Consider the following 72,089-nt stretch of genomic DNA (forward strand, 5'->3'; position numbering starts at 1 on the left):
AGAATTCAACAAAAATTCACATGCGTTTCTCTGAAAGAGAAGCAGTGTTTTCCAACACTTCAATTCACTGTGCAAAGTGAATGGAGTGTTGCTTCACTTTCTAAATGCTGTCCTTTCAGAGAAAATCACTTTCCTTTGAAAGTGCCTTAAGCTACTTACAAGCATTCACAAGAAACTCACATGCATTTTTCTGAAAGAAAAGCTGTCTGTTCCAACACTTCAATTCACTGCGAAGTGAATGGAGTGTTGCTTCACTTTCTAAATGCTATCCTTTTAGAGAAAATCACTCTATTTTGAAACTGCCTTAAGCTACTTACAAGCATTCACAAGAAACTCATATGCATTTCTGTCAAAGAGAAGCAGTATGTTCCAAAACTTCAATTCACTGTGTGAAGTGAATGGAGTGTTGTTTCACTTTCTAAATGCTGTCCTTTCAGAGAAAATCACTCTCTCTTGAAACTGCCTTAAGCTACTTACAAGCATTCACAAGAATCTCACATCTGTTTCTCTGAAAGAGAAGCAGTCTGTTCCAGCACTTCAATTCACTGCTCGTAGTAAATGGCATGTTGCATCACTTTCTAAATGCTGTCCTTTCAGAGAAAATCACTTTCCTTTGAAAGTGCCTTAAGCTACAAACAAGCCATCACAGGAAACTCACATGCATTTTTCTGAAAGAGAAGCAGTCTGTTCCAACACTTCAATTCACTGTGCGAAGTGAATGGAGTGTTGCTTCACTTTCTAAATGCTGTCCTTTCAGAGAAAATCACTTTCCTTTGAAAGTGCCTTAAGCTACTTACAAGCATTCACAAGAAACTCACATGCATTTTTCTGAAAGAGAAGCAGTCTGTTCCAACACTTCAATTCACTGTGCGAAGTGAATGGAGTGTTGCTTCACTTTCTAAATGCGGTCCTTACAGAGAAAATCACTTTCCTTTGAAATTGCTTGAAGCGACTCACAATCATTCACAAAAAACTCACATCCGTTTCTCTGAAAGAGAAGCAGTCTGTTCCAACACTTCAATTCACTGTGCGTAGTGAATGGAGTGTTTCTTCACATTCTAATTGCTGTAGTTTCAGAGAAAATCACTTTCCTTTGAAAGTGCCTTAAGCTACTTACAAGCATTCACAAGAAACTCACATGCATTTTTCTGAAAGAGAAGTAGGCTGTTCCAACACTTCAATTCACTGTGCGAAGTGAATTGAGTGTTGCCTCACTTTGTAAATGCTGTCCTTTCAGAGAAAATCACTTTCCTTTGAAAGTGCCTTAAGCTACTTACAAGCATTCAGCAGAAATTCACATGCGTTTCTCTGAAAGAGAAGCACTCTTTTCCAACACTTCAATTAACTGTGCGAAGTGAATGGAGTGTTGCTTCACTTTCTAAATGCTGTCCTTTCAGAGAAAATCACTTTCCTTTGAAAGTGCCTTAAGCTACTTACAAGCAATCACAAAAAACTCACATCCGCTTCTCTGAAAGAGAAGCAGTCTGTTTCAACACTTCAATTCACTGCGCATAGTGAATGGCGTGTTGCTTCTTTTTCTAAATGCTGTCCTTTCAGAGAAAATCACTTTCCTTTAAAAGTGCCTTAAGCTAATTACAAGCATTCACAAGAAACTCACATGCATTTTTCTGAAAGAGAAGCAGTCTGTTCCAACACTTCAATTCACTGCGAAGTGAATGGAGTGTTGCTTCACTTTTTAAATGCTGTCCTTTTAGAGAAAATCACTCTCTTTTGAATCTGCCTTAAGCTACTTACAAGCATTCACAAGAAACTCACATCTGTTTCTCTGAAAGAGAAGCAGTCTGTTCCAACACTTCAATTCACTGTGCGAAGTGAATGGAGTGTTGCTTCACTTTCTAAATGCTGTCCTTTCAGAGAAAATCACTTTCCTTTGAAACTGCCTTAAGCTACTTACAAGTATTCACAAGAAACTCACATCTGCTCCTCTGAAAGTGAAGCAGTCTGTTCCAACACTTCAATTCACTGTGCGAAGTGAATGGAGTGTTGCTTCACTTTCTAAAAGCTGTCCTTTCAGAGAAAATCACTTACCTTTGAAAGTGCCTTAAGCTACTTACAAGCATTCAACAGAAATTCACATGCGTTACTCTGAAAGAGAAGCAGTCTGTTCCAACACTTCAATTCACTGTGCGTAGTAAATGGCGTGTTGCTTCACTTTCTAAATGCGGTCCTTACAGACAAAATCACTTTCCTTTGAAATTGCTTGAAGCGACTCACAAGCATTCACAAAAAACTCACATCCGTTTCTCTGAAAGAGAAGCAGTCTGTTCCAACACTTCAATTCACTGTGCGTAGTGAATGGAGTGTTTCTTCACATTCTAATTGCTGTAGTTTCAGAGAAAATCACTTTCCTTTGAAAGTGCCTTAAGCTACTTACAAGCATTCACAAGAAACTCACATGCATTTTTCTGAAAGAGAAGCAGGCTGTTCCAACACTTCAATTCACTGTGCGAAGTGAATGGAGTGTTGCCTCACTTTGTAAATGCTGTCCTTTCAGAGAAAATCACTTTCCTTTAAAAGTGCCTTAAGCTACATACAAGCATTCACAAAAAAATCACATCCGTTTCTCTGAAAGAGAAGCAGTCTGTTTCAACACTTCAATTCACTGCGCGTAGTAAAAGGCATGTTGCTTCACTTTCTAAATGCTGTCCTTTCAGAGAAAATCACTTTCCTTTGAAAGTGCCTTAAGCTACATACAAGCATTCACAAGAAACTCACATGCATTTTTCTGAAAGAGAAGCAGTCTGTTCCAACACTTCAATTCACTGTGCGAAGTGAATGGAGTGTTGCTTCACTTTCTAAATGCTCTCCTTTCAGAGAAAATCACTTTCCTTTGAAAGTGCCTTAAGCTACTTACAAGCATTCACAGAAAACTCACATCCGTTTCTCTGAAAGAGAAGCAGTCTGTTCCAACATTTCAATTCACTATGCGAAGTGAATGGAGTGTTGCTTCACTTTCTAAATGCTGTCCTTTCAGAGAAAATCACTTTCCTTTGAAAGTGCCTTAAGCTACTTACAAGCATTCGCAAGAAACTCACATGCATTTTTCTGAAAGAGAAGCAGTCTGTTCCAACACTTCAATTCACTGTGCGTAGTGAATGGAGTGTTTCTTCACATTCTAATTGCTGTAGTTTCAGAGAAAATCACTTTCCTTTGAAAGTGCCTTAAGCTACTTACAAGCATTTAAGAGACATTCACATGCGTTTCTCTGAAAGAGAAGCAGTCTGTTCCAACACTTCAATTCACTGTGCGAAGTGAATGGAGTGTTACTTCACTTTCTAAATGCTGTCCTTTCAGAGAAAATCACTTTCCTTTGAAAGTGCCTTAAGCTACTTACAAGCATTCAAAAAAACTCACATGCATTTTTCTGAAAGAGAAGCCGTCTGTTCCAACACTTCAATTCACTGTGAAGTGAATGGAGTGTTGCTTCACTTTCTAAAAGCTATCCGTTTAGAGACAATCACTCTATTTTGAAACTGCCTTAAGCTACTTACAAACATTCACAAGAAACTCACATCTGTTTCTCTAAAAGAGAAGCAGTCTGTTCCAACACTTCAATTCACTGTGCGAAGTGAATGGAGTGTTGCTTCACTTTCTAAATGCTCTCCTTTCAGAGAAAATCACTTTCCTTTGAAAGTGCCTTAAGCTACTTACAAGCATTCAACAGAAATTCACATGCGTTTCTCTGAAAGAGAAGCAGTCTTTTCCAACACTTCAATTCAAAGTGCGAAGTGAATGGAGTGTTGCTTCACTTTCTAAATGCTGTCCTTTCAGAGAAAATCACTTTCCATTGAAAGTGCCTTAAGCTACTTACAAGCATTCACAAGAAACTCACATGCATTTTTCTGAAAGAGAAGCAGTCTGTTCCAACACTTCAATTCACTGCGAAGTGAATGGAGTGTTCCTTCACTTTCTAAATGCTATCCTTTTAGAGAAAATCACTCTATTTTGAAACTGCCTTAAGCTACTTACTAGCATTGACAAGAAACTCACATGCATTTATCTGAAACAGAAGCAGTCTGTTCCAACACTTCAATTCACTGCGAAGTGAATGGAGTGTTGCTTCACTTTCTAAATGCTGTCCTTTCAGAGAAAATCACTCTCTCTTGAAACTGCCTTAAGCTACTTACAAGCATTCACAAGAATCTCACATCTGTTTCTCTGAAAGAGAAGCAGTCAGTTCCAACACTTCAGTTCACTTTGCGAAGAAAATGGAGTGTTGCTTCACTTTCTAAATGCTGTCCTTTCAGAGAAAATCACTTTCCTTTGAAAGTGCCTTAAGCTACTTACAAGCATTTAACAGACATTCACATGCGTTTCTCTGAAAGAGAAGCAGTCTGTTCCAACACTTCAATTCACTGTGCGAAGTGAATGGAGTGTTACTTCACTTTCTAAATGCTGTCCTTTCAGAGAAAATCACTTTCCTTTGAAAGTGCCTTAAGCTACTTACAAGCATTCACAAGAAACTCACATGCATTTTTCTGAAAGAGAAGCAGTCTGTTCCAACACTTCAATTCACTGTGAAGTGAATGGAGTGTTGCTTCACTTTCTAAAAGCTATCCTTTTAGAGAAAATCACTCTATTTTGAAACTGCCTTAAGCTACTTACAAGCATTCACAAGAAACTCACTACTGTTTCTCTGAAAGAGAAGCAGTCTGTTCCAACACTTCAATTCACTGTGCGAAGTGAATGGAGTGTTGCTTCACTTTCTTAATGCTGTCCTTTCAGAGAAAATCACTTTCCTTTGAAAGTGCCTTAAGCTACTTACAAGCATTCACAAGAAACTCACATCTGTTTCTCTGAAAGAGAAGCAGTCTGTTCCAAAACCCTAATTTACTGTGCGAAGTGAATGGAGTGTTGCTTCACTTTCTAAATGCTACCCTTTTAGAGAAAATCACTCTAGTTTGAAACTGCCTTAAGCTACTTACAAGCATTCACAAGAAACTCACATCTGTTTCTCTGAAAGAGAAGCAGTATGTTCCAACACTTCAATTCACTGTGCGAAGTGAATGGAGTGTTGCTTCACTTTCTGAATGCTCTCCTTTCAGAAAAAATCACTTTCCTTTGAAAGTGCCTTAAGCTACTTACAAGAATTCAACAAAAATTCACATGCGTTTCTCTGAAAGAGAAGCAGTGTTTTCCAACACTTCAATTCACTGTGCAAAGTGAATGGAGTGTTGCTTCACTTTCTAAATGCTGTCCTTTCAGAGAAAATCACTCTCTCTTGAAACTGCCTTAAGCTACTTACAAGCATTCACAAGAATCTCACATCTGTTTCTCTGAAAGAGAAGCAGTCTGTTCCAACACTTCAATTCACTGTGCGAAGTGAATGGAGTGTTGCTTCACTTTCTAAATGCTGTCCTTTCAGAGAAAATCACTTTCCTTTGAAAGTGCCTAAAGCTACTTACAAGCATTTAACAGACATTCACATGCGTTTCTCTGAAAGAGAAGCAGTCTGTTCCAGCACTTCAATTCACTGCACGTAGTAAATGGCATGTTGCATCACTTTCTAAATGCTGTCCTTTCAGAGAAAATCACTTTCCTTTGAAAGTGCCTTAAGCTACAAACAAGCCATCACAGGAAACTCACATGCATTTTTCTGAAAGAGAAGCAGTCTGTTCCAACACTTCAATTCACTGTGCGAAGTGAATGGAGTGTTGCTTCACTTTCTAAATGCTGTCCTTTCAGAGAAAATCACTTTCCTTTGAAAGTGCCTTAAGCTACTTACAAGCATTCACAAGAAACTCACATGCATTTTTCTGAAAGAGAAGCAGTCTGTTCCAACACTTCAATTCACTGTGCGAAGTGAATGGAGTGTTGCTTCACTTTCTAAATGCGGTCCTTACAGAGAAAATCACTTTCCTTTGAAATTGCTTGAAGCGACTCACAATCATTCACAAAAAACTCACATCCGTTTCTCTGAAAGAGAAGCAGTCTGTTCCAACACTTCAATTCACTGTGCGTAGTGAATGGAGTGTTTCTTCACATTCTAATTGCTGTAGTTTCAGAGAAAATCACTTTCCTTTGAAAGTGCCTTAAGCTACTTACAAGCATTCACAAGAAACTCACATGCATTTTTCTGAAAGAGAAGTAGGCTGTTCCAACACTTCAATTCACTGTGCGAAGTGAATTGAGTGTTGCCTCACTTTGTAAATGCTGTCCTTTCAGAGAAAATCACTTTCCTTTGAAAGTGCCTTAAGCTACTTACAAGCATTCAGCAGAAATTCACATGCGTTTCTCTGAAAGAGAAGCACTCTTTTCCAACACTTCAATTCACTGTGCGAAGTGAATGGAGTGTTGCTTCACTTTCTAAATGCTGTCCTTTCAGAGAAAATCACTTTCCTTTGAAAGTGCCTTAAGCTACTTACAAGCAATCACAAAAAACTCACATCCGCTTCTCTGAAAGAGAAGCAGTCTGTTTCAACACTTCAATTCACTGCGCATAGTGAATGGCGTGTTGCTTCTTTTTCTAAATGCTGTCCTTTCAGAGAAAATCACTTTCCTTTGAAAGTGCCTTAAGCTAATTACAAGCATTCACAAGAAACTCACATGCATTTTTCTGAAAGAGAAGCAGTCTGTTCCAACACTTCAATTCACTGCGAAGTGAATGGAGTGTTGCTTCACTTTTTAAATGCTGTCCTTTTAGAGAAAATCACTCTCTTTTGAATCTGCCTTAAGCTACTTACAAGCATTCACAAGAAACTCACATCTGTTTCTCTGAAAGAGAAGCAGTCTGTTCCAACACTTCAATTCACTGTGCGAAGTGAATGGAGTGTTGCTTCACTTTCTAAATGCTGTCCTTTCAGAGAAAATCACTTTCCTTTGAAACTGCCTTAAGCTACTTACAAGTATTCACAAGAAACTCACATCTGCTCCTCTGAAAGTGAAGCAGTCTGTTCCAACACTTCAATTCACTGTGCGAAGTGAATGGAGTGTTGCTTCACTTTCTAAAAGCTGTCCTTTCAGAGAAAATCACTTACCTTTGAAAGTGCCTTAAGCTACTTACAAGCATTCAACAGAAATTCACATGCGTTACTCTGAAAGAGAAGCAGTCTGTTCCAACACTTCAATTCACTGTGCGTAGTAAATGGCGTGTTGCTTCACTTTCTAAATGCGGTCCTTACAGACAAAATCACTTTCCTTTGAAATTGCTTGAAGCGACTCACAAGCATTCACAAAAAACTCACATCCGTTTCTCTGAAAGAGAAGCAGTCTGTTCCAACACTTCAATTCACTGTGCGTAGTGAATGGAGTGTTTCTTCACATTCTAATTGCTGTAGTTTCAGAGAAAATCACTTTCCTTTGAAAGTGCCTTAAGCTACTTACAAGCATTCACAAGAAACTCACATGCATTTTTCTGAAAGAGAAGCAGGCTGTTCCAACACTTCAATTCACTGTGCGAAGTGAATGGAGTGTTGCCTCACTTTGTAAATGCTGTCCTTTCAGAGAAAATCACTTTCCTTTGAAAGTGCCTTAAGCTACTTACAAGCATTCAGCAGAAATTCACATGCGTTTCTCTGAAAGAGAAGCACTCTTTTCCAACACTTCAATTCACTGTGCGAAGTGAATGGAGTATTGCTTCACTTTCTAAATGCTGTCCTTTCAGAGAAAATCACTTTCCTTTGAAAGTGCCTTAAGCTACTTACAAGCAATCACAAAAAACTCACATCCGCTTCTCTGAAAGAGAAGCAGTCTGTTTCAACACTTCAATTCACTGCGCATAGTGAATGACGTGTTGCTTCTTTTTCTAAATGCTGTCCTTTCAGAGAAAATCACTTTCCTTTGAAAGTGCCTTAAGCTAATTACAAGCATTCACAAGAAACTCACATGCATTTTTCTGAAAGAGAAGCAGTCTGTTCCAACACTTCAATTCACTGCGAAGTGAATGGAGTGTTGCTTCACTTTTTAAATGCTGTCCTTTTAGAGAAAATCACTCTCTTTTGAATCTGCCTTAAGCTACTTACAAGCATTCACAAGAAACTCACATCTGTTTCTCTGAAAGAGAAGCAGTCTGTTCCAACACTTCAATTCACTGTGCGAAGTAAATGGAGTGTTGCTTCACTTTCTAAATGCTGTCCTTTCAGAGAAAATCACTTTCCTTTGAAACTGCCTTAAGCTACTTACAAGTATTCACAAGAAACTCACATCTGCTCCTATGAAAGTGAAGCAGTCTGTTCCAACACTTCAATTCACTGTGCGAAGTGAATGGAGTGTTGCTTCACTTTCTAAAAGCTGTCCTTTCAGAGAAAATCACTTACCTTTGAAAGTGCCTTAAGCTACTTACAAGCATTCAACAGAAATTCACATGCGTTACTCTGAAAGAGAAGCAGTCTGTTCCAACACTTCAATTCACTGTGCGAAGTGAATGGAGTGTTGCTTCACTTTCTAAATGCTGTCCTTTCAGAGAAAATCACTCTCTTTTGAAACTGCCTTAAGCTACTTACAAGCATTCACAAGAAACTCACATCTGTTTCTCTGAAAGAGAAGCAGTCTGTTCCAACACTTCAATTCACTGTGCAAAGTAAATGGAGTGTTCTTTCACTTTCTTAATGCTGTCCTTTCAGAGAAAATCACTTTCCTTTGAAAGTGCCTTAAGCTACTTACAAGCATTCAACAGAAATTCGCATGCGTTACTCTGAAAGAGAAGCAGTCTGTTCCAACACTCCAATTCACTGTGCGAAGTGAATGGAGTGTTGCTTCACTTTCTAAATGCTGTCCTTTCAGAGAAAATCACTTTCCTTTGAAAGGGCCTTAAACCCCTTACAAGCATTCACAAGAAACTCACATGCATTTTTCTGAAAGAGAAGCAGTCTGTTCCAACACTTCAATTCACTGTGAAGTGAATGTAGTGTTGCTTCACTTTCTAAATGCTATCCTTTTAGAGAATATCACTCTATTTTGAAACTGCCTTAAGCTACTTACAAGCATTCACAAGAAACTCACATCTGTTTCTCTGAAAGAGAAGCAGTCTGTTCCAACACTTCAATTCACTGTGCGAAGTGAATGGAGTGTAGCTTCACTTTCTAAATGCTGTCCTTTCAGAGAAAATCACTGTCTTTTGAAACTTCCTTAAGCTACTTACAAGCATTCACAAGAAACTCACATCTGTTTCTCTGAAAGAGAAGCAGTCTGTTCCAACACTTCAATTCACTGTGCGAAGTGAATGGAGTGTTGCTTCACTTTCTTAATGCTGTCCTTTCAGAGAAAATCACTTTCCTTTGAAAGTGCCTTAAGCTACTTACAAGCATTCACAAGAAACTCACATGCATTTTTCTGAAAGAGAAGCACTCTGTTCCAAAACTTCAATTCACTGCGAAGTGAATGGAGTGTTGCTTCACTTTCTAAATGCTGTCCTTTCAGAGAAAATCACTTTCCTTTGAAAGTGCCTAAAGCTACTTACAAGCATTTAACAGACATTCACATGCGTTTCTCTGAAAGAGAAGCAGTCTGTTCCAACACTTCAATTCACTGCACGTAGTAAATGGCATGTTGCATCACTTTGTAAATGCTGTCCTTTCAGAGAAAATCACTTTCCTTTGAAAGTGCCTTAAGCTACATACAAGCCATCACAGGAAACTCACATGCATTTTTCTGAAAGAGAAGCAGTCTGTTCCAACACTTCAATTCACTGTGCGAAGTGAATGGAGTGTTGCTTCACTTTCTAAATGCTGTCCTTTCAGAGAAAATCACTTTCCTTTGAAAGTGCCTTAAGCTACTTACAAGCATTCACAGAAAACTCACATCTGTTTCTCTGAAAGAGAAGCAGTCTGTTCCAACACTTCAATCCACTGTGCGAAGTGAATGGAGTGTTGCTTCACTTTCTAAATGCTGTCCTTTCAGAGAAAATCACTTTCCTTTGAAAGTGCCTTAAGCTACTTACAAGCATTCACAAGAAACTCACATGCATTTTTCTGAAAGAGAAGCAGTCTGTTCCAACACTTCAATTCACTGTGCGAAGTGAATGGAGTGTTGCTTCACTTTCTAAATGCGGTCCTTTCAGAGAAAATCACTTTCCTTTGAAATTGCCTGAAGCGACTCACAAGCATTCACAAAAAACTCACATCCGTTTCTCTGAAAGAGAAGCAGTCTGTTCCAACACTTCAATTCACTGTGCGTAGTGAATGGAGTGTTTCTTCACATTCTAATTGCTGTAGTTTCAGAGAAAATCACTTTCCTTTGAAAGTGCCTTAAGCTACTTACAAGCATTCACAAGAAACTCACATGCATTTTTCTGAAAGAGAAGCAGGCTGTTCCAACACTTCAATTCACTGTGCGAAGTGAATGGAGTGTTGCCTCACTTTGTAAATGCTGTCCTTTCAGAGAAAATCTCTTTCCTTTGAAAGTGCCTTAAGCTACTTACAAGCATTCAGCAGAAATTCACATGCGTTTCTCTGAAAGAGAAGCACTTTTTTCCAACACTTCAATTCACTGTGCGAAGTGAATGGAGTGTTGCTTCACTTTCTAAATGCTGTCCTTTCAGAGAAAATCACTTTCCTTTGAAAGTGCCTTAAGCTACTTACAAGCATTCACAAAAAACTCACATCCGCTTCTCTGAAAGAGAAGCAGTCTGTTTCAACACTTCAATTCACTGCGCATAGTGAATGGCGTGTTGCTTCTTATTCTAAATGCTGTCCTTTCAGAGAAAATCACTTTCCTTTGAAAGTGCCTTAAGCTACTTACAAGCATTCACAAGAAACTCACATGCATTTTTCTGAAAGAGAAGCAGGCTGTTCCAACACCTCAATTCACTGTGCGAATGAATGGAGTGTTGCCTCACTTTGTAAATGCTGTCCTTTCAGAGAAAATCTCTTTCCTTTGAAAGTGCCTTAAGCTACTTACAAGCATTCAGCAGAAATTCACATGCGTTTCTCTGAAAGAGAAGCACTTTTTTCCAACACTTCAATTCACTGTGCGAAGTGAATGGAGTGTTGCTTCACTTTCTAAATGCTGTCCTTTCAGAGAAAATCACTTTCCTTTGAAAGTGCCTTAAGCTACTTACAAGCATTCACAAAAAACTCACATCCGCTTCTCTGAAAGAGAAGCAGTCTGTTTCAACACTTCAATTCACTGCGCATAGTGAATGGCGTGTTGCTTCTTATTCTAAATGCTGTCCTTTCAGAGAAAATCACTTTCCTTTGAAAGTGCCTTAAACTAATTACAAGCATTCACAAGAAACTCACATGCATTTTTCTGAAAGAGAAGCAGTCTGTTCCAACACTTCAATTCACTGCGAAGTGAATGGAGTGTTGCTTCACTTTTTAAATGCTGTCCTTTTAGAGAAAATCACTCTCTTTTGAATCTGCCTTAAGCTACTTACAAGCATTCACAAGAAACTCACATCTGTTTCTCTGAAAAAGAAGCAGTCTGTTCCAACACTTCAATTCACTGTGAGAAGTGAATGGAGTGTTGCTTCACTTTCTAAATGCTGTCCTTTCAGAGAAAATCACTTTCCTTTGAAAGTGCCTTAAGCTACTTACAAGCATTCACAGAAAACTCACATCTGTTTCTCTGAAAGAGAAGCAGTCTGTTCCAACACTTCAATCCACTGTGCGAAGTGAATGGAGTGTTGCTTCACTTTCTAAATGCTGTCCTTTCAGAGAAAATCACTTTCCTTTGAAAGTGCCTTAAGCTACTTACAAGCATTCACAAGAAACTCACATGCATTTTTCTGAAAGGGAAGCAGTCTGTTTCAACACTTCAATTCACTGTGCGAAGTGAATGGAGTGTTGCTTCACTTTCTAAATGCGGTCCTTTCAGAGAAAATCACTTTCCTTTGAAATTGCCTGAAGCGACTCACAAGCATTCACAAAAAACTCACATCCGTTTCTCTGAAAGAGAAGCAGTCTGTTCCAACACTTCAATTCACTGTGCGTAGTGAATGGAGTGTTTCTTCACATTCTAATTGCTGTAGTTTCAGAGAAAATCACTTTCCTTTGAAAGTGCCTTAAGCTACTTACAAGCATTCACAAGAAACTCACATGCATTTTTCTGAAAGAGAAGCAGGCTGTTCCAACACCTCAATTCACTGTGCGAATGAATGGAGTGTTGCCTCACTTTGTAAATGCTGTCCTTTCAGAGAAAATCACTTTCCTTTGAAAGTGCCTTAAGCTACTTACAAGCATTCAGCAGAAATTCACATGCGTTTCTCTGAAAGAGAAGCACTTTTTTCCAACACTTCAATTCACTGTGCGAAGTGAATGGAGTGTTGCTTCACTTTCTAAATGCTGTCCTTTCAGAGAAAATCACTTTCCTTTGAAAGTGCCTTAAGCTACTTACAAGCATTCACAAAAAACTCACATCCGCTTCTCTGAAAGAGAAGCAGTCTGTTTCAACACTTCAATTCACTGCGCATAGTGAATAGCGTGTTGCTTCTTATTTTAAATGCTGTCCTTTCAGAGAAAATCACTTTCCTTTGAAAGTGCCTTAAACTAATTACAAGCATTCACAAGAAACTCACATGCATTTTTCTGAAAGAGAAGCAGTCTGTTCCAACACTTCAATTCACTGCGAAGTGAATGGAGTGTTGCTTCACTTTTTAAATGCTGTCCTTTTAGAGAAAATCACTCTCTTTTGAATCTGCCTTAAGCTACTTACAAGCATTCACAAGAAACTCACATCTGTTTCTCTGAAAAAGAAGCAGTCTGTTCCAACACTTCAATTCACTGTGAGAAGTGAATGGAGTGTTGCTTCACTTTCTAAATGCTGTCCTTTCAGAGAAAATCACTTTCCTTTGAAAGTGCCTTAAGCTACTTACAAGCATTCACAGAAAACTCACATCGGTTTCTCTGAAAGAGAAGCAGTCTGTTCCAACACTTCAATCCACTGTGCGAAGTGAATGGAGTGTTGCTTCACTTTCTAAATGCTGTCCTTTCAGAGAAAATCACTTTCCTTTGAAAGTGCCTTAAACTACTTACAAGCATTCACAAGAAACTCACATGCATTTTTCTGAAAGGGAAGCAGTCTGTTTCAACACTTCAATTCACTGTGCGAAGTGAATGGAGTGTTGCTTCACTTTCTAAATGCGGTCCTTTCAGAGAAAATCACTTTCCTTTGAAATTGCCTGAAGCGACTCACAAGCATTCACAAAAAACTCACATCCGTTTCTCTGAAAGAGAAGCAGTCTGTTCCAACACTTCAATTCACTGTGCGTAGTGAATGGAGTGTTTCTTCACATTCTAATTGCTGTAGTTTCAGAGAAAATCACTTTCCTTTGAAAGTGCCTTAAGCTACTTACAAGCATTCACAAGAAACTCACATGCATTTTTCTGAAAGAGAAGCAGGCTGTTCCAACACCTCAATTCACTGTGCGAATGAATGGAGTGTTGCCTCACTTTGTAAATGCTGTCCTTTCAGAGAAAATCACTTTCCTTTGAAAGTGCCTTAAGCTACTTACAAGCATTCAGCAGAAATTCACATGCGTTTCTCTGAAAGAGAAGCACTTTTTTCCAACACTTCAATTCACTGTGCGAAGTGAATGGAGTGTTGCTTCACTTTCTAAATGCTGTCCTTTCAGACAAAATCACTTTCCTTTGAAAGTGCCTTAAGCTACTTACAAGCATTCACAAAAAACTCACATCCGCTTCTCTGAAAGAGAAGCAGTCTGTTTCAACACTTCAATTCACTGCGCATAGTGAATGGCGTGTTGCTTCTTATTCTAAATGCTGTCCTTTCAGAGAAAATCACTTTCCTTTGAAAGTGCCTTAAGCTAATTACAAGCATTCACAAGAAACTCACATGCATTTTTCTGAAAGAGAAGCAGTCTGTTCCAACACTTCAATTCACTGCGAAGTGAATGGAGTGTTGCTTCACTTTTTAAATGCTGTCCTTTTAGAGAAAATCACTCTCTTTTGAATCTGCCTTAAGCTACTTACAAGCATTCACAAGAAACTCACATCTGTTTCTCTGAAAGAGAAGCAGTCTGTTCCAACACTTCAATTCACTGTGCGAAGTGAATGGAGTGTTGCTTCACTTTCTAAATGCTGTCCTTTCAGATAAAATCACTTTCCTTTGAAACTGCCTTAAGCTACTTACAAGCATTCACAAGAAACTCACATCTGCTCCTCTGAAAGTGAAGCAGTCTGTTCCAACACTTCAATTCACTGTGCGAAGTGAATGGAGTGTTGCTTCACTTTCTAAAAGCTGTCCTTTCAGAGAAAATCACTTACCTTTGAAAGTGCCTTAAGCTACTTACAAGCATTCAACAGAAATTCACATGCGTTACTCTGAAAGAGAAGCAGTCTGTTCCAACACTTCAATTCACTGTGCGAAGTGAATGGAGTGTTGCTTCACTTTCTAAATGCTGTCCTTTCAGAGAAAATCACTCTCTTTTGAAACTGCCTTAAGCTACTTACAAGCATTCACAAGAAACTCACATCTGTTTCTCTGAAAGAGAAGCAGTCTGTTCCAACACTTCAATTCACTGTGCGAAGTAAATGGAGTGTTCTTTCACTTTCTTAATGCTGTCCTTTCAGAGAAAATCACTTTCCTTTGAAAGTGCCTTAAGCTACTTACAAGCATTCAACAGAAATTCGCTTGCGTTACTCTGAAAGAGAAGCAGTCTGTTCCAACACTTCAATTCACTGTGAAGTGAATGTAGTGTTGCTTCACTTTCTAAATGCTATCCTTTTAGAGAATATCACTCTATTTTGAAACTGCCTTAAGCTACTTACAAGCATTCACAAGAAACTCACATCTGTTTCTCTGAAAGAGAAGCAGTCTGTTCCAACACTTCAATTCACTGTGCGAAGTGAATGGAGTGTAGCTTCACATTCTAATTGCTGTAGTTTCAGAGAAAATCACTTTCCTTTGAAAGTGCCTTAAGCTACTTACAAGCATTCACAAGAAACTCACATGCATTTTTCTGAAAGAGAAGCACTCTGTTCCAAAACTTCAATTCACTGCGAAGTGAATGGAGTGTTGCTTCACTTTCTAAATGCTGTCCTTTCAGAGAAAATCACTTTCCTTTGAAAGTGCCTAAAGCTACTTACAAGCATTTAACAGACATTCACATGCGTTTCTCTGAAAGAGAAGCAGTCTGTTCCAACACTTCAATTCACTGCACGTAGTAAATGGCATGTTGCATCACTTTCTAAATGCTGTCCTTTCAGAGAAAATCACTTTCCTTTGAAAGTGCCTTAAGCTACATACAAGCCATCACAGGAAACTCACATGCATTTTTCTGAAAGAGAAGCAGTCTGTTCCAACACTTCAATTCACTGTGCGAAGTGAATGGAGTGTTGCTTCACTTTCTAAATGCTGTCCTTTCAGAGAAAATCACTTTCCTTTGAAAGTGCCTTAAGCTACTTACAAGCATTCACAGAAAACTCACATCTGTTTCTCTGAAAGAGAAGCAGTCTGTTCCAACACTTCAATCCACTGTGCGAAGTGAATGGAGTGTTGCTTCACTTTCTAAATGCTGTCCTTTCAGAGAAAATCACTTTCCTTTGAAAGTGCCTTAAGCTACTTACAAGCATTCACAAGAAACTCACATGCATTTTTCTGAAAGAGAAGCAGTCTGTTCCAACACTTCAATTCACTGTGCGAAGTGAATGGAGTGTTGCTTCACTTTCTAAATGCGGTCCTTTCAGAGAAAATCACTTTCCTTTGAAATTGCCTGAAGCGACTCACAAGCATTCACAAAAAACTCACATCCGTTTCTCTGAAAGAGAAGCAGTCTGTTCCAACACTTCAATTCACTGTGCGTAGTGAATGGAGTGTTTCTTCACATTCTAATTGCTGTAGTTTCAGAGAAAATCACTTTCCTTTGAAAGTGCCTTAAGCTACTTACAAGCATTCACAAGAAACTCACATGCATTTTTCTGAAAGAGAAGCAGGCTGTTCCAACACTTCAATTCACTGTGCGAAGTGAATGGAGTGTTGCCTCACTTTGTAAATGCTGTCCTTTCAGAGAAAATCTCTTTCCTTTGAAAGTGCCTTAAGCTACTTACAAGCATTCAGCAGAAATTCACATGCGTTTCTCTGAAAGAGAAGCACTTTTTTCCAACACTTCAATTCACTGTGCGAAGTGAATGGAGTGTTGCTTCACTTTCTAAATGCTGTCCTTTCAGAGAAAATCACTTTCCTTTGAAAGTGCCTTAAGCTACTTACAAGCATTCACAAAAAACTCACATCCGCTTCTCTGAAAGAGAAGCAGTCTGTTTCAACACTTCAATTCACTGCGCATAGTGAATGGCGTGTTGCTTCTTATTCTAAATGCTGTCCTTTCAGAGAAAATCACTTTCCTTTGAAAGTGCCTTAAGCTACTTACAAGCATTCACAAGAAACTCACATGCATTTTTCTGAAAGAGAAGCAGGCTGTTCCAACACCTCAATTCACTGTGCGAATGAATGGAGTGTTGCCTCACTTTGTAAATGCTGTCCTTTCAGAGAAAATCTCTTTCCTTTGAAAGTGCCTTAAGCTACTTACAAGCATTCAGCAGAAATTCACATGCGTTTCTCTGAAAGAGAAGCACTTTTTTCCAACACTTCAATTCACTGTGCGAAGTGAATGGAGTGTTGCTTCACTTTCTAAATGCTGTCCTTTCAGAGAAAATCACTTTCCTTTGAAAGTGCCTTAAGCTACTTACAAGCATTCACAAAAAACTCACATCCGCTTCTCTGAAAGAGAAGCAGTCTGTTTCAACACTTCAATTCACTGCGCATAGTGAATGGCGTGTTGCTTCTTATTCTAAATGCTGTCCTTTCAGAGAAAATCACTTTCCTTTGAAAGTGCCTTAAACTAATTACAAGCATTCACAAGAAACTCACATGCATTTTTCTGAAAGAGAAGCAGTCTGTTCCAACACTTCAATTCACTGCGAAGTGAATGGAGTGTTGCTTCACTTTTTAAATGCTGTCCTTTTAGAGAAAATCACTCTCTTTTGAATCTGCCTTAAGCTACTTACAAGCATTCACAAGAAACTCACATCTGTTTCTCTGAAAAAGAAGCAGTCTGTTCCAACACTTCAATTCACTGTGAGAAGTGAATGGAGTGTTGCTTCACTTTCTAAATGCTGTCCTTTCAGAGAAAATCACTTTCCTTTGAAAGTGCCTTAAGCTACTTACAAGCATTCACAGAAAACTCACATCTGTTTCTCTGAAAGAGAAGCAGTCTGTTCCAACACTTCAATCCACTGTGCGAAGTGAATGGAGTGTTGCTTCACTTTCTAAATGCTGTCCTTTCAGAGAAAATCACTTTCCTTTGAAAGTGCCTTAAGCTACTTACAAGCATTCACAAGAAACTCACATGCATTTTTCTGAAAGGGAAGCAGTCTGTTTCAACACTTCAATTCACTGTGCGAAGTGAATGGAGTGTTGCTTCACTTTCTAAATGCGGTCCTTTCAGAGAAAATCACTTTCCTTTGAAATTGCCTGAAGCGACTCACAAGCATTCACAAAAAACTCACATCCGTTTCTCTGAAAGAGAAGCAGTCTGTTCCAACACTTCAATTCACTGTGCGTAGTGAATGGAGTGTTTCTTCACATTCTAATTGCTGTAGTTTCAGAGAAAATCACTTTCCTTTGAAAGTGCCTTAAGCTACTTACAAGCATTCACAAGAAACTCACATGCATTTTTCTGAAAGAGAAGCAGGCTGTTCCAACACCTCAATTCACTGTGCGAATGAATGGAGTGTTGCCTCACTTTGTAAATGCTGTCCTTTCAGAGAAAATCACTTTCCTTTGAAAGTGCCTTAAGCTACTTACAAGCATTCAGCAGAAATTCACATGCGTTTCTCTGAAAGAGAAGCACTTTTTTCCAACACTTCAATTCACTGTGCGAAGTGAATGGAGTGTTGCTTCACTTTCTAAATGCTGTCCTTTCAGAGAAAATCACTTTCCTTTGAAAGTGCCTTAAGCTACTTACAAGCATTCACAAAAAACTCACATCCGCTTCTCTGAAAGAGAAGCAGTCTGTTTCAACACTTCAATTCACTGCGCATAGTGAATAGCGTGTTGCTTCTTATTTTAAATGCTGTCCTTTCAGAGAAAATCACTTTCCTTTGAAAGTGCCTTAAACTAATTACAAGCATTCACAAGAAACTCACATGCATTTTTCTGAAAGAGAAGCAGTCTGTTCCAACACTTCAATTCACTGCGAAGTGAATGGAGTGTTGCTTCACTTTTTAAATGCTGTCCTTTTAGAGAAAATCACTCTCTTTTGAATCTGCCTTAAGCTACTTACAAGCATTCACAAGAAACTCACATCTGTTTCTCTGAAAAAGAAGCAGTCTGTTCCAACACTTCAATTCACTGTGAGAAGTGAATGGAGTGTTGCTTCACTTTCTAAATGCTGTCCTTTCAGAGAAAATCACTTTCCTTTGAAAGTGCCTTAAGCTACTTACAAGCATTCACAGAAAACTCACATCGGTTTCTCTGAAAGAGAAGCAGTCTGTTCCAACACTTCAATCCACTGTGCGAAGTGAATGGAGTGTTGCTTCACTTTCTAAATGCTGTCCTTTCAGAGAAAATCACTTTCCTTTGAAAGTGCCTTAAACTACTTACAAGCATTCACAAGAAACTCACATGCATTTTTCTGAAAGGGAAGCAGTCTGTTTCAACACTTCAATTCACTGTGCGAAGTGAATGGAGTGTTGCTTCACTTTCTAAATGCGGTCCTTTCAGAGAAAATCACTTTCCTTTGAAATTGCCTGAAGCGACTCACAAGCATTCACAAAAAACTCACATCCGTTTCTCTGAAAGAGAAGCAGTCTGTTCCAACACTTCAATTCACTGTGCGTAGTGAATGGAGTGTTTCTTCACATTCTAATTGCTGTAGTTTCAGAGAAAATCACTTTCCTTTGAAAGTGCCTTAAGCTACTTACAAGCATTCACAAGAAACTCACATGCATTTTTCTGAAAGAGAAGCAGGCTGTTCCAACACCTCAATTCACTGTGCGAATGAATGGAGTGTTGCCTCACTTTGTAAATGCTGTCCTTTCAGAGAAAATCACTTTCCTTTGAAAGTGCCTTAAGCTACTTACAAGCATTCAGCAGAAATTCACATGCGTTTCTCTGAAAGAGAAGCACTTTTTTCCAACACTTCAATTCACTGTGCGAAGTGAATGGAGTGTTGCTTCACTTTCTAAATGCTGTCCTTTCAGACAAAATCACTTTCCTTTGAAAGTGCCTTAAGCTACTTACAAGCATTCACAAAAAACTCACATCCGCTTCTCTGAAAGAGAAGCAGTCTGTTTCAACACTTCAATTCACTGCGCATAGTGAATGGCGTGTTGCTTCTTATTCTAAATGCTGTCCTTTCAGAGAAAATCACTTTCCTTTGAAAGTGCCTTAAGCTAATTACAAGCATTCACAAGAAACTCACATGCATTTTTCTGAAAGAGAAGCAGTCTGTTCCAACACTTCAATTCACTGCGAAGTGAATGGAGTGTTGCTTCACTTTTTAAATGCTGTCCTTTTAGAGAAAATCACTCTCTTTTGAATCTGCCTTAAGCTACTTACAAGCATTCACAAGAAACTCACATCTGTTTCTCTGAAAGAGAAGCAGTCTGTTCCAACACTTCAATTCACTGTGCGAAGTGAATGGAGTGTTGCTTCACTTTCTAAATGCTGTCCTTTCAGATAAAATCACTTTCCTTTGAAACTGCCTTAAGCTACTTACAAGCATTCACAAGAAACTCACATCTGCTCCTCTGAAAGTGAAGCAGTCTGTTCCAACACTTCAATTCACTGTGCGAAGTGAATGGAGTGTTGCTTCACTTTCTAAAAGCTGTCCTTTCAGAGAAAATCACTTACCTTTGAAAGTGCCTTAAGCTACTTACAAGCATTCAACAGAAATTCACATGCGTTACTCTGAAAGAGAAGCAGTCTGTTCCAACACTTCAATTCACTGTGCGAAGTGAATGGAGTGTTGCTTCACTTTCTAAATGCTGTCCTTTCAGAGAAAATCACTCTCTTTTGAAACTGCCTTAAGCTACTTACAAGCATTCACAAGAAACTCACATCTGTTTCTCTGAAAGAGAAGCAGTCTGTTCCAACACTTCAATTCACTGTGCGAAGTAAATGGAGTGTTCTTTCACTTTCTTAATGCTGTCCTTTCAGAGAAAATCACTTTCCTTTGAAAGTGCCTTAAGCTACTTACAAGCATTCAACAGAAATTCGCTTGCGTTACTCTGAAAGAGAAGCAGTCTGTTCCAACACTTCAATTCACTGTGCGAAGTGAATGGAGTGTTGCTTCACTTTCTAAATGCTGTCCTTTCAGAGACAATCACTTTCCTTTGAAAGGGCCTTAAACCCCTTACAAGCATTCACAAGAAACTCACATGCATTTTTCTGAAAGAGAAGCAGTCTGTTCCAACACTTCAATTCACTGTGAAGTGAATGTAGTGTTGCTTCACTTTCTAAATGCTATCCTTTTAGAGAATATCACTCTATTTTGAAACTGCCTTAAGCTACTTACAAGCATTCACAAGAAACTCACATCTGTTTCTCTGAAAGAGAAGCAGTCTGTTCCAACACTTCAATTCACTGTGCGAAGTGAATGGAGTGTAGCTTCACATTCTAATTGCTGTAGTTTCAGAGAAAATCACTTTCCTTTGAAAGTGCCTTAAGCTACTTACAAGCATTCACAAGAAACTCACATGCATTTTTCTGAAAGAGAAGCACTCTGTTCCAAAACTTCAATTCACTGCGAAGTGAATGGAGTGTTGCTTCACTTTCTAAATGCTGTCCTTTCAGAGAAAATCACTTTCCTTTGAAAGTGCCTAAAGCTACTTACAAGCATTTAACAGACATTCACATGCGTTTCTCTGAAAGAGAAGCAGTCTGTTCCAACACTTCAATTCACTGCACGTAGTAAATGGCATGTTGCATCACTTTCTAAATGCTGTCCTTTCAGAGAAAATCACTTTCCTTTGAAAGTGCCTTAAGCTACATACAAGCCATCACAGGAAACTCACATGCATTTTTCTGAAAGAGAAGCAGTCTGTTCCAACACTTCAATTCACTGTGCGAAGTGAATGGAGTGTTGCTTCACTTTCTAAATGCTGTCCTTTCAGAGAAAATCACTTTCCTTTGAAAGTGCCTTAAGCTACTTACAAGCATTCACAGAAAACTCACATCTGTTTCTCTGAAAGAGAAGCAGTCTGTTCCAACACTTCAATCCACTGTGCGAAGTGAATGGAGTGTTGCTTCACTTTCTAAATGCTGTCCTTTCAGAGAAAATCACTTTCCTTTGAAAGTGCCTTAAGCTACTTACAAGCATTCACAAGAAACTCACATGCATTTTTCTGAAAGAGAAGCAGTCTGTTCCAACACTTCAATTCACTGTGCGAAGTGAATGGAGTGTTGCTTCACTTTCTAAATGCGGTCCTTTCAGAGAAAATCACTTTCCTTTGAAATTGCCTGAAGCGACTCACAAGCATTCACAAAAAACTCACATCCGTTTCTCTGAAAGAGAAGCAGTCTGTTCCAACACTTCAATTCACTGTGCGTAGTGAATGGAGTGTTTCTTCACATTCTAATTGCTGTAGTTTCAGAGAAAATCACTTTCCTTTGAAAGTGCCTTAAGCTACTTACAAGCATTCACAAGAAACTCACATGCATTTTTCTGAAAGAGAAGCAGGCTGTTCCAACACTTCAATTCACTGTGCGAAGTGAATGGAGTGTTGCCTCACTTTGTAAATGCTGTCCTTTCAGAGAAAATCACTTTCCTTTGAAAGTGCCTTAAGCTACTTACAAGCATTCAGCAGAAATTCACATGCGTTTCTCTGAAAGAGAAGCACTTTTTTCCAACACTTCAATTCACTGTGCGAAGTGAATGGAGTGTTGCTTCACTTTCTAAATGCTGTCCTTTCAGAGAAAATCACTTTCCTTTGAAAGTGCCTTAAGCTACTTACAAGCATTCACAAAAAACTCACATCCGCTTCTCTGAAAGAGAAGCAGTCTGTTTCAACACTTCAATTCACTGCGCATAGTGAATGGCGTGTTGCTTCTTATTCTAAATGCTGTCCTTTCAGAGAAAATCACTTTCCTTTGAAAGTGCCTTAAACTAATTACAAGCATTCACAAGAAACTCACATGCATTTTTCTGAAAGAGAAGCAGTCTGTTCCAACACTTCAATTCACTGCGAAGTGAATGGAGTGTTGCTTCACTTTTTAAATGCTGTCCTTTTAGAGAAAATCACTCTCTTTTGAATCTGCCTTAAGCTACTTACAAGCATTCACAAGAAACTCACATCTGTTTCTCTGAAAAAGAAGCAGTCTGTTCCAACACTTCAATTCACTGTGAGAAGTGAATGGAGTGTTGCTTCACTTTCTAAATGCTGTCCTTTCAGAGAAAATCACTTTCCTTTGAAAGTGCCTTAAGCTACTTACAAGCATTCACAGAAAACTCACATCTGTTTCTCTGAAAGAGAAGCAGTCTGTTCCAACACTTCAATCCACTGTGCGAAGTGAATGGAGTGTTGCTTCACTTTCTAAATGCTGTCCTTTCAGAGAAAATCACTTTCCTTTGAAAGTGCCTTAAGCTACTTACAAGCATTCACAAGAAACTCACATGCATTTTTCTGAAAGGGAAGCAGTCTGTTTCAACACTTCAATTCACTGTGCGAAGTGAATGGAGTGTTGCTTCACTTTCTAAATGCGGTCCTTTCAGAGAAAATCACTTTCCTTTGAAATTGCCTGAAGCGACTCACAAGCATTCACAAAAAACTCACATCCGTTTCTCTGAAAGAGAAGCAGTCTGTTCCAACACTTCAATTCACTGTGCGTAGTGAATGGAGTGTTTCTTCACATTCTAATTGCTGTAGTTTCAGAGAAAATCACTTTCCTTTGAAAGTGCCTTAAGCTACTTACAAGCATTCACAAGAAACTCACATGCATTTTTCTGAAAGAGAAGCAGGCTGTTCCAACACCTCAATTCACTGTGCGAATGAATGGAGTGTTGCCTCACTTTGTAAATGCTGTCCTTTCAGAGAAAATCACTTTCCTTTGAAAGTGCCTTAAGCTACTTACAAGCATTCAGCAGAAATTCACATGCGTTTCTCTGAAAGAGAAGCACTTTTTTCCAACACTTCAATTCACTGTGCGAAGTGAATGGAGTGTTGCTTCACTTTCTAAAAGCTGTCCTTTCAGAGAAAATCACTTACCTTTGAAAGTGCCTTAAGCTACTTACAAGCATTCAACAGAAATTCACATGCGTTACTCTGAAAGAGAAGCAGTCTGTTCCAACACTTCAATTCACTGTGCGAAGTGAATGGAGTGTTGCTTCACTTTCTAAATGCTGTCCTTTCAGAGAAAATCACTCTCTTTTGAAACTGCCTTAAGCTACTTACAAGCATTCACAAGAAACTCACATCTGTTTCTCTGAAAGAGAAGCAGTCTGTTCCAACACTTCAATTCACTGTGCGAAGTAAATGGAGTGTTCTTTCACTTTCTTAATGCTGTCCTTTCAGAGAAAATCACTTTCCTTTGAAAGTGCCTTAAGCTACTTACAAGCATTCAACAGAAATTCGCTTGCGTTACTCTGAAAGAGAAGCAGTCTGTTCCAACACTTCAATTCACTGTGCGAAGTGAATGGAGTGTTGCTTCACTTTCTAAATGCTGTCCTTTCAGAGACAATCACTTTCCTTTGAAAGGGCCTTAAACCCCTTACAAGCATTCACAAGAAACTCACATGCATTTTTCTGAAAGAGAAGCAGTCTGTTCCAACACTTCAATTCACTGTGAAGTGAATGTAGTGTTGCTTCACTTTCTAAATGCTATCCTTTTAGAGAATATCACTCTATTTTGAAACTGCCTTAAGCTACTTACAAGCATTCACAAGAAACTCACATCTGTTTCTCTGAAAGAGAAGCAGTCTGTTCCAACACTTCAATTCACTGTGCGAAGTGAATGGAGTGTAGCTTCACATTCTAATTGCTGTAGTTTCAGAGAAAATCACTTTCCTTTGAAAGTGCCTTAAGCTACTTACAAGCATTCACAAGAAACTCACATGCATTTTTCTGAAAGAGAAGCACTCTGTTCCAAAACTTCAATTCACTGCGAAGTGAATGGAGTGTTGCTTCACTTTCTAAATGCTGTCCTTTCAGAGAAAATCACTTTCCTTTGAAAGTGCCTAAAGCTACTTACAAGCATTTAACAGACATTCACATGCGTTTCTCTGAAAGAGAAGCAGTCTGTTCCAACACTTCAATTCACTGCACGTAGTAAATGGCATGTTGCATCACTTTCTAAATGCTGTCCTTTCAGAGAAAATCACTTTCCTTTGAAAGTGCCTTAAGCTACATACAAGCCATCACAGGAAACTCACATGCATTTTTCTGAAAGAGAAGCAGTCTGTTCCAACACTTCAATTCACTGTGCGAAGTGAATGGAGTGTTGCTTCACTTTCTAAATGCTGTCCTTTCAGAGAAAATCACTTTCCTTTGAAAGTGCCTTAAGCTACTTACAAGCATTCACAGAAAACTCACATCTGTTTCTCTGAAAGAGAAGCAGTCTGTTCCAACACTTCAATCCACTGTGCGAAGTGAATGGAGTGTTGCTTCACTTTCTAAATGCTGTCCTTTCAGAGAAAATCACTTTCCTTTGAAAGTGCCTTAAGCTACTTACAAGCATTCACAAGAAACTCACATGCATTTTTCTGAAAGAGAAGCAGTCTGTTCCAACACTTCAATTCACTGTGCGAAGTGAATGGAGTGTTGCTTCACTTTCTAAATGCGGTCCTTTCAGAGAAAATCACTTTCCTTTGAAATTGCCTGAAGCGACTCACAAGCATTCACAAAAAACTCACATCCGTTTCTCTGAAAGAGAAGCAGTCTGTTCCAACACTTCAATTCACTGTGCGTAGTGAATGGAGTGTTTCTTCACATTCTAATTGCTGTAGTTTCAGAGAAAATCACTTTCCTTTGAAAGTGCCTTAAGCTACTTACAAGCATTCACAAGAAACTCACATGCATTTTTCTGAAAGAGAAGCAGGCTGTTCCAACACTTCAATTCACTGTGCGAAGTGAATGGAGTGTTGCCTCACTTTGTAAATGCTGTCCTTTCAGAGAAAATCACTTTCCTTTGAAAGTGCCTTAAGCTACTTACAAGCATTCAGCAGAAATTCACATGCGTTTCTCTGAAAGAGAAGCACTTTTTTCCAACACTTCAATTCACTGTGCGAAGTGAATGGAGTGTTGCTTCACTTTCTAAATGCTGTCCTTTCAGAGAAAATCACTTTCCTTTGAAAGTGCCTTAAGCTACTTACAAGCATTCACAAAAAACTCACATCCGCTTCTCTGAAAGAGAAGCAGTCTGTTTCAACACTTCAATTCACTGCGCATAGTGAATGGCGTGTTGCTTCTTATTCTAAATGCTGTCCTTTCAGAGAAAATCACTTTCCTTTGAAAGTGCCTTAAACTAATTACAAGCATTCACAAGAAACTCACATGCATTTTTCTGAAAGAGAAGCAGTCTGTTCCAACACTTCAATTCACTGCGAAGTGAATGGAGTGTTGCTTCACTTTTTAAATGCTGTCCTTTTAGAGAAAATCACTCTCTTTTGAATCTGCCTTAAGCTACTTACAAGCATTCACAAGAAACTCACATCTGTTTCTCTGAAAAAGAAGCAGTCTGTTCCAACACTTCAATTCACTGTGAGAAGTGAATGGAGTGTTGCTTCACTTTCTAAATGCTGTCCTTTCAGAGAAAATCACTTTCCTTTGAAAGTGCCTTAAGCTACTTACAAGCATTCACAGAAAACTCACATCTGTTTCTCTGAAAGAGAAGCAGTCTGTTCCAACACTTCAATCCACTGTGCGAAGTGAATGGAGTGTTGCTTCACTTTCTAAATGCTGTCCTTTCAGAGAAAATCACTTTCCTTTGAAAGTGCCTTAAGCTACTTACAAGCATTCACAAGAAACTCACATGCATTTTTCTGAAAGGGAAGCAGTCTGTTTCAACACTTCAATTCACTGTGCGAAGTGAATGGAGTGTTGCTTCACTTTCTAAATGCGGTCCTTTCAGAGAAAATCACTTTCCTTTGAAATTGCCTGAAGCGACTCACAAGCATTCACAAAAAACTCACATCCGTTTCTCTGAAAGAGAAGCAGTCTGTTCCAACACTTCAATTCACTGTGCGTAGTGAATGGAGTGTTTCTTCACATTCTAATTGCTGTAGTTTCAGAGAAAATCACTTTCCTTTGAAAGTGCCTTAAGCTACTTACAAGCATTCACAAGAAACTCACATGCATTTTTCTGAAAGAGAAGCAGGCTGTTCCAACACCTCAATTCACTGTGCGAATGAATGGAGTGTTGCCTCACTTTGTAAATGCTGTCCTTTCAGAGAAAATCACTTTCCTTTGAAAGTGCCTTAAGCTACTTACAAGCATTCAGCAGAAATTCACATGCGTTTCTCTGAAAGAGAAGCACTTTTTTCCAACACTTCAATTCACTGTGCGAAGTGAATGGAGTGTTGCTTCACTTTCTAAATGCTGTCCTTTCAGAGAAAATCACTTTCCTTTGAAAGTGCCTTAAGCTACTTACAAGCATTCACAAAAAACTCACATCCGCTTCTCTGAAAGAGAAGCAGTCTGTTTCAACACTTCAATTCACTGCGCATAGTGAATGGCGTGTTGCTTCTTATTCTAAATGCTGTCCTTTCAGAGAAAATCACTTTCCTTTGAAAGTGCCTTAAACTAATTACAAGCATTCACAAGAAACTCACATGCATTTTTCTGAAAGAGAAGCAGTCTGTTCCAACACTTCAATTCACTGCGAAGTGAATGGAGTGTTGCTTCACTTTTTAAATGCTGTCCTTTTAGAGAAAATCACTCTCTTTTGAATCTGCCTTAAGCTACTTACAAGCATTCACAAGAAACTCACATCTGTTTCTCTGAAAAAGAAGCAGTCTGTTCCAACACTTCAATTCACTGTGCGAAGTGAATGGAGTGTTGCTTCACTTTCTAAATGCTGTCCTTTCAGAGAAAATCACTTTCCTTTGAAACTGCCTTAAGCTACTTACAAGTATTCACAAGAAACTCACATCTGCTCCTCTGAAAGTGAAGCAGTCTGTTCCAACACTTCAATTCACTGTGCGAAGTGAATGGAGTGTTGCTTCACTTTCTAAAAGCTGTCCTTTCAGAGAAAATCACTTTCCTTTGAAAGTGCCTTAAGGTACTTACAAGCATTCAACAGAAATTCACATACGTTACTCTGAAAGAGAAGCAGTCTGTTCCAACACTTCAATTCACTGTGCGAAGTGAATGGAGTGTTGCTTCACTTTCTAAATGCTGTCCTTTAAGAGAAAATCACTCTCTTTTGAAACTGCCTTAAGCTACTTACAAGCATTCACAAGAAATTCACATCTGTTTCTCTGAAAGAGAAGCAGTCTGTTCCAACACTTCAGTTCACTGTGCGAAGTAAATGGAGTGTTCTTTCACTTTCTTAATGCTGTCCTTTCAGAGAAAATCACTTTCCTTTGAAAGTGCCTTAAGCTACTTACAAGCATTTAACAGACATTCACATGCGTTTCTCTGAAAGAGAAGCAGTCTGTTCCAACACTTCAATTCACTGTGCGAAGTGAATGGAGTGTTGCTTCACTTTCTAAATGCTGTCCTTTCAGAGAAAATCACTTTCCTTTGAAAGGGCCTTAAACTACTTACAAGCATTCACAAGAAACTCACATGCATTTTTCTGAAAGAGAAGCAGTCTGTTCCAACACTTCAATTCACTGTGAAGTGAATGTAGTGTTGCTTCACTTTCTAAATGCTATCCTTTTAGAGAATATCACTCTATTTTGAAACTGCCTTAAGCTACTTACAAGAATTCACAAGAAACTCACATCTGCTTCTCTGAAAGAGAAGCAGTCTGTTCCAACACGTCAATTCACTGTGCGAAGTGAATGAAGTGTTGCTTCACTTTCTAAATGCTCTCCTTTCAGAGAAAATCACTTTCCATTGAAAGTGCCTCAAGCTACTTACAAGCATTCAACAGAAATTCACATGCGTTTCTCTGAAAGAGAAGCAGTCTGTTCCAACACTTCAATTCACTGTGCGAAGTGAATGGAGTGTTGCTTCACTTTCTTAATGCTGTCCTTTCAGAGAAAATCACTTTCCTTTGAAAGTGCCTTAAGCTACTTACAAGTATTCACAAGAAACTCACATGGGTTTCTGTGAAAGAGAAGCAGTCTGTTCCAACACTTCAATTCACTGTGCGAAGTGAATGGAGTGTAGCTTCACTTTCTAAATGCTGTCCTTTCAGAGAAAATCACTATCTTTTGAAACTGCCTTAAGCTACTTACAAGCATTCACAAGAAACTCACATCTGTTTCTCTGAAAGAGAAGCAGTCTGTTCCAACACTTCAATTCACTGTGCGAAGTGAATGGAGTGTTGCTTCACTTTCTTAATGCTGTCCTTTCAGAGAAAATCACTTTCCTTTGAAAGTGCCTTAAGCTACTTACAAGCATTCAAAAGAAACTCACATGCATTTTTCTGAAAGAGAAGCACTCTGTTCCGAAACTTCAATTCACTGCGAAGTGAATGGAGTGTTGCTTCACTTTCTAAATGCTATCCTTTTAGAGAAAGTCACTCTATTTTGAAACTGCCTTAAGCTACTTACAAGCATTCACAAGAAACTCACATGCATTTTTCTGAAAGAGAAGCAGTCTGTTCCAACACTTCAATTCACTGCGAAGTGAATGGAGTGTTGCTTCACTTTTTAAATGCTGTCCTTTTAGAGAAAATCACTCTCTTTTGAATCTGCCTTAAGCTACTTACAAGCATTCACAAGAAACTCACATCTGTTTCTCTGAAAGAGAAGCAGTCTGTTCCAACACTTCAATTCACTTTGCGAAGTGAATGGAGTGTTGCTTCACTTTCTAAATGCTGTCCTTTCAGAGAAAATCACTTTCTTTTGAAACTGCCTTAAGCTACTTACAAGTATTCACAAGAAACTCACATCTGCTCCTCTGAAAGTGAAGCAGTCTGTTCCAACACTTCAATTCACTGTGCGAAGTGAATGGAGTGTTGCTTCGCTTTCTAAAAGCTGTCCTTTCAGAGAAAATCACTTACCTTTGAAAGTGCCTTAAGCTACTTACAAGCATTCAACAGAAATTCACATGCGTTACTCTGAAAGAGAAGCAGTCTGTTCCAACACTTCAATTCACTGTGCGAAGTGAATGGAGTGTTGCTTCACTTTCTAAATGCTGTCCTTTCAGAGAAAATCACTCTCTTTTGAAACTGCCTTAAGCTACTTACAAGCATTCACAAGAAACTCACATCTGTTTCTCTGAAAGAGAAGCAGTCTGTTCCAACACTTCAATTCACTGTGCGAAGTAAATGGAGTGTTCTTTCACTTTCTTAATGCTGTCCTTTCAGAGAAAATCACTTTCCTTTGAAAGTGCCTTAAGCTACTTACAAGCATTCAACAGAAATTCGCATGCGTTACTCTGAAAGAGAAGCAGTCTGTTCCAACACTTCAATTCACTGTGCGAAGTGAATGGAGTGTTGCTTCACTTTCTAAATGCTGTCCTTTCAGAGAAAATCACTTTCCTTTGAAAGGGCCTTAAATCCCTTACAAGCATTCACAAGAAACTCACATGCATTTTTCTGAAAGAGAAGCAGTCTGTTCCAACACTTCAATTCACTGTGAAGTGAATGTAGTGTTGCTTCACTTTCTAAATGCTATCCTTTTAGAGAATATCACTCTATTTTGAAACTGCCTTAAGCTACTTACAAGCATTCACAAAAAACTCACATCTGTTTCTCTGAAAGAGAAGCAGTCTGTTCCAACACTTCAATTCACTGTGCGAAGTGAATGGAGTGTAGCTTCACATTCTAATTGCTGTAGTTTCAGAGAAAATCACTTTCCTTTGAAAATGCCTTAAGCTACTTACAAGCATTCACAAGAAACTCACATGCATTTTACTGAAAGAGAAGCACTCTGTTCCAAAACTTCAATTCACTGCGAAGTGAATGGAGTGTTGCTTCACTTTCTAAATGCTGTCCTTTCAGAGAAAATCACTTTCCTTTGAAAGTGCCTAAAGCTACTTACAAGCATTTAACAGACATTCACATGCGTTTCTCTGAAAGAGAAGCAGTCTGTTCCAACACTTCAATTCACTGCACGTAGTAAATGGCATGTTGCATCACTTTCTAAATGCTGTCCTTTCAGAGAAAATCACTTTCCTTTGAAAGTGCCTTAAGCTACATACAAGCCATCACAGGAAACTCACATGCATTTTTCTGAAAGAGAAGCAGTCTGTTCCAACACTTCAATTCACTGTGCGAACTGAATGGAGTGTTGCTTCACTTTCTAAATGCTGTCCTTTCAGAGAAAATCACTTTCCTTTGAAAGTGCCTTAAGCTACTTACAAGCATTCACAGAAAACTCACATCTGTTTCTCTGAAAGAGAAGCAGTCTGTTCCAACACTTCAATCCACTGTGCGAAGTGAATGGAGTGTTGCTTCATTTTCTAAATGCTGTCCTTTCAGAGAAAATCACTTTCCTTTGAAAGTGCCTTAAGCTACTTACAAGCATTCACAAGAAACTCACATGCATTTTTCTGAAAGAGAAGCAGTCTGTTCCAACACTTCAATTCACTGTGCGAAGTGAATGGAGTGTTGCTTCACTTTCTAAATGCGGTCCTTTCAGAGAAAATCACTTTCCTTTGAAATTGCCAGAAGCGACTCACAAGCATTCACAAAAAACTCACATCCGTTTCTCTGAAAGAGAAGCAGTCTGTTCCAACACTTCAATTCACTGTGCGTAGTGAATGGAGTGTTTCTTCACATTCTAATTGCTGTAGTTTCAGAGAAAATCACTTTCCTTTGAAAGTGCCTTAAGCTACTTACAAGCATTCACAAGAAACTCACATGCATTTTTCTGAAAGAGAAGCAGGCTGTTCCAACACTTCAATTCACTGTGCGAAGTGAATGGAGTGTTGCCTCACTTTGTAAATGCTGTCCTTTCAGAGAAAATCACTTTCCTTTGAAAGTGCCTTAAGCTACTTACAAGCATTCAGCAGAAATTCACATGCGTTTCTCTGAAAGAGAAGCAGTCTGTTCCAACACTTCAATTCACTGTGCGAAGTGAATGGAGTGTTGCTTCACTTTCTAAATGCTGTCCTTTCAGAGAAAATCACTTTCCTTTGAAAGTGCCTTAAGCTACTTACAAGCATTCACAAAAAACTCACATCTGCTTCTCTGAAAGAGAAGCAGTCTGTTTCAACACTTCAATTCACTGCGCATAGTGAATGGCGTGTTGCTTCTTATTCTAAATGCTGTCCTTTCAGAGAAAATCACTTTCCTTTGAAAGTGCCTTAAACTAATTACAAGCATTCACAAGAATCTCACATGCATTTTTCTGAAAGAGAAGCAGTCTGTTCCAACACTTCAATTCACTGCGAAGTGAATGGAGTGTTGCTTCACTTTTTAAATGCTGTCCTTTTAGAGAAAATCACTCTCTTTTGAATCTGCCTTAAGCTACTTACAAGCATTCACAAGAAACTCACATCTGTTTCTCTGAAAAAGAAGCAGTCTGTTCCAACACTTCAATTCACTGTGAGAAGTGAATGGAGTGTTGCTTCACTTTCTAAATGCTGTCCTTTCAGAGAAAATCACTTTCCTTTGAAAGTGCCTTAAGCTACTTACAAGCATTCACAGAAAACTCACATCTGTTTCTCTGAAAGAGAAGCAGTCTGTTCCAACACTTCAATCCACTGTGCGAAGTGAATGGAGTGTTGCTTCACTTTCTAAATGCTGTCCTTTCAGAGAAAATCACTTTCCTTTGAAAGTGCCTTAAGCTACTTACAAGCATTCACAAGAAACTCACATGCATTTTTCTGAAAGGGAAGCAGTCTGTTTCAACACTTCAATTCACTGTGCGAAGTGAATGGAGTGTTGCTTCACTTTCTAAATGCGGTCCTTTCAGAGAAAATCACTTTCCTTTGAAATTGCCTGAAGCGACTCACAAGCATTCACAAAAAACTCACATCCGTTTCTCTGAAAGAGAAGCAGTCTGTTCCAACACTTCAATTCACTGTGCGTAGTGAATGGAGTGTTTCTTCACATTCTAATTGCTGTAGTTTCAGAGAAAATCACTTTCCTTTGAAAGTGCCTTAAGCTACTTACAAGCATTCACAAGAAACTCACATGCATTTTTCTGAAAGAGAAGCAGGCTGTTCCAACACCTCAATTCACTGTGCGAATGAATGGAGTGTTGCCTAACTTTGTAAATGCTGTCCTTTCAGAGAAAATCACTTTCCTTTGAAAGTGCCTTAAGCTACTTACAAGCATTCAGCAGAAATTCACATGCGTTTCTCTGAAAGAGAAGCACTTTTTTCCAACACTTCAATTCACTGTGCGAAGTGAATGGAGTGTTGCTTCACTTTCTAAATGCTGTCCTTTCAGAGAAAATCACTTTCCTTTGAAAGTGCCTTAAGCTACTTACAAGCATTCACAAAAAACTCACATCTGCTTCTCTGAAAGAGAAGCAGTCTGTTTCAACACTTCAATTCACTGCGCATAGTGAATGGCGTGTTGCTTCTTATTCTAAATGCTGTCCTTTCAGAGAAAATCACTTTCCTTTGAAAGTGCCTTAAACTAATTACAAGCATTCACAAGAAACTCACATGCATTTTTCTGAAAGAGAAGCAGTCTGTTCCAACACTTCAATTCACTGCGAAGTGAATGGAGTGTTGCTTCACTTTTTAAATGCTGTCCTTTTAGAGAAAATCACTCTCTTTTGAATCTGCCTTAAGCTACTTACAAGCATTCACAAGAAACTCACATCTGTTTCTCTGAAAAAGAAGCAGTCTGTTCCAACACTTCAATTCACTGTGCGAAGTGAATGGAGTGTTGCTTCACTTTCTAAATGCTGTCCTTTCAGAGAAAATCACTTTCCTTTGAAACTGCCTTAAGCTACTTACAAGTATTCACAAGAAACTCACATCTGCTCCTCTGAAAGTGAAGCAGTCTGTTCCAACACTTCAATTCACTGTGCGAAGTGAATGGAGTGTTGCTTCACTTTCTAAAAGCTGTCCTTTCAGAGAAAATCACTTTCCTTTGAAAGTGCCTTAAGCTACTTACAAGCATTCAACAGAAATTCACATACGTTACTCTGAAAGAGAAGCAGTCTGTTCCAACACTTCAATTCACTGTGCGAAGTGAATGGAGTGTTGCTTCACTTTCTAAATGCTGTCCTTTCAGACAAAATCATTCTCTTTTGAAACTGCCTTAAGCTACTTACAAGCATTCACAAGAAATTCACATCTGTTTCTCTGAAAGAGAAGCAGTCTGTTCCAACACTTCAGTTCACTGTGCGAAGTAAATGGAGTGTTCTTTCACTTTCTTAATGCTGTCCTTTCAGAGAAAATCACTTTCCTTTGAAAGTGCCTTAAGCTACTTACAAGCATTTAACAGACATTCACATGCGTTTCTGTGAAAGAGAAGCAGTCTGTTCCAACACTTCAATTCACTGTGCGAAGTGAATGGAGTGTTGCTTCACTTTCTAAATGCTGTCCTTTCAGAGAAAATCACTTTCCTTTGAAAGGGCCTTAAACTACTTACAAGCATTCACAAGAAACTCACATGCATTTTTCTGAAAGAGAAGCAGTCTGTTCCAACACTTCAATTCACTGTGAAGTGAATGTAGTGTTGCTTCACTTTCTAAATGCTATCCTTTTAGAGAATATCACTCTATTTTGAAACTGCCTTAAGCTACTTACAAGAATTCACAAGAAACTCACATCTGCTTCTCTGAAAGAGAAGCAGTCTGTTCCAACACGTCAATTCACTGTGCGAAGTGAATGAAGTGTTGCTTCACTTTCTAAATGCTCTCCTTTCAGAGAAAATCACTTTCCATTGAAAGTGCCTCAAGCTACTTACAAGCATTCAACAGAAATTCACATGCGTTTCTCTGAAAGAGAAGCAGTCTGTTCCAACACTTCAATTCACTGTGCGAAGTGAATGGAGTGTTGCTTCACTTTCTTAATGCTGTCCTTTCAGAGAAAATCACTTTCCTTTGAAAGTGCCTTAAGCTACTTACAAGTATTCACAAGAAACTCACATGGGTTTCTGTGAAAGAGAAGCAGTCTGTTCCAACACTTCAATTCACTGTGCGAAGTGAATGGAGTGTAGCTTCACTTTCTAAATGCTGTCCTTTCAGAGAAAATCACTATCTTTTGAAACTGCCTTAAGCTACTTACAAGCATTCACAAGAAACTCACATCTGTTTCTCTGAAAGAGAAGCAGTCTGTTCCAACACTTCAATTCACTGTGCGAAGTGAATGGAGTGTTGCTTCACTTTCTTAATGCTGTCCTTTCAGAGAAAATCACTTTCCTTTGAAAGTGCCTTAAGCTACTTACAAGCATTCAAAAGAAACTCACATGCATTTTTCTGAAAGAGAAGCACTCTGTTCCAAAACTTCAATTCACTGCGAAGTGAATGGAGTGTTGCTTCACTTTCTAAATGCTATCCTTTTAGAGAAAGTCACTCTATTTTGAAACTGCCTTAAGCTACTTACAAGCATTCACAAGAAACTCACATGCTTTTATCTGAAAGAGAAGCAGTCTGTTCCAACACTTCAATTCACTGCGAAGTGAATGGAGTGTTGCTTCACTTTCTAAATGCTGTCTTTTCAGAGAAAATCACTCTCTCTTGAAACTGCCTTAAGCTACTTAAAAGCATTCACAAGAATTTCACATTTGTTTCTCTGAAAGAGAAGCAGTCTGTTCCAACACTTCAATTGACTGTGCGAAGTGAATGGAGTGTTGCTTCACTTTCTAAATGCTGTCCTTTCAGAGAAAATCACTTTCCTTTGAAAGTGCCTTAAGCTACTTACAAGCATTCACAAGAAACTCACATCTGTTTCTCTGAAAGATAAGCAGTCTGTTCCAAAACTCTAATTTACTGTGCGAAGTGAATGGAGTGTTGCTTCACTTTCTAAATGCTATCCTTTTAGAGAAAATCACTCTATTTTGAAACTGCCTTAAGCTACTTAAAAGCATTCACAAGAAACTCACATCTGTTTCTCTGAAAGAGAAGCAGTCTGTTCCAACACTTCAATTCACTGTGCGAAGTGAATGGAGTGTTGCTTCACTTTCTAAATGCTCTCCTTTCAGAGAAAATCACTTTCCTTTGAAAGTGCCTTAAGCTACTTACAAGCATTCAACAGAAATTCACATGCGTTTCTCTGAAAGAGAAGAAGTCTTTTCCAACACTTCAATTCACTGTGCGAAGTGAATGGAGTGCTGCTTCACTTTCTAAATGCTGTCCTTTCAGAGAAAATCACTTTCCTTTGAAAGTGCCTTAAGCTACTTACAAGCATTCACAAGAAACTCACATGCATTTTTCTGAAAGAGAAGCAGTCTGTTCCAACACTTCAATTCACTGCGAAGTGAATGGAGTGCTGCTTCACTTTCTAAATGCTATCCTTTTAGAAAAAATCACTCTATTTTGAAACTGCCTTAAGCTACTTACAAGCATTCACAAGAAACTCATATGCATTTCTGTCAAAGAGAAGGAGTCTGTTCCAACACTTCAATTCACTGTGTGAAGTGAATGGAGTGTTGTTTCACTTTCTAAATGCTGTCCTTTCAGAGAAAATCACTCTCTCTTGAAACTGCCTTAAGCTACTTACAAGCATTCACAAGAATCTCACATCTGTTTCTCTGAAAGAGAAGCAGTCTGTTCCAACACTTCAATTCACTGTGCGAAGTGAATGGAGTGTTGCTTCACTTTCTAAATGCTGTCCTTTCAGAGAAAATCACTTTCTTTTGAAAGTGCCTTAAGCTACTTACAAGCATTTAACAGACATTCACATGCGTTTCTGTGAAAGAGAAGCAGTCTGTTCCAACAGTTCAATTCACTGTGCGAAGTGAATGGAGTGTTGCTTCACATTCTAAATGCTATCCTTTTAGAGAAAAACACTCTCTTTTGAAACTGCCTTAAGCTAGTTACAAGCATTCACAAGAACCTCACATCTGTTTCTCTGAAAGAGAAGCAGTCTGTTCCAACACTTCAATTCTCTGTGCGAAGTGAATGGAGTGTTGCTTCACTTTCTAAATGCTGTCCTTTCAGAGAAAATCACTTTCCTTTGAAACTGCCTTAAGCTACTTACAAGTATTCACAAGAAACTCACATCTGCTTCTCTGAAAGAGAAGCAGTCTGTTCCAACACTTCAATTCACTGTGCGAAGTGAATGGAGTGTTGTGTCACTTTCTAAAAGCTTTCCTTTCAGAGAAAATCACTTTCCTTTAAAAGTGCCTTAAGCTACTTACAAGCATTCTACAGAAATTCACATGCGTTTCTCTGAAAGAGAAGCAGTCTGTTCCAACACTTCAATTCACTGTGCGAAGTGAATGGAGTGTTGCTTCACTTTCTAAATGCTGTCCTTTTAGAGAAAATCACTCTATTTTGAAACTGCCTTAAGCTATTTACAAGCATTCACAAGAAACTCACATCTGTTTCTCTGAAAGGGAAGCAGTCTGTTCCAACACTTCAGTTCACTGTGCGAAGTGAATGAAGTGTTGCTTCACTTTCTAAATGCTGTCCTTTCAGAGAAAATCACTCTCTTTTGAAACTGCCTTAAGCTCCTTTCAAGCATTCACAAGAAACTCACATGCATTTTTCTGAAAGAGAAGCAGTCTGTTCCAACACTTCTATTCACTGTGCGAAGTGAATGGAGTGTTGCTTCACTTTCTAAATGCTTTCCTTTCAGAGAAAATCACTTTCCTTTGAAAGTGCCTTAATTACTTACAAGTATTCACAAGAAACTCACATGCATTTCTTTGAAAGAGAAGCAGTCTGTTCCAACACTTCTATTCACTGTGCGAAGTGAATGGAGTGTTGCTTCAGTTTCTAAATGCTGTCCTTTCAGAGAAAATCACTCTCTTTTGAAACTGCCTTAAGCTACTTACAAGCATTCACAAGAAACTCACATCTGTTTCTCTGAAAGAGAAGCAGTCTCTTCCAACACTTCAATTCACTTTGCGAAGTGAATGGAGTGTTGCTTCAATTTCTTAATGCTGTCCTTTCAGAGAAAATCACTTTCCTTTGAAAGTGCCTTAAGCTACTTAAAAGCATTTAACAGACATTCACATGCGTTTCTCTGAAAGAGAAGCAGTCTGTTCCAACACTTCAATTCACTGTGCGAAGTGAATGGAGTGTTGCTTCACTTTCTAAATGCTGTCCTTTCAGAGAAAATCACTTTCCTTTGAAAGTGCCTTAAGCTACTTACAAGCATTCACAAGAAACTCACTTGCATTTTTCTGAAAGAGAAGCAGTCTGTTCCAACACTTCAATTCACTGTGCGTAGTGAAAGGACTGTTTCTTCACATTCTAATTGCTGTAGTTTCAGAGAAAATCACTTTCCTTTGAAAGTGCCTTAAGCTACTTACAAGCATTCACAAGAAACTCACATGCATTTTTCTGAAAGAGAAGCAGGCTGTTCCAACACTTCAATTCACTGTGCGAAGTGAATGGAGTGTTGCCTCACTTTGTAAATGCTGTCCTTTCAGAGAAAATCACTTTCCTTTGAAAGTGCCTTAAGCTACTTACAAGCATTCAACAGAAATTCACATGCGTTTCTCTGAAAGAGAAGCAGTCTGTTCCAACACTTCAATTCACTGTGCGAAGTGAATGGAGTGTTGCTTCACTTTCTAAATGCTGTCCTTTCAGAGAAAATCACTATCCTTTGAAAGTGCCTTAAGCTACTTACAAGCATTCACATAAACTCACATCTTTTTCTCTGAAAGAGAAGCAGTCTGTTCCAACACTTAAATACACTGTGCGAAGAGAATGGAGTGTTGCTTCACTTTCTAAATGCTGTCCTTTCAGAGAAAATCACTTTCCTTTGAAAATGCCTTAAGCTACTTACAAGCATTCACAAGAAACTCACATCTGTTTCTCTGAAAGAGAAGCAGTCTATTCCAACACTTCAATTCACTGTGCGAAGTGAATGGAGTGTTGCTTCACTTTCTAAATGCTGTCCTTTCAGAGAAAATCACTTTCCTTTGAAACTGCCTTAAGCTACTTGCAAGTATTCACAAGAAACTCACATCTACTTCTCTGAAAGAGAAGCAGTCTGTTCCAACACTTCAATTCACTGTGCAAAGTGAATGGAGTGTTGCTTCACTTTCTAAAAGCTGTCCTTTCAGAGAAAATCACTTTCCTTTGAAAGTGCCTTAAGCTACTTACAAGCGTTCTACAGAAATTCACATGCGTTTCTCTGAAAGAGAAGCAGTCTGTTCCAACACTTCAATTCACTGTGCGAAGTGAATGGAGTGTTGCTTCACTTTCTAAATGCTGTCCTTTCAGAGAAAATCACTTTCCTTTGAAAGTGCCTTAAGCTACTTACAAGCATTCACAAGAAACTCACATGCATTTTTCTGAAAGAGAAGCAGTCTGTTCCAACACTTCAATTCACTGCGAAGTGAATGGAGTGTTGCTTCACTTTCTAAATGCTATCCTTTTAGAGAAAATCACTCTATTTTGAAACTGCCTTAAGCTACTTACAAGCATTCACAAGAAACTCACATGCTTTTATCTGAAAGAGAAGCAGTCTGTTCCAACACTTCAATTCACTGCGAAGTGAATGGAGTGTTGCTTCACTTTCTAAATGCTGTCTTTTCAGAGAAAATCACTCTCTCTTGAAACTGCCTTAAGCTACTTACAAGCATTCACAAGAATTTCACATTTGTTTCTCTGAAAGAGAAGCAGTCTGTTCCAACACTTCAATTGACTGTGCGAAGTGAATGGAGTGTTGCTTCACTTTCTAAATGCTGTCCTTTCAGAGAAAATCACTTTCCTTTGAAAGTGCCTTAAGCTACTTACAAGCATTCACAAGAAACTCACATCTGTTTCTCTGAAAGAGAAGCAGTCTGTTCCAAAACTCTAATTTACTGTGCGAAGTGAATGGAGTGTTGCTTCACTTTCTAAATGCTATCCTTTAAGAGAAAATCACTCTATTTTGAAACTGCCTTAAGCTACTTACAAGCATTCACAAGAAACTCACATCTGTTTCTCTGAAAGAGAAGCAGTCTGTTCCAACACTTCAATTCACTGTGCGAAGTGAATGGAGTTTTGCTTCACTTTCTAAATGCTCTCCTTTCAGAGAAAATCACTTTCCTTTGAAAGTGCCTTAAGCTACTTACAAGCATTCAACAGAAATTCACATGCGTTTCTCTGAAAGAGAAGAAGTCTTTTCCAACACTTCAATTCACTGTGCGAAGTGAATGGAGTGTTGCTTCACTTTCTAAATGCTGTCCTTTCAGAGAAAATCACTTTCCTTTGAAAGTGCCTTAAGCTACTTACAAGCATTCACAAGAAACTCACATGCATTTTTCTGAAAGAGAAGCAGTCTGTTCCAACACTTCAATTCACTGTGCGAAGTGAATGGAGTGTTGCTTCACTTTCTAAATGCTATCCTTTTAGAGAAAATCACTCTATTTTGAAACTGCCTTAAGCTACTTACAAGCATTCACAAGAAACTCATATGCATTTCTGTCAAAGAGAAGGAGTCTGTTCCAACACTTCAATTCACTGTGTGAAGTGAATGGAGTGTTGTTTCACTTTCTAAATGCTGTCCTTTCAGAGAAAATCACTCTCTCATGAAACTGCCTTAAGCTACTTACAAGCATTCACAAGAATCTCACATCTGTTTCTCTGAAAGAGAAGCCGTCTGTTCCAACACTTCAATTGACTGTGCGAAGTGAATGGAGTGTTGCTTCACTTTCTAAATGCTGTCCTTTCAGAGAAAATCACTTTCCTTTGAAAGTGCCTTAAGCTACTTACAAGCATTCACAAGAAACTCACATCTGTTTCTCTGAAAGAGAAGCAGTCTGTTCCAAAACTCTAATTTACTGTGCGAAGTGAATGGAGTGTTGCTTCACTTTCTAAATGCTATCCTTTTAGAGAAAATCACTCTATTTTGAAACTGCCTTAAGCTACTTACAAGCATTCACAAGAAACTCACATCTGTTTCTCTGAAAGAGAAGCAGTCTGTTCCAACACTTCAATTCACTGTGCGAAGTGAATGGAGTTTTGCTTCACTTTCTAAATGCTCTCCTTTCAGAGAAAATCACTTTCCTTTGAAAGTGCCTTAAGCTACTTACAAGCATTCAACAGAAATTCACATGCGTTTCTCTGAAAGAGAAGAAGTCTTTTCCAACACTTCAATTCACTGTGCGAAGTGAATGGAGTGTTGCTTCACTTTCTAAATGCTGTCCTTTCAGAGAAAATCACTTTCCTTTGAAAGTGCCTTAAGCTACTTACAAGCATTCACAAGAAACTCACATGCATTTTTCTGAAAGAGAAGCAGTCTGTTCCAACACTTCAATTCACTGTGCGAAGTGAATGGAGTGTTGCTTCACTTTCTAAATGCTATCCTTTTAGAGAAAATCACTCTATTTTGAAACTGCCTTAAGCTACTTACAAGCATTCACAAGAAACTCATATGCATTTCTGTCAAAGAGAAGGAGTCTGTTCCAACACTTCAATTCACTGTGTGAAGTGAATGGAGTGTTGTTTCACTTTCTAAATGCTGTCCTTTCAGAGAAAATCACTCTCTCATGAAACTGCCTTAAGCTACTTACAAGCATTCACAAGAATCTCACATCTGTTTCTCTGAAAGAGAAGCCGTCTGTTCCAACACTTCAATTCACTGTGCGAAGTGAATGGAGTGTTGCTTCACTTTCTAAATGCTGTCCTTTCAGAGAAAATCACTTTCATTTGAAAGTGCCTTAAGCTACTTACAAGCATTTAACAGACATTCACATGCGTTTCTGTAAAAGAGAAGCAGTCTGTTCCAACAGTTCAATTCACTGTGCGAAGTGAATGGAGTGTTGCTTCACTTTCTAAATGCTATCCTTTTAGAGAAAATCACTCTCTTTTGAAACTGCCTTAAGCTACTTGCAAGCATTCACAAGAACCTCACATCTGTTTCTCTGAAAGAGAAGCAGTCTGTTCCAACACTTCAATTCTCTGTGCGAAGTGAATGGAGTGTTGCTTCACTTTCTAAATGCTGTCCTTTCAGAGAAAATCACTTTCCTTTGAAACTGCCTTAAGCTACTTACAAGTGTTCACAAGAAACTCACATCTGCTTCTCTGAAAGAGAAGCAGTCTGTTCCAACACTTCAATTCACTGTGCGAAGTGAATGGAGTGTTGCTTCAATTTCTTAATGCTGTCCTTTCAGAGAAAATCACTTTCCTTTGAAAGTGCCTTAAGCTACTTACAAGCATTCTACAGAAATTCACATGCGTTTCTCTGAAAGAGAAGCAGTCTGTTCCAACACTTCAATTCACTGTGCGAAGTGAATGGAGTGTTGCTTCACTTTCTAAATGCTGTCCTTTTAGAGAAAATCACTCTATTTTGAAACTGCCTTAAGCTATTTACAAGCATTCACAAGAAACTCACATCTGTTTCTCTGAAAGGGAAGCAGTCTGTTCCAACACTTCAATTCACTGTGCGAAGTGAATGAAGTGTTGCTTCACTTTCTAAATGCTCTCCTTTCAGAGAAAATCACTTTCCTTTGAAAGTGCCTTAAGCTACTTACAAGCATTCAACAGAAATTCACATGCGTTTCTCTGAAAGAGAAGCAGTCTGTTCCAACACTTCAATTCACTGTGCGAAGTGAATGGAGTATTGCTTCACTTTCTAAATGCTTTCCTTTCAGAGAAAATCACTTTCCTTTGAAAGTGCCTTAAGCTACTTAGAAGTATTCACAAGAAACTCACATGCATTTCTTTGAAAGAGAAGCAGTCTGTTCCAACACTTCTATTCACTCTGCGAAGTGAATGGAGTGTTGCTTCAGTTTCTAAATGCTGTCCTTTCAGAGAAAATCACTCTCTTTTGAAACTGCCTTAAGCTACTTACAAGCATTCACAAGAAACTCACATCTGTTTCTCTGAAAGAGAAGCAGTCTGTTCCAACACTTCAATTCACTGTGCGAAGTGAATGGAGTGTTGCTTCAATTTCTTAATGCTGTCCTTTCAGAGAAAATCACTTTCCTTTGAAAGTGCCTTAAGCTACTTACAAGCATTCTACAGAAATTCACATGCGTTTCTCTGAAAGAGAAGCAGTCTGTTCCAACACTTCAATTCACTGTGCGAAGTGAATGGAGTGTTGCTTCACTTTCTAAATGCTGTCCTTTTAGAGAAAATCATTCTATTTTGAAACTGCCTTAAGCTATTTACAAGCATTCACAAGAAACTCACATCTGTTTCTCTGAAAGGGAAGCAGTCTGTTCCAACACTTCAATTCACTGTGCGAAGTGAATGAAGTGTTGCTTCACTTTCTAAATGCTCTCCTTTCAGAGAAAATCACTTTCCTTTGAAAGTGCCTTAAGCTACTTACAAGCATTCAACAGAAATTCACATGCGTTTCTCTGAAAGAGAAGCAGTCTGTTCCAACACTTCAATTCACTGTGCGAAGTGAATGGAGTTTTGCTTCACTTTCTAAATGCTTTCCTTTCAGAGAAAATCACTTTCCTTTGAAAGTGCCTTAAGCTACTTAGAAGTATTCACAAGAAACTCACATGCATTTCTTTGAAAGAGAAGCAGTCTGTTGAACACTTCTATTCACTGTGCGAAGTGAATGGAGTGTTGCTTCAGTTTCTAAATGCGGTCCTTTCAGAGAAAATCACTTTCCTTTGAAAGTGCCTTAAGCGACTCACAAGCATTCACAAAAAACTCACATCCATTTCTGTGAAAGAGAAGCAGTCTGTTCCAACACTTCAATTCACTGTGCGTAGTGAAAGGAGTGTTTCTTCACATTCTAATTGCTGTAGTTTCAGAGAAAATCACTTTCCTTTGAAAGTGCCTTAAGCTACTTACAAGCATTCACAAGAAACTCACATGCATTTTTCTGAAAGAGAAGCAGGCTGTTCCAACACTTCAATTCACTGTGCGAAGTGAATGGAGTGTTGCCTCACTTTGTAAATGCTGTCCTTTCAGAGAAAATCACTTTCCTTTGAAAGTGCCTTAAGCTACTTAAAAGCATTCAGCAGAAATTCACATGCGTTTCTCTGAAAGAGAAGCAGTCTGTTCCAACACTTCAATTCACTGTGCGAAGTGAATGGAGTGTTGCTTCACTTTCTAAATGCTGTCCTTTCAGAGAAAATCACTCTCCTTTGAAAGTGCCTTAAGCTACTTACAAGCATTCACATAAACTCACATCTTTTTCTCTGAAAGAGAAGCAGTCTGTTCCAACACTTAAATACACTGTGCGAAGAGAATGGAGTGTTGCTTCACTTTCTAAAAGCGGTCCTTTCAGAGAAAATCACTTTCCTTTGAAAATGCCTTAAGCTACTTACAAACATTCACAAGAAACTCACATGCATTTTTCTGAAAGAGAAGCAGTCGGTTCCAACACTTCAATTCACTGTGAAGTTAATGGAGTGTTGCTTCACTTTCTAAATGCTATCCTTTTAGACAAAATCACTCTCTTTTGAAACTGCCTTAAGCTACTTGCAAGCATTCACAAGAACCTCACATCTGTTTCTCTGAAAGAGAAGCAGTCTGTTCCAACACTTCAATTCTCTGTGCGAAGTGAATGGAGTGTTGCTTCACTTTCTAAATGCTGTCCTTTCAGAGAAAATCACTTTCCTTTGAAACTGCCTTAAGCTACTTACAAGTGTTCACAAGAAACTCACATCTGCTTCTCTGAAAGAGAAGCAGTCTGTTCCAACACTTCAATTCACTGTGCGAAGTGAATGGAGTGTTGCTTCAATTTCTTAATGCTGTCCTTTCAGAGAAAATCACTTTCCTTTGAAAGTGCCTTAAGCTACTTACAAGCATTCTACAGAAATTCACATGCGTTTCTCTGAAAGAGAAGCAGTCTGTTCCAACACTTCAATTCACTGTGCGAAGTGAATGGAGTGTTGCTTCACTTTCTAAATGCTGTCCTTTTAGAGAAAATCACTCTATTTTGAAACTGCCTTAAGCTATTTACAAGCATTCACAAGAAACTCACATGTGTTTCTCTGAAAGGGAAGCAGTCTGTTCCAACACTTCAATTCACTGTGCGAAGTGAATGAAGTGTTGCTTCACTTTCTAAATGCTCCTTTCAGAGAAAATCACTTTCCTTTGAAAGTGCCTTAAGCTACTTACAAGCATTCAACAGAAATTCACATGCGTTTCTCTGAAAGAGAAGCAGTCTGTTCCAACACTTCAATTCACTGTGCGAAGTGAATGGAGTGTTGCTTCACTTTCTAAATGCTTTCCTTTCAGAGAAAATCACTTTCCTTTGAAAGTGCCTTAAGCTACTTAGAAGTATTCACAAGAAACTCACATGCATTTCTTTGAAAGAGAAGCAGTCTGTTCCAACACTTCTATTCACTCTGCGAAGTGAATGGAGTGTTGCTTCAGTTTCTAAATGCTGTCCTTTCAGAGAAAATCACTCTCTTTTGAAACTGCCTTAAGCTACTTACAAGCATTCACAAGAAACTCACATCTGTTTCTCTGAAAGAGAAGCAGTCTGTTCCAACACTTCAATTCACTGTGCGAAGTGAATGGAGTGTTGCTTCAATTTCTTAATGCTGTCCTTTCAGAGAAAATCACTTTCCTTTGAAAGTGCCTTAAGCTACTTACAAGCATTCTACAGAAATTCACATGCGTTTCTCTGAAAGAGAAGCAGTCTGTTCCAACACTTCAATTCACTGTGCGAAGTGAATGGAGTGTTGCTTCACTTTCTAAATGCTGTCCTTTTAGAGAAAATCATTCTATTTTGAAACTGCCTTAAGCTATTTACAAGCATTCACAAGAAACTCACATCTGTTTCTCTGAAAGGGAAGCAGTCTGTTCCAACACTTCAATTCACTGTGCGAAGTGAATGAAGTGTTGCTTCACTTTCTAAATGCTCTCCTTTCAGAGAAAATCACTTTCCTTTGAAAGTGCCTTAAGCTACTTACAAGCATTCAACAGAAATTCACATGCGTTTCTCTGAAAGAGAAGCAGTCTGTTCCAACACTTCAATTCACTGTGCGAAGTGAATGGAGTGTTGCTTCACTTTCTAAATGCTGTCCTTTTAGAGAAAATCATTCTATTTTGAAACTGCCTTAAGCTATTTACAAGCATTCACAAGAAACTCACATCTGTTTCTCTGAAAGGGAAGCAGTCTGTTCCAACACTTCAATTCACTGTGCGAAGTGAATGAAGTGTTGCTTCACTTTCTAAATGCTCTCCTTTCAGAGAAAATCACTTTCCTTTGAAAGTGCCTTAAGCTACTTACAAGCATTCAACAGAAATTCACATGCGTTTCTCTGAAAGAGAAGCAGTCTGTTCCAACACTTCAATTCACTGTGCGAAGTGAATGGAGTGTTGCTTCACTTTCTAAATGCTTTCCTTTCAGAGAAAATCACTTTCCTTTGAAAGTGCCTTAAGCTACTTAGAAGTATTCGAAGAAACTCACATGCATTTCTTTGAAAGAGAAGCAGTCTGTTGAACACTTCTATTCACTGTGCGAAGTGAATGGAGTGTTGCTTCACTTTCTAAATGCGGTCCTTTCAGAGAAAATCACTTTCCTTTGAAAGTGCCTTAAGCGACTCACAAGCATTCACAAAAAACTCACATCCATTTCTGTGAAAGAGAAGCAGTCTGTTCCAACACTTCAATTCACTGTGCGTAGTGAAAGGAGTGTTTCTTCACATTCTAATTGCTGTAGTTTCAGAGAAAATCACTTTCCTTTGAAAGTGCCTTAAGCTACTTAAAAGCATTCAGCAGAAATTCACATGCGTTTCTCTGAAAGAGAAGCAGTCTGTTCCAACACTTCAATTCACTGTGCGAAGTGAATGGAGTGTTGCTTCACTTTCTAAATGCTGTCCTTTCAGAGAAAATCACTCTCCTTTGAAAGTGCCTTAAGCTACTTACAAGCATTCACATAAACTCACATCTTTTTCTCTGAAAGAGAAGCAGTCTGTTCCAACACTTAAATACACTGTGCGAAGAGAATGGAGTGTTGCTTCACTTTCTAAAAGCGGTCCTTTCAGAGAAAATCACTTTCCTTTGAAAATGCCTTAAGCTACTTACAAGCATTCACAAAAAACTCACATCCGTTTCTCTGAAAGAGAAGCAGTCTGTTTCAACACTTCAATTCACTGCGCATAGTGAATGGCGTGTTGCTTCATTTTCTAAATGCTGTCCTTTCAGAGAAAATCACTTTCCTTTGAAAGTGCCTTAAGCTACTTACAAGCATTCACAAGAAACTCACATGCATTTTTCTGAAAGAGAAGCAGTCTGTTCCAACACTTCAATTCACTGCGAAGTGAATGGAGTGTTGCTTCACTTTCTAAATGCTATCCTTTTAGAGAAAATCACTCTCTTTTGAAACTGCCTTAAGCTACTTACAAGCATTCACAAGAAACTCACATCTGTTTCTCTGAAAGAGAAGCAGTCTGTTCCAACACTTCAATTCACTGTGCGAAGTGAATGGAGTGTTGCTTCACTTTCTAAATGCTGTCCTTTCAGAGAAAATCACTTTCCTTTGAAACTGCCTTAAGCTACTTACAAGTATTCACAAGAAACTCACATCTGCTTCTCTGAAAGAGAAGCAGTCTGTTCCAACACTTCAATTCACTGTGCGAAGTGAATGGAGTGTTGCTTCACTTTCTAAAAGCTGTCCTTTCAGAGAAAATCACTTTCCTTTGAAAGTGCCTGAAGCTACTTACAAGCATTCTACAGAAATTCACATGCGTTTCTCTGAAAGAGAAGCAGTCTGTTCCAACACTTCAATTCACTGTGCGAAGTGAATGGAGTGTTGCTTCACTTTCTAAATGCTGTCCTTTCAGAGAAAATCACTTTCCTTTGAAAGTGCCTTAAGCTACTTACAAGCATTTAACAGATATTCACATGCGTTTCTCTGAAAGAGAAGCAGTCTGTTCCAACACTTCAATTCACTGTGCGAAGTGAATGGAGTGTTGCTTCACTTTCTAAATGCTGTCCTTTTAGAGAAAATCACTCTCTTTTGAAACTGCCTTAAGCTACTTACAAACATTCACAAGAAACTCACATCTGTTTCTCTGAAAGAGAAGCAGTCTGTTCCAACACTTCAATTCACTGTGCGAAGTGAATGGAGTGTTCTTTCACTTTCTTAATGCTGTCTTTTCAGAGAAAATCACTTTCCTTTGAAAGTGCCTTAAACTACTTACAAGCATTTAGCAGACATTCACATGCGTTTCTCTGAAAGAGAAGCAGTCTGTTCCAACACTTCATTTCACTGTGCGAAGTGAATGGAGTGTTGCTTCACTTTCTAAATGCTGTCCTTTCAGAAAAAATCCCTCCCCTTTGAAAGAGCCTTAAGCTACTTACAAGCATTCACAAGAAACTCACATGCATTTTTCTGAAAGAGAAGCAGTCTGTTCCAACACTTCAATTCACTGCGAAGTGAATGGAGTGTTGCTTCACTTTCTAAATGCTATCCTTTTAGAGAAAATCACTCTCTTTTGAAACTGCCTTAAGCTACTTACAAGCATTCGCAAGAAACTCACATCTGTTTCTCTGAAAGAGAAGCAGTCTGTTCCAACACTTCAATTCACTGTGCGAAGTGAATGGAGTGTTGCTTCACTTTCTAAATGCTGTCCTTTCAGAGAAAATCACTTTCCTTTGAAACTGCCTTAAGCTACTTACAAGTATTCACAAGAAACTCACATCTGCTTCTCTGAAAGAGAAGCAGTCTGTTCCAACACTTCAATTCACTGTGCGAAGTGAATGGAGTGTTGCTTCACTTTCTAAAAGCTGTCCTTTCAGAGAAAATCACTTTCCTTTGAAAGTGCCTGAAGCTACTTACAAGCATTCTACAGAAATTCACATGCGTTTCTCTGAAAGAGAAGCAGTCTGTTCCAACACTTCAATTCACTGTGCGAAGTGAATGGAGTGTTGCTTCACTTTCTAAATGCTGTCCTTTCAGAGAAAATCACTTTCCTTTGAAAGTGCCTTAAGCTACTTACAAGCATTTAACAGACATTCACATGCGTTTCTCTGAAAGAGAAGCAGTCTGTTCCAACACTTCAATTCACTGTGCGAAGTGAATGGAGTGTTGCTTCACTTTCTAAATGCTGTCCTTTTAGAGAAAATCACTCTCTTTTGAAACTGCCTTAAGCTACTTACAAACATTCACAAGAAACTCACATCTGTTTCTCTGAAAGAGAAGCAGTCTGTTCCAACACTTCAATTCACTGTGCGAAGTGAATGGAGTGTTCTTTCACTTTCTTAATGCTGTCTTTTCAGAGAAAATCACTTTCCTTTGAAAGTGCCTTAAACTACTTACAAGCATTTAGCAGACATTCACATGCGTTTCTCTGAAAGAGAAGCAGTCTGTTCCAACACTTCATTTCACTGTGCGAAGTGAATGGAGTGTTGCTTCACTTTCTAAATGCTGTCCTTTCAGAAAAAATCCCTCTCCTTTGAAAGGGCCTTAAGCTACTTACAAGCATTCACAAGAAACTCACATGCATTTTTCTGAAAGAGAAGCAGTCTGTTCCAACACTTCAATTCACTGCGAAGTGAATAGAGTGTTGCTTCACTTTCTAAATGCTATCCTTTTAGAGAAAATCACTCTCTTTTGAAACTGCCTTAAGCTACTTACAAGCATTCACAAGAAACTCACATCTGTTTCTCTGAAAGAGAAGCAGTCTGTTCCAACACTTCAATTCACTGTGCGAAGTAAATGGAGTGTTGCTTCACTTTCTAAATGCTGTCCTTTCAGAGAAAATCACTTTCCTTTGAAACTGCCTTAAGCTACTTACAAGTATTCACAAGAAACTCACATCTGCTTCTCTGAAAGAGAAGCAGTCTGTTCCAACACTTCAATTCACTGTGCGAAGTGAATGGAGTGTTGCTTCACTTTCTAAAAGCTGTCCTTTCAGAGAAAATCACTTTCCTTTGAAAGTGCCTGAAGCTACTTACAAGCATTCTACAGAAATTCACATGCGTTTCTCTGAAAGAGAAGCAGTCTGTTCCAACACTTCAATTCACTGTGCGAAGTGAATGGAGTGTTGCTTCACTTTCTAAATGCTGTCCTTTCAGAGAAAATCACTTTCCTTTGAAAGTGCCTTAAGCTACTTACAAGCATTTAACAGATATTCACATGCGTTTCTCTGAAAGAGAAGCAGTCTGTTCCAACACTTCAATTCACTGTGCGAAGTGAATGGAGTGTTGCTTCACTTTCTAAATGCTGTCCTTTTAGAGAAAATCACTCTCTTTTGAAACTGCCTTAAGCTACTTACAAACATTCACAAGAAACTCACATCTGTTTCTCTGAAAGAGAAGCAGTCTGTTCCAACACTTCAATTCACTGTGCGATGTGAATGGAGTGTTCTTTCACTTTCTTAATGCTGTCTTTTCAGAGAAAATCACTTTCCTTTGAAAGTGCCTTAAACTACTTACAAGCATTTAGCAGACATTCACATGCGTTTCTCTGAAAGAGAAGCAGTCTGTTCCAACACTTCATTTCACTGTGCGAAGTGAATGGAGTGTTGCTTCACTTTCTAAATGCTGTCCTTTCAGAAAAAATCCCTCCCCTTTGAAAGGGCCTTAAGCTACTTACAAGCATTCACAAGAAACTCACATGCATTTTTCTGAAAGAGAAGCAGTCTGTTCCAACACTTCAATTCACTGCGAAGTGAATGGAGTGTTGCTTCACTTTCTAAATGCTATCCTTTTAGAGAAAATCACTCTCTTTTGAAACTGCCTTAAGCTACTTACAAGCATTCACAAGAAACTCACATCTGTTTCTCTGAAAGAGAAGCAGTCTGTTCCAACACTTCAATTCACTGTGCGAAGTGAATGGAGTGTTGCTTCACTTTCTAAATGCTGTCCTTTCAGAGAAAATCACTTTCCTTTGAAACTGCCTTAAGCTACTTACAAGTATTCACAAGAAACTCACATCTGCTTCTCTGAAAGAGAAGCAGTCTGTTCCAACACTTCAATTCACTGTGCGAAGTGAATGGAGTGTTGCTTCACTTTCTAAAAGCTGTCCTTTCAGAGAAAATCACTTTCCTTTGAAAGTGCCTGAAGCTACTTACAAGCATTCTACAGAAATTCACATGCGTTTCTCTGAAAGAGAAGCAGTCTGTTCCAACACTTCAATTCACTGTGCGAAGTGAATGGAGTGTTGCTTCACTTTCTAAATGCTGTCCTTTCAGAGAAAATCACTTTCCTTTGAAAGTGCCTTAAGCTACTTACAAGCATTTAACAGACATTCACATGCGTTTCTCTGAAAGAGAAGCAGTCTGTTCCAACACTTCAATTCACTGTGCGAAGTGAATGGAGTGTTGCTTCACTTTCTAAATGCTGTCCTTTTAGAGAAAATCACTCTCTTTTGAAACTGCCTTAAGCTACTTACAAACATTCACAAGAAACTCACATCTGTTTCTCTGAAAGAGAAGCAGTCTGTTCCAACACTTCAATTCACTGTGCGAAGTGAATGGAGTGTTCTTTCACTTTCTTAATGCTGTCTTTTCAGAGAAAATCACTTTCCTTTGAAAGTGCCTTAAACTACTTACAAGCATTTAGCAGACATTCACATGCGTTTCTCTGAAAGAGAAGCAGTCTGTTCCAACACTTCATTTCACTGTGCGAAGTGAATGGAGTGTTGCTTCACTTTCTAAATGCTGTCCTTTCAGAAAAAATCCCTCTCCTTTGAAAGGGCCTTAAGCTACTTACAAGCATTCACAAGAAACTCACATGCATTTTTCTGAAAGAGAAGCAGTCTGTTCCAACACTTCAATTCACTGCGAAGTGAATGGAGTGTTGCTTCACTTTCTAAATGCTATCCTTTTAGAGAAAATCACTCTCTTTTGAAACTGCCTTAAGCTACTTACAAGCATTCACAAGAAACTCACATCTGTTTCTCTGAAAGAGAAGCAGTCTGTTCCAACACTTCAATTCACTGTGCGAAGTGAATGGAGTGTTGCTTCACTTTCTAAATGCTGTCCTTTCAGAGAAAATCACTTTCCTTTGAAACTGCCTTAAGCTACTTACAAGTATTCACAAGAAACTCACATCTGCTTCTCTGAAAGAGAAGCAGTCTGTTCCAACACTTCAATTCACTGTGCGAAGTGAATGGAGTGTTGCTTCACTTTCTAAAAGCTGTCCTTTCAGAGAAAATCACTTTCCTTTGAAAGTGCCTGAAGCTACTTACAAGCATTCTACAGAAATTCACATGCGTTTCTCTGAAAGAGAAGCAGTCTGTTCCAACACTTCAATTCACTGTGCGAAGTGAATGGAGTGTTGCTTCACTTTCTAAATGCTGTCCTTTCAGAGAAAATCACTTTCCTTTGAAAGTGCCTTAAGCTACTTACAAGCATTTAACAGACATTCACATGCGTTTCTCTGAAAGAGAAGCAGTCTGTTACAACACTTCAATTCACTGTGCGAAGTGAATGGAGTGTTGCTTCACTTTCTAAATGCTGTCCTTTTAGAGAAAATCACTCTCTTTTGAAACTGCCTTAAGCTACTTACAAACATTCACAAGAAACTCACATCTGTTTCTCTGAAAGAGAAGCAGTCTGTTCCAACACTTCAATTCACTGTGCGAAGTGAATGGAGTGTTCTTTCACTTTCTTAATGCTGTCTTTTCAGAGAAAATCACTTTCCTTTGAAAGTGCCTTAAACTACTTACAAGCATTTAGCAGACATTCACATGCGTTTCTCTGAAAGAGAAGCAGTCTGTTCCAACACTTCATTTCACTGTGCGAAGTGAATGGAGTGTTGCTTCACTTTCTAAATGCTGTCCTTTCAGAAAAAATCCCTCTCCTTTGAAAGGGCCTTAAGCTACTTACAAGCATTCACAAGAAACTCACATGCATTTTTCTGAAAGAGAAGCAGTCTGTTCCAACACTTCAATTCACTGTGAAGTGAATGGAGTGTTGCTTCACTTTCTAAATGCTATCCTTTTAGAGAAAATCACTCTATTTTGAAACTGCCTTAAGCTACTTACAAGCATTCACAGGAAACTCACATCTGTTTTTCTGAAAGAGAAGCAGTCTGTTCCAACACTTCAATTCACTGTGCGAAGTGAATGAAGTGTTGCTTCACTTTCTAAATGCTCTCCTTTCAGAGAAAATCACTTTCCTTTGAAAGTGCCTTAAGCTACTTACAAGCATTCAACAGAAATTCACATGCGTTTCTCTGAAAGAGAAGCAGTCTGTTCCAACACTTCAATTCACTGTGCGAAGTGAATGGAGTGTTGCTTCACTTTCTAAATGCTGTCCTTTCAGAGAAAATCACTTTCCTTTGAAAGTGCCTTAAGCTACTTACAAGTATTCACAAGAAACTCACATGCATTTCTGTGAAAGAGAAACAGTCTGTTCCAACACTTCAATTCACTGTGCGAAGTGAATGGAGTGTTGCTTCAATTTCTTAATGCTGTCCTTTCAGAGAAAATCACTTTCCTTTGAAAGTGCCTTAAGCTACTTAAAAGCATTTAACAGACATTCACATGTGTTTCTCTGAAAGAGAAGCAGTCTGTTCCAACACTTCAATTCACTGTGCGAAGTGAATGGAGTGTTGCTTCACTTTCTAAATGCTGTCCTTTCAGAGAAAATCACTTTCCTTTGAAAGTGCTCTAAGCTACTTACAAGCATTCACAAGAAACTCACTTGCATTTTTCTGAAAGAGAAGCAGTCTGTTCCAACACTTCAATTCACTGTGCGAAGTGAATGGAGTGTTGCTTCACTTTCTAAATGCGGTCCTTTCAGAGAAAATCACTTTCCTTTGAAAGTGCCTTAAGCGACTCACAAGCATTCACAAAAAACTCACATCCATTTCTGTGAAAGAGAAGCAGTCTGTTCCAACACTTCAATTCACTGTGCGTAGTGAAAGGAGTGTTTCTTCACATTCTAATTGCTGTAGTTTCAGAGAAAATCACTTTCCTTTGAAAGTGCCTTAAGCTACTTACAAGCATTCACAAAAAACTCACATCCGTTTCTCTGAAAGAGAAGCAGTCTGTTTCAACACTTCAATTCACTGCGCATAGTGAATGGCGTGTTGCTTCATTTTATAAATGCTGTCCTTTCAGAGAAAATCACTTTCCTTTGAAAATGCCTTAAGCTACTTACAAGCATTCACAAGAAACTCACATGCATTTTTCTGAAAGAGAAGCAGTCTGTTCCAACACTTCAATTCACTGCGAAGTGAATGGAGTGTTGCTTCACTTTCTAAATGCTATCCTTTTAGAGAAAATCACTCTCTTTTGAAACTGCCTTAAGCTACTTACAAGCATTCACAAGAAACTCACATCTGTTTCTCTGAAAGAGAAGCAGTCTGTTCCAACACTTCAATTCACTGTGCGAAGTGAATGGAGTGTTGCTTCACTTTCTAAATGCTGTCCTTTCAGAGAAAATCACTTTCCTTTGAAACTGCCTTAAGCTACTTACAAGTATTCACAAGAAACTCACATCTGCTTCTCTGAAAGAGAAGCAGTCTGTTCCAACACTTCAATTCACTGTGCGAAGTGAATGGAGTGTTGCTTCACTTTCTAAAAGCTGTCCTTTCAGAGAAAATCACTTTCCTTTGAAAGTGCCTGAAGCTACTTACAAGCATTCTACAGAAATTCACATGCGTTTCTCTGAAAGAGAAGCAGTCTGTTCCAACACTTCAATTCACTGTGCGAAGTGAATGGAGTGTTGCTTCACTTTCTAAATGCTGTCCTTTCAGAGAAAATCACTTTCCTTTGAAAGTGCCTTAAGCTACTTACAAGCATTTAACAGACATTCACATGCGTTTCTCTGAAAGAGAAGCAGTCTGTTCCAACACTTCAATTCACTGTGCGAAGTGAATGGAGTGTTGCTTCACTTTCTAAATGCTGTCCTTTTAGAGAAAATCACTCTCTTTTGAAACTGCCTTAAGCTACTTACAAACATTCACAAGAAACTCACATCTGTTTCTCTGAAAGAGAAGCAGTCTGTTCCAACACTTCAATTCACTGTGCGAAGTGAATGGAGTGTTCTTTCACTTTCTTAATGCTGTCTTTTCAGAGAAAATCACTTTCCTTTGAAAGTGCCTTAAACTACTTACAAGCATTTAGCAGACATTCACATGCGTTTCTCTGAAAGAGAAGCAGTCTGTTCCAACACTTCATTTCACTGTGCGAAGTGAATGGAGTGTTGCTTCACTTTCTAAATGCTGTCCTTTCAGAAAAAATCCCTCCCCTTTGAAAGGGCCTTAAGCTACTTACAAGCATTCACAAGAAACTCACATGCATTTTTCTGAAAGAGAAGCAGTCTGTTCCAACACTTCAATTCACTGCGAAGTGAATGGAGTGTTGCTTCACTTTCTAAATGCTATCCTTTTAGAGAAAATCACTCTCTTTTGAAACTGCCTTAAGCTACTTACAAGCATTCACAAGAAACTCACATCTGTTTCTCTGAAAGAGAAGCAGTCTGTTCCAACACTTCAATTCACTGTGCGAAGTGAATGGAGTGTTGCTTCACTTTCTAAATGCTGTCCTTTCAGAGAAAATCACTTTCCTTTGAAACTGCCTTAAGCTACTTACAAGTATTCACAAGAAACTCACATCTGCTTCTCTGAAAGAGAAGCAGTCTGTTCCAACACTTCAATTCACTTTGCGAAGTGAATGGAGTGTTGCTTCACTTTCTAAAAGCTGTCCTTTCAGAGAAAATCACTTTCCTTTGAAAGTGCCTGAAGCTACTTACAAGCATTCTACAGAAATTCACATGCGTTTCTCTGAAAGAGAAGCAGTCTGTTCCAACACTTCAATTCACTGTGCGAAGTGAATGGAGTGTTGCTTCACTTTCTAAATGCTGTCCTTTCAGAGAAAATCACTTTCCTTTGAAAGTGCCTTAAGCTACTTACAAGCATTTAACAGACATTCACATGCGTTTCTCTGAAAGAGAAGCAGTCTGTTCCAACACTTCAATTCACTGTGCGAAGTGAATGGAGTGTTGCTTCACTTTCTAAATGCTGTCCTTTTAGAGAAAATCACTCTCTTTTGAAACTGCCTTAAGCTACTTACAAACATTCACAAGAAACTCACATCTGTTTCTCTGAAAGAGAAGCAGTCTGTTCCAACACTTCAATTCACTGTGCGAAGTGAATGGAGTGTTCTTTCACTTTCTTAATGCTGTCTTTTCAGAGAAAATCACTTTCCTTTGAAAGTGCCTTAAACTACTTACAAGCATTTAGCAGACATTCACATGCGTTTCTCTGAAAGAGAAGCAGTCTGTTCCAACACTTCATTTCACTGTGCGAAGTGAATGGAGTGTTGCTTCACTTTCTAAATGCTGTCCTTTCAGAAAAAATCCCTCTCCTTTGAAAGGGCCTTAAGCTACTTACAAGCATTCACAAGAAACTCACATGCATTTTTCTGAAAGAGAAGCAGTCTGTTCCAACACTTCAATTCACTGCGAAGTGAATGGAGTGTTGCTTCACTTTCTAAATGCTATCCTTTTAGAGAAAATCACTCTCTTTTGAAACTGCCTTAAGCTACTTACAAGCATTCACAAGAAACTCACATCTGTTTCTCTGAAAGAGAAGCAGTCTGTTCCAACACTTCAATTCACTGTGCGAAGTGAATGGAGTGTTGCTTCACTTTCTAAATGCTGTCCTTTCAGAGAAAATCACTTTCCTTTGAAACTGCCTTAAGCTACTTACAAGTATTCACAAGAAACTCACATCTGCTTCTCTGAAAGAGAAGCAGTCTGTTCCAACACTTCAATTCACTGTGCGAAGTGAATGGAGTGTTGCTTCACTTTCTAAAAGCTGTCCTTTCAGAGAAAATCACTTTCCTTTGAAAGTGCCTGAAGCTACTTACAAGCATTCTACAGAAATTCACATGCGTTTCTCTGAAAGAGAAGCAGTCTGTTCCAACACTTCAATTCACTGTGCGAAGTGAATGGAGTGTTGCTTCACTTTCTAAATGCTGTCCTTTCAGAAAAAATCCCTCTCCTTTGAAAGGGCCTTAAGCTACTTACAAGCATTCACAAGAAACTCACATGCATTTTTCTGAAAGAGAAGCAGTCTGTTCCAACACTTCAATTCACTGCGAAGTGAATGGAGTGTTGCTTCACTTTCTAAATGCTATCCTTTTAGAGAAAATCACTCTCTTTTGAAACTGCCTTAAGCTACTTACAAGCATTCACAAGAAACTCACATCTGTTTCTCTGAAAGAGAAGCAGTCTGTTCCAACACTTCAATTCACTGTGCGAAGTGAATGGAGTGTTGCTTCACTTTCTAAATGCTGTCCTTTCAGAGAAAATCACTTTCCTTTGAAACTGCCTTAAGCTACTTACAAGTATTCACAAGAAACTCACATCTGCTTCTCTGAAAGAGAAGCAGTCTGTTCCAACACTTCAATTCACTGTGCGAAGTGAATGGAGTGTTGCTTCACTTTCTAAAAGCTGTCCTTTCAGAGAAAATCACTTTCCTTTGAAAGTGCCTGAAGCTACTTACAAGCATTCTACAGAAATTCACATGCGTTTCTCTGAAAGAGAAGCAGTCTGTTCCAACACTTCAATTCACTGTGCGAAGTGAATGGAGTGTTGCTTCACTTTCTAAATGCTGTCCTTTCAGAGAAAATCACTTTCCTTTGAAAGTGCCTTAAGCTACTTACAAGCATTTAACAGACATTCACATGCGTTTCTCTGAAAGAGAAGCAGTCTGTTCCAACACTTCAATTCACTGTGCGAAGTGAATGGAGTGTTGCCTCACTTTCTAAATGCTGTCCTTTTAGAGAAAATCACTCTCTTTTGAAACTGCCTTAAGCTACTTACAAACATTCACAAGAAACTCACATCTGTTTCTCTGAAAGAGAAGCAGTCTGTTCCAACACTTCAATTCACTGTGCGAAGTGAATGGAGTGTTCTTTCACTTTCTTAATGCTGTCTTTTCAGAGAAAATCACTTTCCTTTGAAAGTGCCTTAAACTACTTACAAGCATTTAGCAGACATTCACATGCGTTTCTCTGAAAGAGAAGCAGTCTGTTCCAACACTTCATTTCACTGTGCGAAGTGAATGGAGTGTTGCTTCACTTTCTAAATGCTGTCCTTTCAGAAAAAATCCCTCTCCTTTGAAAGGGCCTTAAGCTACTTACAAGCATTCACAAGAAACTCACATGCATTTTTCTGAAAGAGAAGCAGACTGTTCCAACACTTCAATTCACTGTGAAGTGAATGGAGTGTTGCTTCACTTTCTAAATGCTATCCTTTTAGAGAAAATCACTCTATTTTGAAACTGCCTTAAGCTACTTACAAGCATTCACAGGAAACTCACATCTGTTTCTCTGAAAGAGAAGCAGTCTGTTCCAACACTTCAATTCACTGTGCGAAGTGAATGAAGTGTTGCTTCACTTTCTAAATGCTCTCCTTTCAGAGAAAATCACTTTCCTTTGAAAGTGCCTTAAGCTACTTACAAGCATTCAACAGAAATTCACATGCGTTTCTCTGAAAGAGAAGCAGTCTGTTCCAACACTTCAATTCACTGTGCGAAGTGAATGGAGTGTTGCTTCACTTTCTAAATGCTGTCCTTTCAGAGAAAATCACTTTCCTTTGAAAGTGCCTTAAGCTACTTACAAGTATTCACAAGAAACTCACATGCATTTCTGTGAAAGAGAAACAGTCTGTTCCAACACTTCAATTCACTGTGCGAAGTGAATGGAGTGTTGCTTCAATTTCTTAATGCTGTCCTTTCAGAGAAAATCACTTTCCTTTGAAAGTGCCTTAAGCTACTTAAAAGCATTTAACAGACATTCACATGTGTTTCTCTGAAAGAGAAGCAGTCTGTTCCAACACTTCAATTCACTGTGCGAAGTGAATGGAGTGTTGCTTCACTTTCTAAATGCTGTCCTTTCAGAGAAAATCACTTTCCTTTGAAAGTGCTTTAAGCTACTTACAAGCATTCACAAGAAACTCACTTGCATTTTTCTGAAAGAGAAGCAGTCTGTTCCAACACTTCAATTCACTGTGCGAAGTGAATGGAGTGTTGCTTCACTTTCTAAATGCGGTCCTTTCAGAGAAAATCACTTTCCTTTGAAAGTGCCTTAAGCGACTCACAAGCATTCACAAAAAACTCACATCCATTTCTGTGAAAGAGAAGCAGTCTGTTCCAACACTTCAATTCACTGTGCGTAGTGAAAGGAGTGTTTCTTCACATTCTAATTGCTGTAGTTTCAGAGAAAATCACTTTCCTTTGAAAGTGCCTTAAGCTACTTACAAGCATTCACAAAAAACTCACATCCGTTTCTCTGAAAGAGAAGCAGTCTGTTTCAACACTTCAATTCACTGCGCATAGTGAATGGCGTGTTGCTTCATTTTCTAAATGCTGTCCTTTCAGAGAAAATCACTTTCCTTTGAAAATGCCTTAAGCTACTTACAAGCATTCACAAGAAACTCACATGCATTTTTCTGAAAGAGAAGCAGTCTGTTCCAACACTTCAATTCACTGCGAAGTGAATGGAGTGTTGCTTCACTTTCTAAATGCTATCCTTTTAGAGAAAATCACTCTCTTTTGAAACTGCCTTAAGCTACTTACAAGCATTCACAAGAAACTCACATCTGTTTCTCTGAAAGAGAAGCAGTCTGTTCCAACACTTCAATTCACTGTGCGAAGTGAATGGAGTGTTGCTTCACTTTCTAAATGCTGTCCTTTCAGAGAAAATCACTTTCCTTTGAAACTACCTTAAGCTACTTACAAGTATTCACAAGAAACTCACATCTGCTTCTCTGAAAGAGAAGAAGTCTGTTCCAACACTTCAATTCACTGTGCGAAGTGAATGGAGTGTTGCTTCACTTTTAAAAGCTGTCCTTTCAGAGAAAATCACTTTCCTTTGAAAGTGCCTGAAGCTACTTACAAGCATTCTACAGAAATTCACATGCGTTTCTCTGAAAGAGAAGCAGTCTGTTCCAACACTTCAATTCACTGTGCGAAGTGAATGGAGTGTTGCTTCACTTTCTAAATGCTGTCCTTTCAGAGAAAATCACTTTCCTTTGAAAGTGCCTTAAGCTACTTACAAGCATTTAACAGACATTCACATGCGTTTCTCTGAAAGAGAAGCAGTCTGTTCCAACAATTCAATTCACTGTGCGAAGTGAATGGAGTGTTGCTTCACTTTCTAAATGCTGTCCTTTTAGAGAAAATCACTCTCTTTTGAAACTGCCTTAAGCTACTTACAAACATTCACAAGAAACTCACATCTGTTTCTCTGAAAGAGAAGCAGTCTGTTCCAACACTTCAATTCACTGTGCGAAGTGAATGGAGTGTTCTTTCACTTTCTTAATGCTGTCTTTTCAGAGAAAATCACTTTCCTTTGAAAGTGCCTTAAACTACTTACAAGCATTTAGCAGACATTCACATGCGTTTCTCTGTAAGAGAAGCAGTCTGTTCCAACCTTTCATTTCACTGTGCGAAGTGAATGGAGTGTTGCTTCACTTTCTAAATGCGGTCCTTTCAGAAAAAATCCCTCTCTTTGAAAGGGCCTTAAGCTACTTACAAGCATTCACAAGAAAATCTCATGCATTTTTCTGAAAGAGAAGCAGTCTGTTCCAACACTTCAATTCACTGTGAAGTGAATGGAGTGTTGCTTCACTTTCTAAATGCTATCCTTTTAGAGAAAATCACTCTATTTTGAAGCTGCCTTAAGCTACTTACAAGCATTCACAGGAAACTCACATGAATTTTTCTGAAAGAGAAGCAGTCTGTTCCAACACTTCAATTCACTGTGAAGTGAATGGAGTGTTGCTTCACTTTCTAAATGCTATCCTTTTAGAGAAAATCACTCTATTTTGAAACTGCCTTTAGCTACTTACAAGCATTCACAAGAAAATCACATCTGTTTCTCTGAAAGAGAAGCAGTCTGTTCCAACACTTCAATTCATTGTGCGAAGTGAATGAAGTGATGCTTCACTTTCTAAATGCTCTCCTTTCAGAGAAAATCACTTTCCTTTGAAAGTGCCTTAAGCTACTTACAAGCATTCAACAGAAATTCACATGCGTTTCTCTGAAAGAGAAGCAGTCTGTTCCAACACTTCAATTCACTGTGCGAAGTGAATGGAGTGTTGCTTCACTTTCTAAAAGCTGTCCTTTCAGAGAAAATCACTTTCCTTTGAAAGTGCCTTAAGCTACTTACAAGTATTCACAAGAAACTCACATGCATTTCTGTGAAAGAGAAACAGTCTGTTCCAACACTTCTATTCACTGTGCGAAGTGAATGGAGTGTTGCTTCACTTTCTAAATGCCGTCCTTTCAGAGAAAATCACTCTCTTTTGAAACTGCCTTAAGCTACTAACAAGCATTCACAAGAAACTTACATCTCTTTCTCTGAAAGAGAAGCAGTCTGTTCCAACACTTCAATTCACTGTGCGAAGTGAATGGAGTGTTGCTTCACTTTCTAAATGCTGTCCTTTCAGAGAAAATCACTTTCCTTTGAAAGTGCCTTAAGCTACTTAAAAGCATTTAACAGACATTCACATGTGTTTCTCTGAAAGAGAAGCAGTCTGTTCCAACACTTCAATTCACTGTGCGAAGTGAATGGAGTGTTGCTTCACTTTCTAAATGCTGTCCTTTCAGAGAAAATCACTTTCCTTTGAAAGTGCCTTAAGCTACTTACAAGCATTCACAAGAAACTCACTTTCATTTTTCTGAAAGAGAAGCAGTCTGTTCCAACACTTCAATTCACTGTGCGAAGTGAATGGAGTGTTGCTTCACTTTCTAAATGCGGTCCTTTCAGAGAAAATCACTTTCCTTTGAAAGTGCCTTAAGTGACTCACAAGCATTCACAAAAAACTCACATCCATTTCTGTGAAAGAGAAGCAGTCTGTTCCAACACTTCAATTCACTGTGCGTAGTAAAAGGAGTGTTTCTTCACATTCTAATTGCTGTAGTTTCAGAGAAAATCACTTTCCTTTGAAAGTGCCTTAAGCTACTTACAAGCATTCACAAGAAACTCACATGCATTTTTCTGAAAGAGAAGCAGGCTGTTCCAACACTTCAATTCACTGTGCGAAGTGAATGGAGTGTTGCCTCACTTTGTAAATGCTGTCCTTTCAGAGAAAATCACTTTCCTTTGAAAGTGCCTTAAGCTACTTACAAGCATTCAGCAGAAATTCACATGCGTTTCTCTGAAAGAGAAGCAGTATGTTCCAACACTTCAATTCACTGTGCGAAGTGAATGGAGTGTTGCTTCACTTTCTAAATGCTGTCCTTTCAGAGAAAATCACTATCCTTTGAAAGTGCCTTAAGCTACTTACAAGCATTCACATAAACTCACATCTTTTTCTCTGAAAGAGAAGCAGTCTGTTCCAACACTTAAATACACTGTGCGAAGAGAATGGAGTGTTGCTTCACTTTCTAAATGCTGTCCTTTCAGAGAAAATCACTTTCCTTTGAAAATGCCTTAAGCTACTTACAAGCATTCACAAAAAACTCACATCCGTTTCTCTGAAAGAGAAGCAGTCTGTTTCAACACTTCAATTCACTGCGCATAGTGAATGGCATGTTGCTTCATTTTCTAAATGCTGTCCTGTCAGAGAAAATCACTTTCCTTTGAAAATGCCTTAAGCTACTTACAAGCATTCACAAGAAACTCACATGCATTTTTCTGAAAGAGAAGCAGTCTGTTCCAACACTTCAATTCACTGCTAAGTGAATGGAGTGTTGCTTCACTTTCTAAATGCTATCCTTTTAGAGAAAATCACTCTCTTTTGAAACTGCCTTAAGCTACTTACAAGCATTCACAAGAAACTCACATCTGTTTCTCTGAAAGAGAAGCAGTCTGTTCCAACACTTCAATTCACTGTGCGAAGTGAATGGAGTGTTGCTTCACTTTCTAAATGCTGTCCTTTCAGAGAAAATCACTTTCCTTTGAAACTGCCTTAAGCTACTTACAAGTATTCACAAGAAACTCACATCTGCTTCTCTGAAAGAGAAGCAGTCTGTTCCAACACTTCAATACACTGTGCGAAGTGAATGGAGTGTTGCTTCACTTTCTAAATGCTGTCCTTTCAGAGAAAATCACTTTCCTTTGAAAGTGCCTTAAGCTACTTACAGGCATTCACAAAAAACTCACATCCGTTTCTCTGAAAGAGAAGCAGTCTGTTCCAACACTTCAATTCACTGTGCGAAGTGAATGGAGTGTTCTTTCACTTTCTTAATGCTGTCTTTTCAGAGAAAATCACTTTCCTTTGAAAGTGCCTTAAACTACTTACAAGCATTTAGCAGACATTCACATGCGTTTCTCTGAAAGAGAAGCAGTCTGTTCCAACACTTCATTTCACTGTGCAAAGTGAATGGAGTGTTGCTTCACTTTCTAAATGCGGTCCTTTCAGAAAAAATCCCTCTCTTTGAAAGGGCCTTAAGCTACTTACAAGCATTCACAAGAAACTCACATGCATTTTTCTGAAAGAGAAGCAGTCTGTTCCAACACTTCAATTCACTGTGAAGTGAATGGAGTGTTGCTTCACTTTCCAAATGCTATCCTTTTAGAGAAAATCACTCTATTTTGAAACTGCCTTAAGCTACTTACAAGCATTCACAAGAAACTCACATGCATTTTTCTGAAGGAGAAGCAGTCTGTTCCAACACTTCATTTCACTGTGAAGTGAATGGAGTGTTGCTTCACTTTCTAAATGATATCCTTTTAGAGAAAATCACTCTATTTTGAAACTGCCTTAAGCTACTTACAAGCATTCACAAGAAACTCACATCTGTTTCTCTGAAAGAGAAGCAGTCTGTTCCAACACTTCAATTCACTGTGCGAAGTGAATGAAGTGTTGCTTCACTTTCTAAATGCTCTCCTTTCAGAGAAAATCACTTTCCTTTGAAAGTGCCTTAAGCTACTTACAAGCATTCAACAGAAATTCACATGCGTTTCTCTGAAAGAGAAGCAGTCTGTTCCAACACTTCAATTCACTGTGCGAAGTGAATGGAGTGTTGCTTCACTTTCTAAATGCTGTCCTTTCAGAGTAAATCACTTTCCTTTGAAAGTGCCTTAAGCTACTTACAAGTATTCACAAGAAACTCACATGCATTTCTGTGAAAGAGAAGCAGTCTGTTCCAACACTTCTATTCACTGTGCGAAGTGAATGGAGTGTTGGTTCACTTTCTAAATGCTGTCCTTTCAGAGAAAATCACTCTCTTTTGAAACTGCCTTAAGCTACTTACAAGCATTCACAAGAAACTTACATCTCTTTCTCTGAAAGAGAAGCAGTCTGTTCCAACACTTCAATTCACTGTGCGAAGTGAATGGAGTGTTGCTTCAATTTCTTAATGCTGTCCTTTCAGAGAAAATCACTTTCCTTTGAAAGTGCCTTAAGCTACTTAAAAGCATTTAACAGACATTCACATGTGTTTCTCTGAAAGAGAAGCAGTCTGTTCCAACACTTCAATTCACTGTGCGAAGTGAATGGAGTGTTGCTTCACTTTCTAAATGCTGTCCTTTCAGAGAAAATCACTTTCCTTTGAAAGTGCCTTAAGCTACTTACAAGCATTCACAAGAAACTCACTTGCATTTTTCTGAAAGAGAAGCAGTCTGTTCCAACACTTCAATTCACTGTGCGAAGTGAATGGAGTGTTGCTTCACTTTCTAAATGCGGTCCTTTCAGAGAAAGTCACTTTCCTTTGAAAGTGCCTTAAGCGACTCACAAGCATTCACAAAAAACTCACATCCGTTTCTGTGAAAGAGAAGCAGTCTGTTCCAACACTTCAATTCACTGTGCGTAGTTAAAGGAGTGTTTCTTCACATTCTAATTGCTGTACTTTCAGAGAAAATCACTTTCCTTTGAAAGTGCCTTAAGCTACTTACAAGCATTCACAAGAAACTCACATGCAATTTTCTGAAAGAGAAGCAGGCTGTTCCAACACTTCAATTCACTGTGCGAAGTGAATGGAGTGTTGCCTCACTTTGTAAATGCTGTCCTTTCAGAGAAAATCACTTTCATTTGAAAGTGCCTTAAGCTACTTACAAGCATTCAGTAGAAATTCACATGCATTTCTCTGAAAGAGAAGCAGTCTGTTCCAACACTTCAATTCACTGTGCGAACTGAATGGAGTGTTGCTTCACTTTCTAAATGCTGTCCTTTCAGAGAAAATCACTTTCCTTTGAAAGTGCCTTACGCTACTTACAAGCATTCACATAAACTCACATCTTTTTCTCTGAAAGAGAAGCAGTCTGTTCCAACACTTCAATACACTGTGCGAAGTGAATGGAGTGTTGCTTCACTTTCTAAATGCTGTCCTTTCAGAGAAAATCACTTTCCTTTGAAAGTGCCTTAAGCTACTTACAGGCATTCACAAAAAACTCACATCCGTTTCTCTGAAAGAGAAGCAGTCTGTTTCAACACTTCATTTCACTGCGCATAGTGAATGGCGTGTTGCTTCATTTTCTAAATGCTGTTCTTTCAGAGAAAATCACTTTCCTTTGAAAGTGCCTTAAGCTACTTACAAGCATTCACAAGAAACTCACAAGCATTTTTCTGAAAGAGAAGCAGCCTGTTCCAACACTTCAATTAACTGCGAAGTGAATGGAGTGTTGCTTCACTTTCTAAATGCTATCCTTTTAGAGAAAATCACTCTATTTTGAAACTGTCTTAAGCTACTTACAAGCATTCACAAGAAACTCACATCTGTTTCTCAGAAAGAGATGCAGTCTGTTCCAACACTTCAATTCACTGGGCGAAGTGAATGAAGTGTTGCTTCACTTTCTAAATGCTGTCCTTTCAGAGAAAATCACTTTCCTTTGAAAGTGCCTTAAGCAATTACAAGCATTCAACAGAAATTCACATGCGTTTCTCTGAAAGAGAAGCAGTCTGTTCCGAAACTTCAATTCACTGTGCGAAGTGAATGGAGTGTTGCTTCACTTTCTAAATCCTGTCCTTTCAGAGAAAATCACGTTCCTTTGAAAGTGCCTTAAGCTACTTACAAGTATTCACAAGAAACTCACATGCATTTCTGTGAAAGAGAAGCATTCTGTTCCAACACTTCAATTCACTGTGCGAAGTGAATGGAGTGTTGCTTCACTTTCTAAATGCTGTCCTTTCAGAGAAAATCACTCTCTTTTGAAACTGCCTTAAGCTACTAACAAGCATTCACAAGAAACTCACATCTGTTTCTCTGAAAGAGAAGCAGTCTGTTCCAACACTTCAATTCACTGTGCGAAGTGAATGGAGTGTTGCTTCACTTTCTAAATGCTGTCCTTTCAGAGAAAATCACTTTCCTTTGAAAGTGCCTTAAGCTACTTACAAGCATTCACAAAAAACTCACATCCGTTTCTCTGAAAGAGAAGCAGTCTGGTCCAACACTTCAATACGCTGTGCGAAGTGAATGGAGTGTTGCTTCACTTTCTAAATGCTGTCCTTTCAGAGAAAATCACTTTCCTTTGAAAGTGCCTTAAGCTACTTACAAGCATTCACAAAAAACTCACATCCGTTTCTCTGAAAGAGAAGCAGTCTGTTTCAACACTTCAATTCACTGCGCATAGTGAGTGGCGTGTTGCTTCATTTTCTAAATGCTGTCCTTTCAGAGAAAATCACTTTCCTTTGAAAGTGCCTTAAGCTACTTACAAGCATTCACAAGAAACTCACATGCATTTTTCTGAAAGAGAAGCAGCCTGTTCCAACACGTCAATTCACTGCGAAGTGAATGGAGTGTTGCTTCACTTTCTAAATGCTATCCTTTTAGAGAAAATCACTCTCTTTGAAACTGCCTTAAGCTACTTACAAGCATTCACAAGAAACTCACATCTGTTTCTCTGAAAGAGAAGCAGTCTGTTCCAACACTTCAATTCACTGTGCGAAGTGAATGGAGTGCTGCTTCACTTTCTAAAGGCTGTCCTTTCAGAGAAAATAACTTTCCTTTGAAACTGCCTTAAGCTACTTACAAGTATTCAGAAGAAACTCACATCTGCTTCACTGAAAGAGAAGCAGTCTGTTTCAACACTTCAATTCACTGTGCGAAGTGAATGGAGTTTTGCTTCACTTTCTAAAAGCTGTCCTTTCAGAGAAAATCACTTTCCTTTGAAAGTGCCTTAAGCTACTTACAAGCATTCAACAGAAATTCACATGCGTTTCTCTGAAAGAGAAGCAGTCTGTTCCAACACTTCAATTCACTGTGCGAAGTGAATGGAGTGTTGCTTCACTCTAAATGCTGTCCTTTCAGAGAAAATCACTTTCATTTGAAAGGGCCTTAAGCTACTTACAAGCATTCACATGAAACTCACATGCATTTTTCTGAAAGAGAAGCAGTCTGTTCCAACACTTCAATTCACTGTGAAGTGAATGGAGTGTTGCTTCACTTTCTAAATGCTATCCTTTTAGAGAAAATCACTCTATTTTGAAACTGCCTTAAGCTACTTACAAGCATTCACAAGAAACTCACATCTGTTTCTCAGAAAGAGATGCAGTCTGTTCCCACACTTCAATTCACAAGGCAAAGTGAATGAAGTGTTGCTTCACTTTCTAAATGCTGTCCTTTCAGAGAAAATCACTTTCCTTTGAAAGTGCCTTAAGCAATTACAAGCATTCAACAGAAATTCACATGCGTTTCTCTGAAAGAGAAGCAGGCTGTTCCAACACTTCAATTCACTGTGCGCAGTGAATGGAGTGTTGTCTCACTTTGTAAATGCTGTCCTTTAAGAGAAAATCACTTTCCTTTGAAAGTGCCTTAAGCTACTTACAAGCATTCAGCAGAAATTCACATGCGTTTCTCTGAAAGAGAAGCAGTCTGTTCCAACACTTCAATTCATTGTGCGAAGTGAATGGAGTGTTGCTTCACTTTATAAACGCTGTCCTTTCAGAGAAAATCACTTTCCTTTGAAAGTGCCTTAAGCTACTTACAAGCATTCACATAAACTCACATCTTTTTCTCTGAAACAGAAGCAGTCTGGTCCAACACTTCAATACACTGTGCGAAGTGAATGGAGTGTTGCTTCACTTTCTAAATGCTGTCCTTTCAGAGAAAATCACTTTCCTTTGAAAGTGCCTTAAGCTACTTACAAGCATTCACAAAAAACTCACATCCGTTTCTCTGAAAGAGAAGCAGTCTGTTCCAACACTTCAATTCACTGTGCGAAGTGAATGGAGTGTTGCTTCACTTTCTAAATGCTGTCCTTTCAGAGAAAATCACTCTCTTTTGAAAGTGCATTAAACTACTTACAAGCATTCACAAGAAACTCACATGCATCTCTGTGAAAGGGAAGCAGTGTGTTCCAACACTTTAATTCACTGTGCGAAGTGAATGGAGTGTTGCTTCACTTTCTAAATGCTGTCCTATAAGAGAAAATCACTTTCCTTTGAAAGTGCCTTAAGCTACTTACAAGCATTTAACAGACATTCACATGCGTTTCTCAGAAAGAGAAGCAGTCTGTTCCAACACTTCAATTCACTGTGCGAAGTGAATGGAGTGTTGCTTCACTTTCTAAATGCTCTCCTTTCAGAGAAAATCACTTTCCTTTGAAAGTGCCTTAAGCTACTTACAAGCATTCAATAGAAATTCACATCTGTTTCTCTGAAAGAGAAGCAGTCTGTTCCAACACTTCAATTCACTGTGCGAAGTGATTGAAGTGTTGCTTCACTTTCTAAATGCTATCCTTTTAGAGAAAATCACTCTATTTTGAAACTGCCTTAAGCTACTTACAAGCATTCACAAGAAACTCACATCTGTTTCTCTGAAAGAGATGCAGTCTGTTCCAACACTTCAATTCACTGTGCGAAGTGATTGAAGTGTTGCTTCACTTTCTAAATGCTCTCCTTTCAGAGAAAATCACTTTCCTTTGAAAGTGCCTTAAGCAATTACAAGCATTCAACAGAAATTCACATGCGTTTCTCTGAAAGAGATGCAGTCTGTTCCAAAACATCAATTCACTGTGCGAAGTGAATGGAGTGTTGCTTCACTTTCTAAATGCTGTCCTTTCAGAGAAAATCACTTTCCTTTGAAAGTGCCTTAAGCTACTTACAAGCATTTAACATTCACATGCGTTTCTCTGAAAGAGAAGCAGTCTGTTCCAACAATTCAATTCACTGTGCGAAGTGAATGGAGTGTTGCTTCACTTTCTAAATGCTGTCCTTTCAGAGAAAATCACTCTCTTTTGAAACTGCCTTAAGCTACTTACAAGCATTCACTAGAAACTCACATCTGTTTCTCTGAAAGAGAAGCAGTCTGTTCCAACACTTCAATTCACTGTTCGAAGTGAATGGAGTGTTGCTTCACTTTCTTAATGCTGTCATTTCAGAGAAAATCACTTTTTTTTGAAAGTGCCTTAAGCTACTTATAAGCATTTAACAGACATTCACATGCGTTTCTCTGAAAGAGAAGCAGTCTGTTCCAACACTTCAATTCACTGTGCGAAGTGAATGGAGTGTTGCTTCACTTTCTAAATGCTGTCCTTTCAGAGAAAATCACTTTCATTTGAAAGGGCCTTAAGCTACTTACAAGCATTTACAAGAAACTCACATGCATTTTTCTGAAAGAGAAGCAGTCTGTTCCAACACTTCAATTCACTGTGAAGTGAATGGAGTGTTGCTTCACTTTCTAAATGCTATCCTTTTAGAGAAAATCACTCTATTTTGAAACTGCCTTAAGCTACTTACAAGCATTCACAAGAAACTCACATCTGTTTCTCAGAAAGAGATGCAGTCTGTTCCCACACTTCAATTCACTGGGCAAAGTGAATGAAGTGTTGCTTCACTTTCTCAATGCTGTCCTTTCAGAGAAAATCACTTTCCTTTGAAAGTGCCTTAAGCAATTACAAGCATTCAACAGAAATTCACATGCGTTTCTCTGAAAGAGAAGCAGGCTGTTCCAACACTTCAATTCACTGTGCGAAGTGAATGGAGTGTTGCCTCACTTTGTAAATGCTGTCCTTTCAGAGAAAATCACTTTCCTTTGAAAGTGCCTTAAGCTACTTACAAGCATTCAGCAGAAATTCACATGCGTTTCTCTGAAAGAGAAGCAGTCTGTTCCAACACTTCGATTCACTGTGCGAAGTGAATGGAGTGTTGCTTCACTTTATAAATGCTGTCCTTTCAGAGAAAATCACTTTCCTTTGAAAGTGCCTTAAGCTACTTACAAGCATTCACAAAAAACTCACATCCGTTTCTCTGAAAGAGAAGCAGTCTGTTCCAACACTTCAATTCACTGTGCGAAGTGAATGGAGTGTTGCTTCACTTTCTAAATGCTGTCCTTTCAGAGAAAATCACTCTCTTTTGAAAGTGCATTAAACTACTTACAAGCATTCACAAGAAACTCACATGCATCTCTGTGAAAGGGAAGCAGTGTGTTCCAACACTTTAATTCACTGTGCGAAGTGAATGGAGTGTTGCTTCACTTTCTAAATGCTGTCCTATAAGAGAAAATCACTTTCCTTTGAAAGTGCCTTAAGCTACTTACAAGCATTTAACAGACATTCACATGCGTTTCTCAGAAAGAGAAGCAGTCTGTTCCAACACTTCAATTCACTGTGCGAAGTGAATGGAGTGTTGCTTCACTTTCTAAATGCTCTCCTTTCAGAGAAAATCACTTTCCTTTGAAAGTGCCTTAAGCTACTTACAAGCATTCAATAGAAATTCACATCTGTTTCTCTGAAAGAGAAGCAGTCTGTTCCAACACTTCAATTCACTGTGCGAAGTGATTGAAGTGTTGCTTCACTTTCTAAATGCTATCCTTTTAGAGAAAATCACTCTATTTTGAAACTGCCTTAAGCTACTTACAAGCATTCACAAGAAACTCACATCTGTTTCTCTGAAAGAGATGCAGTCTGTTCCAACACTTCAATTCACTGTGCGAAGTGATTGAAGTGTTGCTTCACTTTCTAAATGCTCTCCTTTCAGAGAAAATCACTTTCCTTTGAAAGTGCCTTAAGCAATTACAAGCATTCAACAGAAATTCACATGCGTTTCTCTGAAAGAGATGCAGTCTGTTCCAAAACATCAATTCACTGTGCGAAGTGAATGGAGTGTTGCTTCACTTTCTAAATGCTGTCCTTTCAGAGAAAATCACTTTCCTTTGAAAGTGCCTTAAGCTACTTACAAGCATTTAACATTCACATGCGTTTCTCTGAAAGAGAAGCAGTCTGTTCCAACAATTCAATTCACTGTGCGAAGTGAATGGAGTGTTGCTTCACTTTCTAAATGCTGTCCTTTCAGAGAAAATCACTCTCTTTTGAAACTGCCTTAAGCTACTTACAAGCATTCACTAGAAACTCACATCTGTTTCTCTGAAAGAGAAGCAGTCTGTTCCAACACTTCAATTCACTGTTCGAAGTGAATGGAGTGTTGCTTCACTTTCTTAATGCTGTCATTTCAGAGAAAATCACTTTTTTTTGAAAGTGCCTTAAGCTACTTATAAGCATTTAACAGACATTCACATGCGTTTCTCTGAAAGAGAAGCAGTCTGTTCCAACACTTCAATTCACTGTGCGAAGTGAATGGAGTGTTGCTTCACTTTCTAAATGCTGTCCTTTCAGAGAAAATCACTTTCATTTGAAAGGGCCTTAAGCTACTTACAAGCATTTACAAGAAACTCACATGCATTTTTCTGAAAGAGAAGCAGTCTGTTCCAACACTTCAATTCACTGTGAAGTGAATGGAGTGTTGCTTCACTTTCTAAATGCTATCCTTTTAGAGAAAATCACTCTATTTTGAAACTGCCTTAAGCTACTTACAAGCATTCACAAGAAACTCACATCTGTTTCTCAGAAAGAGATGCAGTCTGTTCCCACACTTCAATTCACTGGGCAAAGTGAATGAAGTGTTGCTTCACTTTCTCAATGCTGTCCTTTCAGAGAAAATCACTTTCCTTTGAAAGTGCCTTAAGCAATTACAAGCATTCAACAGAAATTCACATGCGTTTCTCTGAAAGAGAAGCAGGCTGTTCCAACACTTCAGTTCACTGTGCGAAGTGAATGGAGTGTTGCCTCACTTTGTAAATGCTGTCCTTTCAGAGAAAATCACTTTCCTTTGAAAGTGCCTTAAGCTACTTACAAGCATTCAGCAGAAATTCACATGCGTTTCTCTGAAAGAGAAGCAGTCTATTCCAACACTTCGATTCACTGTGCGAAGTGAATGGAGTGTTGCTTCACTTTATAAATGCTGTCCTTTCAGAGAAAATCACTTTCCTTTGAAAGTGCCTTAAGCTACTTACAAGCATTCACAAAAAACTCACATCCGTTTCTCTGAAAGAGAAGCAGTCTGTTTCAACACTTCAATTCACTGCGCATAGTGAATGGCGTGTTGCTTCATTTTCTAAATGCTGTCCTTTCAGAGAAAATCACTTTCCTTTGAAAGTGCCTTAAGCTACTTACAAGCATTCATAAGAAACTCACATGCATTTTTCTGAAAGAGAAGCAGCCTGTTCCAACACTTCAATTCACTGCGAAGTGAATGGAGTGTTGCTTCACTTTCTAAATGCTATCCTTTTAGAGAAAATCACTCTCTTTGAAACTGCCTTAAGCTACTTACAAGCATTCACAAGAAACTCACATCTGTTTCTCTGAAAGAGAAGCAGACTGTTCCAACACTTCAATTCACTGTGCGAAGTGAATGGAGTGTTGCTTCACTTTCTAAATGCTGTCCTTTCAGAGAAAATCACTTTCCTTTGAAACTGCCTTAAGCTACTTACAAGTATTAACAAGAAACTCACATCTGCTTCTCTGAAAGAGAAGCAGTCTGTTCCAACACTTCCATTCACTGTGCGAAGTGAATGGAGTGTTGCTTCTCTTTCTAAATGCTGTCCTTTCAGAGAAAATCACTTTCCTTTGAAAGTGCCTTAAGATACTTACAAGCATTCACAAGAAACTCACTTGCATTTCTGTGAAAGAGAAGCAGTCTGTTCCAACACTTCAATTCACTGTGCGAAGTGAATGGAGTGTTGCTTCACTTTCTAAATGCTGTCCTTTCAGAGAAAATCACTTTCCTTTGAAAGTGCCTTAAGCAATTACAAGCATTCAACAGAAATTCACATGCGTTTCTCTGAAAGAGAAGCAGTCTGTTCCGAAACTTCAATTCACTGTGCGAAGTGAATGGAGTGTTGCTTCACTTTCTAAATGCTGTCCTTTCAGAGAAAATCACGTTCCTTTGAAAGTGCCTTAAGCTACTTACAAGTATTCACAAGAAACTCACATGCATTTCTGTGAAAGAGAAGCATTCTGTTCCAACACTTCAATTCACTGTGCGAAGTGAATGGAGTGTTGCTTCAC

This window comes from Myodes glareolus, chromosome 27 (genome assembly GCF_982192425.1).
Source record: "Myodes glareolus chromosome 27, mMyoGla1.1, whole genome shotgun sequence".
Taxonomy (NCBI): Eukaryota; Metazoa; Chordata; class Mammalia; order Rodentia; family Cricetidae; genus Myodes; species Myodes glareolus.